The sequence below is a fragment of the Haemaphysalis longicornis genome, unplaced genomic scaffold (assembly GCF_048455015.1).
Source record: "Haemaphysalis longicornis isolate Haplotype H1 unplaced genomic scaffold, Haemaphysalis longicornis Haplotype H1 scaffold_6, whole genome shotgun sequence".
NCBI classification, from domain to species: Eukaryota; Metazoa; Arthropoda; class Arachnida; order Ixodida; family Ixodidae; genus Haemaphysalis; species Haemaphysalis longicornis.
The window spans coordinates 109,601,783-109,671,083 of record NW_027526407.1 but is presented as its reverse complement, the minus strand read 5'-3'; the positions used below and the strand labels follow the sequence as shown (position 1 = coordinate 109,671,083).

General features: G+C 42.1%; 2 protein-coding genes across 2 annotated transcripts; one reads left to right on the top strand and one right to left on the bottom strand.

Annotated features, from left to right (window-relative positions):
- Positions 1-8,578: 8,578 nt before the first annotated feature.
- On the top strand, positions 8,579-42,007 carry LOC144143191 (gastric triacylglycerol lipase-like). The gene is made up of 10 exons (XM_077674988.1): positions 8,579-8,698; positions 13,439-13,667; positions 19,436-19,550; positions 21,105-21,255; positions 24,447-24,542; positions 32,928-32,999; positions 33,275-33,430; positions 39,267-39,338; positions 40,516-40,584; positions 41,678-42,007. Exons 1-10 carry the CDS (start codon positions 8,579-8,581, stop codon positions 42,005-42,007), a joined length of 1,410 nt encoding a protein of 469 aa, XP_077531114.1.
- Positions 42,008-59,521: 17,514 nt separating this feature from the next.
- LOC144141874 (uncharacterized) lies at positions 59,522-67,517 on the bottom strand. Its single transcript, XM_077673351.1, has 5 exons — positions 67,375-67,517; positions 66,340-66,467; positions 66,164-66,261; positions 65,041-65,148; positions 59,522-59,678 (listed from the first exon to the last, which is right to left on the bottom strand). The coding sequence occupies exons 1-5, from the start codon at positions 67,474-67,476 to the stop codon at positions 59,533-59,535; spliced, it is 582 nt and encodes a 193-aa protein (XP_077529477.1). The 5' UTR covers positions 67,477-67,517; the 3' UTR covers positions 59,522-59,532.
- Positions 67,518-69,301: the final 1,784 nt, after the last annotated feature.

Here is a 69,301-nt window from a genome sequence, read left to right as displayed (position 1 = left end):
CCTTGGCCTCCTGAAAAGACGTGCGCTGCTCCTCTTTCCAAACAAAAAATACGTTGTCCTTCGTCGGACGAGTTAACAGCTCGGCTCGGCGATTTAAAAAAATGGTCACAAACTGGCGATAATAGGCACAAAGATCAAGAATCGACTGGCGGCAAGTGAAAGACTTTTCTGCGGCAGTCTTCTCATGGTCCCTTTCCATGATTTTCACCATTTCGGGGTGATGTTGTATCAGAAGACACTTTCCATCATTCGTTGAAATCTGGCTGGCGCAGAGAACAGGCCAAACGGGAGCACTTTAAACTCATTACAAGCCGTCGGGAGCAATAAAGGCAGTTTGTGCTCGCTCCCGTTCATAAAGTTCGATTTGCCAGCATCCGACTACGTAAGTCGATGGAAGAGAAAAATCTGGCATCGCGTAGTAGGTGGAGTGAGTCGGCCGTGCGAAATAGGGGATAAAGATCCTTTTTCGTAATTTTGTATAGCCTTCGGTATCTACGCAAAAGAGGAGGGTACCGTCTTTCTGATTTGTAGCGTAATAGATGCAGGATTTCTGACTATTGACAAAAGGGTTGCTCTCTTTCTTCAGTGATAATACAATATTTCGTGAGCCCCGTTCATTTCACCTTGGACGAGATGGCAAAATAGTCAATGTAAGTCAATAGTCAATCTAATCTCGCACTCCTATCCCTAACAGATTATATTAAAAATCAATAGACTCCGGCTTGCTGGTAGGCTCAGTGTTTATAGATTTCAGGAAGGCTTTCGACACAATTAATCATAATATTTTTTTTTTCATAAACTTGATATGTACGGCATAAGGGGCCCGCACGTTCTTTTTTGAGGAGCTTTTTAATTAATAGGGAAGGCAAGGTTTACAATGGCGAACATTATTCTGATACCAAAATTATAACTCAAGGGGTCCCTCAAGGGTCCATTATTGGCCCCTTATTGTTTGTAATTTATATTAATGACATCGTTGATCATCTTCAATCAGATCATTGTGTACTTTACGCCGACGACACCAAAAAATCTTGTGCCCACAAATCGATACCGCCCCTTGTTTCATTGCTAAATGGTGTTTTAACGAAAGCCATGGATTGGTGTCACAAGAATCACCTAATTATAAACCCCTTAAAAACTAAATTTGTTATTTAGATCGGAACAGAAGCGCGTCTCCTTTAAACCGGTGATAAATCTGGGTACCGACACTATTCATGTCTCTGACCATGCCATTTTTCTTGGCGTTCATCTTGATTCTCATCTCAAATTTCGCAATCACTTCAATTACTTAAGATGAAAAACTGCATATGGCATTAGAGCCCTCATTAAGGCTCGTCAGTTTTTTCCACGTCACGCGCTTCTATCTTTGTATTTTGCATTTATTCACAGTCATTTGACATATGGAATCGTTGCGTGGGTAATACGTATAATTCTCACATTTCATACGTCCAACATGTCCAGAATCAGGCCATCCGCATAATCACAAATAGCTCCTTCTATTCCAGCGCTAGCACACTTCTTGCTCAAAATAACGTGTTGTCAGTTCGCAAACTATTCCAATATACCTTTATTACTTCATTGTTCAAACTACTGACTAATCAACTTCTTTTCCACTTTGTTGAGTTAGTTTGTCTCACTAATTCCAACCCAACCAGATTCGCTGCAAACTACAATTACTTGCTTCCTTCAGTTTCAGCAAATTATGGCAAAATGATATCGCATTTGTCCGCTATTTCAAGCTGGAATAGTCTGCCGGATTCAATTAGGTCACTTTCTTCTTTATCGCCATTCAAAAAGCATCTAAAGAGTTTCTTTTGCAGATCCGATTCGTTCACAGTAGTTGTACGAATGTATAATTTTGCGTGTGTTATCTTTGTTGTTGTTGCATGGTTGTATGTTCATGGTTTTATTGAATATGTGTGTGTTTGTGGTTTTGTATTGCTACTGGGATACAATTTTTTTTCTTCAGTGTCAGCTACATTCCAATTCACTTTGCTCATTTTATTTTCCACTTTCTTTTCAACGTGCGCAATACTCGCCCCTTGAACTGCGTTAGTTTTTGTCCTCTCTTGGCATAAATTCTTTAGAGATTTCGGTTAAATGCCCTATTTCGTCTATTCGTTTTTCCTCCACATTCTGAATGGTTGTTTTGCTTTAAATTAGGATTTGACATACAATACAGTGTAGTGTGTCAAGTTTTTCCTATTTTCCTTTTTTTCCTTTCTTTTTTCTTTCTTTTTTTTGTTTTTCTTCGTTCCATCTTTTTCTTTCTTTTTTTTCTTTTTTGTTTTCTTCTCGTTCTTTTCTTTTAATTTAGTCTGTCTGGTAATGTTATGACATAAGTTCTTGGTTTGCATTGCTGTGTTGTTACTTTGGCTCTGTAAGTGTAACTCTCAGACTTGTGATTATTTAAATTGTCTTTAGCTGCTTTCATTGTATTTTTTCTATGTAATTATATATCGTGGGTCCCGGTGCAGTATCAACTATTGGACCCTTGTCTGGATATATCTTCATATGTAACCTTCCTTTTTTACAAGAGTCAATAAACTTCTTCTCCTTCTTCCTAAAGAGTTGATGACGTACTGTAGTACGTGTTGTTGCCCACATTGTAAATTGGGACTGATTTCTTCTTGAACGGTCAGTTCGGAAGTAGCTGTGGCAGCAGAAACGTACACAGCTTTTTGCCGATTGCGTGTACAGGTTCCAGCTGATGCACGTTCTGCGGCATGTACATCGACGTCGACTACTCCGTCAAGATAAGCCACAGCCTTTTTACCGGCTAGACGATATGGCACGTAACTGAAGCTCGTTAGCAGAATGTCAGCCCGTTTGTTCTGGATTTCGACAGCTCCACAGTCGTCGCCGATTGCCCGTTCAAACAACATGGACACGTTAGCGTCGGCTATTCCGCTTAAGATGTCACTGTCGCATTTCACCGAAACAAAGATAGTCGCGTGTGGTGACAGCGTCACGTGACCATCGAAGTAACGTGAACGTGGATGGTCCGGCTTCGCCTTAGACAGCTCGCTCGGACAAGAAAGTATCTAGCTTCTCGCAAATGTCAATGATCGCTCCATACTCGTGAAGCAAGTGCAATCTGAAAGAGTCGTTAGGAGCACTCTCGCAGGACGAGGAAGCAAGTCGGGAAATACGTGTCTCAGATCGTAATTCTGGCTGTCCCCACAACGATCGGTGTCAGGAGATGACCCCTGCCCAGTGAATTTGTGGGTCATGCCATGACGTTATTACCTTTCGCAATTAGCTAGCAAGCCGGTTGTTCATTACATAAAAATTCGCACCTGTGTCCACCAGAACAGTGAGGAGGCAGTCGTCGAGAGAAATCGGAATTTCAGCAGAACCTACGCGAGCATTTTTATGAATCGTCCAAATTGATGTCAAATCATCGGTTCAAGTCCTCAAATAAAAGTCGTCTCCATATTCAGGCCGCAAACTTGTAGGGCCATGTTGTCATAGCATACACGTTTCGTCATAGCGTACATGCCTTATGGTACGGCCTTGAAAGGTGATGTCAAATGATTAAAACTTCCAAAAAAATGAAATAAGCTTACCCTTGTCGCTACAATGCTAGAGTAAAGGTGATTGCAGAAGCGAGGAAGAAGCAAATCGGCTGCACTCACGCACTCAAACCTTCGTCATGGTATTAAAGATTGTCTACAGCTTCGCTACCTTCAAGTCTTGCGCATTAGGGTGAGCTTCCTTTCTTTTATAATTCAATACTTTGCGGTGATATATGTTTTTTTATTTCTTTCTCTGCTCGCAGAAGGGTTGGTAATCATTCTTCACTCGGTAGAATGACGCTGAATATTACTACTAATAAGTATAATCAGCGCCGCACCGCAAAAAAAAAGGACTACAGTCGCTTTTGTACTGCACAGAGTTTCATAACGCGCGATGGTTAAAAGCACTGTAAATTTGCGTAACGTCCGCAGATTTATACATAACAAAATTCATAGTTTCTGTGTTCAAAAGATGTGGTGTCGCTCTGTCATAATTTTAAACGCTCAGAAAGTTTTATGCTTTTAACCGTACCGTCTCTATCCTCGGGTAACATAACTTGGGGAATTGATTGAAATCATCACGCTGATTTTTCTTGTATGAAGTGGTTAATTTCGATATGGTTGTTTATGAAGATCGAAGTCAAATCCAGACGACACTCTTTATCTTAGGTCACGCTTGAGATCACAATCTAAAAGGAAATTTCTTTTTGCTCAGTGGAAAAAAATCTCGCACAAAGATAATAAAAAATTGCTGTTACCGTGTTGCAGACGACGACCTTGAAACATGCAGCTAATACACTACCAGCCTCCAGAAAATTGCCTGCCTTTCAGTGATGCATACGTAATGCTCGTGCTTTATACGGCCCTACTAACTTGCTCAAATTCAGCTTATTCCGCTCATTGCCGAAATTTGAAAGAATTTACATGATCACATACCTTATTTGTCTTTGAAGGAATTCTTCTTAGCCATGAACACCCTTTGAATGTTTTTTTCTCGTTTGTTCTCGATTCTGTCGCATTTCCTGTCTTTTAATCCTTTCCCTCCTTGTACTTCATGGTATAATTTATCGCTGAACTATTTCACATGACATCATATTAGCATAAGTGTTTTGGCACTATCCACTCTACACTCTTGCCATTGTACTGAATTCGGGCGGTAGTATGTAGAAATAAATGGAGAAATTTGCATGTACACAGCACATACAATTTTTCAAAGACAGGTTTAACATCATTTAAAGCCATTCGTTTGTTGCGTTATTTCAAAAGCACGTTATTTAGTGGACGCAAGAGACACAGCAGGGGCTAAAACAATGGGACTCCCTAGCGCACGTTGTTGCCTGTTAAATGTTTACTGTGGCCTTATACGGTGCACGTGTGAAAAAGCCGGATCTATACAAAGCCAGGTGTTGCGTTCGTGTTGCCAAGGGCACCTTTCACCACCTGAATAAATACGCTTGCGAAGCCATTAAACAGACAGGAGACGGAAAGCACGTTGCCTGATGTCATGGACGAACGGCAGCACATAATAAGCTGTTGGTTGGGTGTTATTGCGTGCAGCGTCGCTTTTACACGTGCTTGCGACGATTAGCTGTTGTGAATCCCCGCATCTAATTGAGCTATTGCGCGTCTGAACGGTTTTTGCTTGTTCCCTCAGGCGCATGCGCATCCGCGCGGGGAAACCGTATGCTTCACCGATTAGGCCGGCGTTCAGCAGGAAATAAATATGTGAACTGCTGAAATTGGCTAAAATGAAAGTTGAACATAACAACTTGAAATAAATCAAACGCTTTTTTATTTAACCGTGAACAATACGCTACTGCCAATGAATGTAACTGTGCTTATACACGTCTTAATTCAGGTGTCCTGCAAGGATCAGTTTCGGGTACCTTCCTTTTTTAACATATCTCATTACCAACCTGATAATATATGGTTTTACTTAGGTTTATTGCTGATATTGCGTAATTTACTGCGTACATTGATGCTCTACTACAATATTGCCCTGCCAACTAAACAGGAAAATATTTTCTCGTGGTACACTACCTTGTCATATAGTACTTAGCGTAACCAATTTCACATTGATAAGAATCACTTGTAATCAATGAAAAGCTACAACCAGCACGTACCGACTTAACAACTCCCATCTAAACAACGTTTTTATCTTAAGCGCACCGGGGTGTTGCCATCTCTAACAATCTCTTGTGTAGAGTTTACGTTAATTACATAACAAGCAACGCTAACCGCAAAGTGGCTATTTAGGTCAGTTTTTTCCCGTGCAGCAATAAACCGGAAACTTCTCTACAGATAATTATTGCGCTAAGACATTTGTGCGTAATCTATCTGCCATAATTTACCTAATACGCCATTCAGAATAGCTCTGCACGTTTTGTTGTGTTTACATTATTTTAAACTGCCTGTTTCACGTCAATGAAGAAAAATACAGTCCTGTCTAGCCTTTCATTACGACGCAAATGTTTTCGTCTGTCACTTCCACACGATCTGCAATACTATACTCGTTCACCATATTTGTTGCTATACAATACTACTGTACTCGTTGCAATACTACACTCGTTAAATTCTGTCACTCCATACGATCTGCAATACTATATTATACTATACGACCTCTATACTTGTTGTTTGGTCCCCAAAGTGTATTATAATCAGGCAGTGATCACGAACCCCATGTTGGTATTCCTTTTGAAGCAAACTAACCCATATTGAAACTTCTCCGTTTCACCTGACGCGATGGCTTAACGGCTAAGGCGTTGTTCTGCTGAGCCCAAGGATGTAGGTTTGACTGCCGGCCGCTCCTGAGCTTTTCTTAAAAAGTGAAAAATACTTGCGGTGATGGGAACCCCCTTCCCGCAACCGTCCCTTCGATCACGAACGACGACTTCATAACGCTCACTTGTAAGCCTGAATTGTAACGTGTGGTAACGCTGCGTTTTTAGTGTACGTTTTTTTGTTAGTCTATTTGTCTCAGTGTTGGACAGTCCTGTGTAAGTAAATAAAGGAAATAAAATAAAGAATTGAGCTCATTGATTCTATTGCGGTATATTGCTTCTGATGTTCAATCGTGGAACTAATGTCTGTGCTTTTTGTCAGCAAATGAAACTATTTATCACTGTTACGGCCATTTGTTTTATAATATAATTGGTAACAAAACTGCGAAAAAAATGCAATACACTGCAGATTATCGAAATCGAGCATGAGTTTTGCTTGTTATAAAACCGAAGTCTATCCGACTGCGCCATTTCAAGACGGGCGAAGCAGTTTGGATCTGGACACTCGTGCATAAACGTGAAAATTAGAAAACTCCTGTCTCCTTTGTCTAATGACGACGGTAGTTGAAGAAGAATTTTCTTCTGAAATGGAATGGTGAAGAGTCAAAGCCCAAGCTCCTGCTGTCAAAGGTGTAATCGGCGGGCAAGCCAAGCCAAAGCTCAGCGACTAAAAGCTCAAAGTGTGTGCGAGTGAAAGTAGAAGCTAAGGCGACATTCGATGAGGTTCCTACGACGAACCTTCGCGTACAACCATTGCCATCGTTACACTGAGCAGCACATAATTTTTAGAAGGCATTTTTGAAATGCAGCACTGAACATCAAAGGTACAAAAGTATCATAAACAGCTTTTCTAAAAATATTTTTTTTGTTTCAATAGCAGCATGCGAGTTCTTTCGATACTGTTAACTGCAATATTTTTTTGTTGTTTGGCCATTTTCATAATTTCTTCCACAATTTTAGACGAACCATTCATCCAAAGTTCGAACACTTTCGTCAATGCAAAAAAGAGATTTTAACCTAAACTGCGCCAGCATACTCATATGTTTTGAGGTCAGCGGTTGTTTCACTAGTGACAACACTGTGCTGCCAACGCCGACTTGTGTAAACATTGCGGATACTCCATAGAGTGAAAAAAGTTCTAGGTTATGCTGAGTTGCGAACTCTTTTAGGTATTTTTTTTTTTTGAAAAGCAATTATTTTAATGTCTAAAAAGCACGTCCAAGTAGCGTTGTTTTTATATTTGGCTTTTCTGTCTCACCTTCTTACATTTATATTTGGTAGTTACGAACGCTGTCACTTAAAAAAAATAACTGTTATATTATTTGGGGCTGCTCCATATTGTGAGCTTGACAGTCTGCATCCATTTTCACTTCGTTTGAATGCCTGGGATATATGTTCGCTTATACGCACATCTTTGGGAACGAATACCCCGCAAGTGACGCTCACAGATTCCAATCTCCGAATATACAAAAAAACTGGCACACAGGTTGCGGTAATAGATTTCCTAGTGCCGTGATCAAAAGGGGTCAATGACAACAGGAAGTTACGATCCCCCTTCCGAACGACCCTGACGAGGTCGACGCATCAGCCTTCGGCACACTTTCCTTTTTGTCCCGGAAGACGCGACGATGCAGAACGGTGTCGACTGAAGGTCGGCTCGCTGAAACCATCTCACCCTTGAACGAGAGTAGTATCGAGTGGCTTTTAGACCGAGGCACAGAGCTACGCGCTTTGAAAACGTGTGACGGGCTCTAAACGCGGTGAAGTGCATTCGTGAATGCCCATTCGCGTACCATCGCGGGTGTGTAAGCTACAGTCTTTAGCTCTCGGCGATGGCCGTGTAGATTATCAGCTGTAACTGGTTGCATGTTATTTCTGCATCATCCCAAAAACTTTCAATGGTTATATGTCGCTAAAAGAAAAACGTGTCATTTTTTCATTAGCCGATTAATAATTGTAAAACATAAGAGTGAGATACCGAGTCGGCATACCAGAATAAAAATTTGGCACGCTACATTGAAGAAAGAAAAGAGTGTCGTTATAGCTCTTAAATTAAATCACCTGAAGAAAACTTGTGGCTCCGGATTGTTTCCAGAAGTATAGTAATATGCGCCTGCAGAGTATGTAGTTTTTAACGGTAATTTTGATTTTGAGAACACCTTTGTTCACGCATAACCGCTCCGGTTGGTCTACACGGGAACGTTATCAACGTGAACAAATTTTTGACAAGGACTATTGTTGGCAAATACAAACCGCCAAGAAGAGTCAGCGTCTGCAAACATGGTGGCGATTGGGCAATGGCTACCGAGATTTGTTTTGAGCAGCTTTGGCTTGGCGCTCAACTTAACCTCAAGGCTCATCCCGAGAAGTGACAGAACTCCAGCTGGATGTCCGACAATTGTGAGTTTCCCGTTTGTTTTGTTTTCGTTTGCATTTGAATTCGCTTCATCCAAGGATGATAAAATTTAGGCACTTAGTAGCAGTTTTGCTCAATTTGAAGGGAAAGAAGCGCTGTTTAAAGATGTGTTCGGTTTAATTGGAAAAGAAAAGTGCAAGTTATGCACCTCGCTTGTACGAGAACACATAACGGTTAATTTGGCCATGTTGAAATAATTTTCACGCAGGTAGTTGGGGTGTTCTCTATAAAGGCATTCTGAAGTCATTCCACACATACAGCACACCTTTTTGGAAGTTGCCATAAGCTCTACGCTTGGTCTACAGCCTTGCTGGTGCCTTTGAGCTACCTAGCAGTGGATGCGGTGATTAGTACAAACAAGTTGTCTGCACACAATTCCCAATGTTTTATGTCAGCTAGCACCAACCCGTGTTTCTGCAACCTTAGCGTGTCACTTATACTGTGCCTCTGTGTTGCCCTGATCGGCCAAATTTCGGATATGGTTGATTTTTGGATTGCACAAGCCTAAGCCGTGCATTGGTGGTGAGGCCCGCCGTAGTGGACGGCTCCGGGTGAATTTTAACCAACTTGGCAGATGTAACATGCGGTGAAATATGGACACACAATAAGTTTTGATTTTCGCTTGGCAAGAAAAGTGGCCTTCACGTCTGTGTGCTGAACCTGAGTCTTTGGGCTCTATCACTAGAACGCTTTAGCCACTGACCCAGTGCACCGGGTGCAATGCGGAGGTATTGACAGGTACAAATTTTTTCCGTGTTCAACAAGAGCTGTAGAGCCATCTAAACGACGTTTGCTGCTCATCTGTGTTAATGTGATTTTTTTATGTCACTAGCAGTCCCGGCTAGAAGTTTCCCCCCAACGCGAACCCCTATTGTTTAAATAATATTTTCACTGCAAAATTTTCGCGCATTGCTAAGTTATGAGCAGCGGGCGCCGCGGCCACCGCAATTAATATGTCACAGCAGCTACTGGAATGCTACTCCCATTAGGCATCGAATTTACAGGATCAACCGCTTGTAAAATGACAGTGCCAGTTTTACGCATTTCTCGAATTAACGAACTATGTCGCGGTTCCCGTTCCCGGGGACTTAGTTACAAAAGCAACAACTCTAGCTGACAAGATACAAGAGCTTAGTTTTATACGCTCCTGTGAGATGTACTAAGATATAGTTAGTAGGAATATGAAACGTAATTGGAGATGGCGAATAAATACAGCCCGCAAAATATGACCCATGGTGATTTCCGGTGAATATAAAAAGCAATTATAAATGACACCAAGCTGCAACCAAACTATAATGACTTATTCGCCGAACTTTCACCTGAGATAAGTGTGAATACCTATACTACACAAAGAAATATTTGTCTGAATTAATGTGCGAGCTAGTTGGTACTTCATCATGGGAACCGGTTAAGCGCCCCTTTCCTGTCTGTTTCACTTCCTGCAGTTGTGCCTGGCGCTTAACCTGTTCCCATGATGAAATATTTCTCTGCTGGTACATTCTGTCTTTTTTCCGACTTTGTTGAGAAAACAAACATATAAAACTGACCAAGGAAAAATGTGATAAAAAGCGAAAAAACCAAAATTCCCGTCTCTGAGTCAAATGAAGCTGTTGAGGGAAAACTCTAGGTTTAAATTAAGGTTATATAATGGCCGAGATCGAAGTGCCAGGCGAATAATTGGCCGCACTACTGAGAGTCAGCAAATCAAATGTGGTTACGTTAGGTAAATCAGTATTTTTGGCCCATCTCAAGAGGTACCAGAAACTCTTCATTATTTTTCAATCATGCTAGGCTAGGTTCAATTAGCATAGCGCACTTCCAAACCCGATACAGTATTGATAAAAAAGGAGACTTGCACGGCGCGCCATAACGCTATTGGGAATATGCGGACAGGTAGATGCTCGTGCATAATAAATATTCGCTATTCCGCATGATATTCAGAAGTGAGAGGGTTGCAATAGCAATGAAGCATAAACCACCGACTACAAGCATTATTTCATGCGAAAAATTCGTGAGCAAACTCTCTCGTCAGAACACAGCAAATTGTAACAAGAAATACTAATATAAAGATAGTGTTATACTTTGGCTTGCCATCCTAAGTTTTAATGCGATGATTCGCTGCATGTCGCTTGAGGGACAGGTGCGATTACATGGAAACACTAGGAAAATGCTCGAGTGAAACATATTTTTCTATTGCATCGAATAAAACCAGCAAATTTGATACATTAGGATGCATAGTGGGTTTGACACGGTATGCCTATACGAACATATATCCCATACATTTTCTTCACTGCCCCGCAAAATACCCTGAGTCATTTCCGTTTTTATCCTATGTAAAACAAAGTCAGTAGAACTTGCCTGTAAGTTTAAGAAGAAACGCTTTTAAAGAAATGAGGTGCCTGTGATAATGGCAGCGCATTTAAACATTCGTCTACGTATTACTACGATTAATGTGGCTGAAAATTACGCTAAAAGCAAACCGTCCAGCATTTTGCCCTGCATCCCGGGTTCACATGCCTAAAATATTGGTCGTTGGCTTGCTTGGCACCCCTTTTATCGTAGTTCGAAACAAAAACATTTATATGCACTAGGCCGCATATAAAAAACCTGGGTTTGTTACTGCCACTAGCACATAGTTGCAGCTTGTTTTTTTCAGATTGACCATCCCCTCATTGAGCTATATCCAAAATCCTGAATTGGCGTTTTGAAATACGGGGTTCAAATACTTACCCAAGTGTGGAGATGCTTTCCGACTAGATGCATTACGCTCAAAGGTCATGCGCATAAATGTAAAATTTCTAATTTTTGAGCTTGTGCTTACGACGTTGAAGTAATGAAAACAAATAGACAAAGCCGGCATGATAACAGGAATTACAGAAATTACGCCGAACTCTGTCGAAAAAGTTGAAATTGCCTGGCTTTTCGGTCGATGTAAATAAATGGTTAAGTTTGAAGTCAGATGTATAGGTTACAACTATAGGCTAAAGATTTTTACACAACGGAGGGAATTAGAGTTGGAAACGTTTTGTTAAAACCAGCGTTATCTCTTAAAGAATTACAATAGTGTAAAAATAAAAAAAATCAGGCTTGGGCAGATGCGCACGCATTTTATTGCATATGGCGGCGTTCTTTTTTTCGAAGGTCTATTTTCATAATTATTCTGTCGAATCTTTTTCTATAAAAACGTAGAAAAGGCTAGTTATTTGGTTGCAATTTCTAATAAACTACATTATGATCGAGCAAAAGGCCACAATCTTACCTTCATTTAGCTTTATAAATAGAAAGGAAAAAGCTAGTATTGCGTTTGTTGTGACACACCAGTGTAAAACATAAAAAAACGGCTTGCAAACAATTGCTTACTGTGTTTTTCCTGTAAAAACAGTCGCACGCCCTCCCCCGAGAATTTTTATATCGTTACTGAGACCATAGTATAACCCGTACACGACATGTGGATATAGAATATTGAGTACACGAGTACAGGGGTTGTATACGTTGAAAAGTCCAACACTTATTCACACTTTCTCGCATACTTAGAGCTTCAGTAACTTAAATTTGATTTCCAATATGTGACTCAAAATTGTGGTAATGTGGTTAAATCAAGGGCAGCGATATTATACATGCTAAGAGGGTCACATAATTTAGTGAGTTCGTATGGTGACATCCTAGAAACAATGCAAGAATGACGAGCTGAATGGAGTGTCAAAAATAGGCGCCGTTAAGCTCTGAAAGATGACCCAACGGAGCCGACGTTAAAACTAGGTTTTTACTAGACGGAAGCTCCGGTGTTTGGATATTCTAATGTTATGTTCAACACAAATCTAATAAACGTCAGATGATTCAGTGGGGAGCTGGCGCTTCTCTTAATTACCAAGCCACCGTTGAAATGTTTTAGCCGGCGCAAGACATTTTTACAAAGCGAAAGTTAGCGAAATGGCACTTAAAAACATTCAAATTCATAACGCCTTTGGCTAAGTTATCTTTGGTTATAGGTGCATACAGCGTTCCACAGTGCTCCACAATTTGAACAGCCACGAATAAAACTTTTCCTTACACTCTTACATTGATAACAGATAAAATTTGGCCAGCTTTAGCGACAAAGATATTTACCCAAACATTTTGAGCATATACTTTGTACAATTTGTGATTTGCTTAATCAGAAATGCATTATGCTATAAACGTATTGGCGTGTAACTATTATTGTACTGTTGAGAGAAAACCAACCTTCAGTTGCGCCAACATGTGACTTTATATACGCTGTGGGGCACTAAAAATTACAAAGACATTTATTGCAGTGACAAAATGTTATAGATAAGCTAGGACGTAAGATTTCCAAATCCTAAACAAAAGTAACTCGTCCTTTTTTGTGAAAAATTTAATTTTACAAGGTTTCCTAATTCCATCGATATTCTGTACCAATACATGGACATGTTCAGTGTCTGTCTCTCACGGTGATCTCTATTTGACATGACTATGAGAACTCGTTGGGTGTGTTCAATTAAAAAAAAATTACGTGGTCCTTGCGTACATAAACATTTCCTTGATGGAAAGATAAAGATATTGAGAATAATTTAAACTCGCGAATAATTTTAATGTGTGTGTAAATGTGGGACAGAGCACGTGTGGGTTGAGTTATGCAGGACACCGGGAAGAACTTTGTTTATGAGCTACATGCATGCCTAACAAGATCAAAATCTTATTACTGTTTATTTTATCGATATGTACAGGAATCTCTGATCCGAGAAAAGGGCTACCCATTTGAGACCCACGAAGTGACAACGGAGGATGGCTACCTGATTGACGTTCATCGAATACCGTACGGAAGGAACAAAACCTGCGGTTATGGGAATGAATCCGGAATGGTAGAATGTGGCAGTCTTGGCCCGATATTTGTAATGACGGGCCTTCTGGCGGACTCAGCGTCTCTTGTCCTTGACTTCCCGGGCCAGTCACTAGGTAAGAAGTTTAGTGTTTGAAAATTGCAATGGAGCAATAATGAAGTACAGCACCTCAGCCAATCAGGTTGCTTTGTTGTAGTGTGGTGTAAGCTATTTAGGTTGTGAGAGCGGGAGTTATGGGAATGCACCTTTTGGATAATAATAAAACTTCAGGTGTCAATGTTGGCAATAACGTACGTATACACTCCTCTTTAAAATGTGGCATAAAGCTGGAATTCTTAACCTTGGCTGTTCTATGGGTGATGGTGAGCGCACTGACAATGCTGGTATCATTCTTCTCAAAAAGAAAAGGAAAAATTTGGGCTATGGTTTTCTGTTTGTTGGCGTATGCAGCGTCTAGCGAAGGTTCTGCAAACAAAAATAGTATTTCATTGTTGGAGATTTTCACTCCACACTGAATAATTGTTTACGACAGAACAGTGACCTGAAACGGAGCATTGTGTCTCCTGAACTGTGTAAACAAAAACGGAACTGGTTGACCCATTACGCTAGGTGAGGCACCCATGTATTCACAGTATTAAAAAAAACTATCTTCACAGTATGCATGCACGTGTACAAAAAAATTAAATTTTAAGCATTAAACTCTCACTTATTTGTTCCTATGGCGAGTTAACAGTTGCCTTCGTCCTTAGGTAGGTTGTAAAAATTCAAGGCCTAGATGGTGTAGCTGATTTTTTTAGAATAAGAGCAGGATAACATGCCATTTGCGTTGCTTGATACGATAAAGATTCATTTTGATATCGTATGCAGTTCCCACACAAATTATGCAAAGCGATTTGTTCAATGATAGGTAATATTACACCAGAACTTGCCGTAGGTCTTCCTGTCCCCAGCTTTGGCGGTCAAAATTCTGTATTCACAGGAACCTGTGAAGCAATGGCAGGAACGTAGTATTTAGTCTGGATCAGGGAGTCGACTTGGATATGAGTGCTGTTAAGAAAATTTACGGAACTCTAAATAGTTTTTACGTTACTCGCTGTCAAAAGGTTTCTCCCATACGTTTATAAGGGATAGTTTGCTCGGCTCTGAAACGTGATTGATTTAGGCGAAAAACTTGAAACTCTGCACAATCCAAACTCTTGACCTCAGTATTACTAGTTCCAAAATTCCTTAAAGTAGCCTAAATAACTCTAGAGTAATTACTTCTGAAAAAATTGCAATGAGCCGGAAAGCTTCTTCTGTCGAACAAAAGTTACGGATGCGCTGAATGATAAGAATATTGTGTATGGTTTTACATTATTCCGCATCAAAGAGCGCGTACATTATAACAAATCTTCATATCTGTGAAAACGTTTAACTATCCTTTTATTTTACTTCACTTTTAGGTGCTGTAGAAGTAGTTTCTTGCGATCCCTAAAGGTGCCATTTCGGCCTTAGAGGTGTATACAGTGTTATTGCCTTTAAGTAACGTTGAAATCCTCAAGCCTCATAATGATGTAATCCGTAGTTCACCCAAAACCTACTGCAGAAAAGCAAAGCTTCTCTGCGGATGGTGACGATCGCGGTGACGTAAAGAAACACGGAAACCACTTCCCGTGGACGCAGTCGGACCTTGGTTCATTGCGTCCTGAAGGCGATGCCTATGCCATTACGAAATTGTGCTGCGATCAAATCAGTTTTAATGAACCTCTACCTCTATGTACGCCCCGTGAATGCACAAAACGCACGTGCGGGACTGTGGCGGCCACTTGAGCCAGCGATATAGCCGGATGCTTGGAAAAACCTGCCTCCACTGGCGGGCGGCCCGCCCTATGGAAGATCCGAAAAGGAACCATTTTTCCTCGCCTTGCGCTGTCGCTGGCCGCCACAATTTAGGGGGAAGGGGCGGGCTAACGAGGATTTTCTTGGCATCTGTATCCTCTACAACACCGCCGCGTACTCTACGGTAAACCGGCGACCGGTAATATACACTATCGGATAATAGCAACACTGTGCGCAGTTTCTGAATGATGGTGCTGTTGTGACGCGTACCACGAATACATCCTTAAGTAGCGAAGACGACTCCAGAGGAAACACACACGACGGCGCTAATTCGCAAGTGTGTTTTATACGTAGAAATGCAAATATATATTCAGAACGAACACGTGTACAAGTCAACCTCTCGATAGTGCGTATTAAAAAACACAAGATTACAATGTCGACATTCAACGAACAACTAACAAACGCCTCAGTCAATGCATTCGACAAAAAAAGTTCCTTTTTATGAAATGGCGGAGACGCGTGGCGGACCCACTTTCCATCGTTCTTTCTTATGGTAAATGCTTCCATTATCTCTATTGTAATTCGTGATTTTGCTGCCACAACACACTGGTGTTGTGGCGGTTGCACTTGGTTCCTATCAGTGTGGGTCGCACAATGCAGAGTGATGTCTACATGAGGATTATTCTGGAGTGACCTTAGGTGTTCCATGAGTCGAGCATTGATACATTTGCCTTACTGGCCATTATAAACGTAATCACTTGAAAATGGCAATCAGCACAGAATTCCCGTGTAGCATGGGACAAATGGAGAAGCATGCTCAACATTACAAAGACTTCGGTCCAGACAAGTTCCTTTATACCAATGTACAAATCTTTCCAGGCTTATCCAGAGCAGAAAAAGTACTCTAACCCCGTAACTTCCAGCAACATTGTTCAAGGCATGCGATTTTTTTCTGCTCGGAATATGCTCGATCAGATTTTTATTGGCGTAAAGACGGTTGTCTCGACATAAGACTTTGTAATGTTAATCATGCTTCTCCACTTGTCCCGCGCAACACGGGAATTGTGTACTCAGTGTCATTGGCATCTGAAAACAATTATATTGATCAGGCAAGCAAGTGCATCAATATTCCACTCACTGAAGACCGGAGGTCACCCCAGAAAAATACTCATGTGCACATCACTCGTAATAGCCCGACCCCCACAGACAAGAGACAAGTGCAATGTTACCAATGTTCGCAAACACCTGCTCGTTGTGGCGTCAGAATCACGAATACAAAAGAGAGGAAACGGACGCATTGTACAGAAGAAAGAATGATGAAAAGTGTAGCAACAACGCGTCCGTGGCACACACAAAAACAAATTTATTTTCTTATCAAATGCAGTAACTCAGGTGTTTTGTCGGTTGTAATCTTGTAAACATTGTATCTCGGTTGTAAACATTATAATCTCGTGTTTAGGAAACCGCAATCTTGTTCTCATTGCAATCTTGCGTTTTTCTTACCGCACTATCGAGAGGTTGACCTGGGCACGTGCTGATTCTCAGTATATATTTGTGTTTATGCGTAATAAAAAGACTTGTGAGTGTTGTTTTTCTGAGGTTTCCTGTTGTTCCGAACGCTACTTAATGACATAGCAACACTAAATAGCCCAACTGTCGACTTTATTACATCAAGAATGTTTTGAGGGCGTTTTTGTGTCGGCTACATAACCACATAGTCTGATACATTTTTCTTTTCGAGGTCCGCCTACGCAAATAACTGAATCAGGTGGCGTGTACACCACCTGAACGCTTGTCTTGTCATCCTCTGTTTTTCGGGCTCGTATTGTAGTACTGTTCTATTTGGCCGGCACTTTCTGAGCCGGTTCACGCTGAACTTGTTCAGCGCAGGTGCGGCCTGTGCAGAACTAGTCCTCCACTTGTTGTGTATGCTTCTGCACCTGTTTCATTGGGAGTGCAGGGAAGGTCGGGAGCTCATCCGGCAGTCCCTGCACCGTCGCCAAATCGAACATAAAAGTGTAGAGGCCGGGTGCACACCTCAAATATCAAGGAGTTCAGTGCTCCATTGCCTGAACAAGCTTAGCGAGTGCAGCCAAACCGAAGACACTATTTAAAGCAAAGCTTTCTGCCTGTACGAGCCAATGGTCCTTTCGCGGAGTGCGGGACAAAAAACTCACAAAGCGGCTGCGGAGGGAAGGGCGGATTTCACTCACGGAGACAGTGTAAACGGCACGATGAATTTACCCAGCGTTCCCCGCGCGCTCACGCCGACGGGCGCATCGGCGTCTGCTTTAGCGACGGCTATTTTGGGCCTGTTTAGGCACAGCTTCGCGTCCATTGCGCGCTTCCTTCACAGAGCTCGATTAACTTGTTCGACATCCCCTTCTTCCCCCCCCCCCCCATGGATAACACGGGCAGGACGGAATTAAGTGGTCGTAAAGAAAGGTACGTTCAAGAATGGTTTTTCAGCGAAAGGAAACAAAATGTAGAGAACCACATATAGATTTCTGGCCGCTAAACAAACACTACCGTTTGCGCACTGCTTGCCATGAATGGGACTCCGTTTCATAAATTGGTGAATACCAATTCGGTTATGTTTCAACAGGTATTAAAAGGCGAGAGGAGCAACAGGTTCTGATAACTACCAAATATGTGGGTTCAGTCAGCTTCCTCGCAATTCTCAAACTTACAAAACTAACTAGTTTAAAGCGGTATAAATGGGAATCAATAAGCTTGCAGACGTACTTATGTCGCTGTCCCCACTTTTGTGGCTCGTTGATGTGGTTTATATCATGAGGAAAGAAAGTTTTCTGAATTATTTTCCGAAAAAACTTGTTGCCCCCGTTATTTATAATTGACTAGCACTTAAAGGAGTTGTTCTCAGTGGGAATTCAGGACGACAGGGGGTCCGGAAGGCCATTTCAGGGGTACGTAAAGCACTGTTTGAAACATCTGGCCCCCCCTCACCTTCATTGTTCTATCTCCTTTTTGTCAAACCTCGCTGCAATGCGACAAGGTGGCTTCGCTGCACGACATGTACGCAAGTGTTTTCGCGCAGCATAAGTTTTACGTTGCCTTTTTTAGGTGCGGAGCACCTTAGGACCGCACAATGTCCCTCCGCGAACATGCACGTAGTAGTTACAATCACATAAATTAACACAGGCACAGGCAGGATTCGAACATGTGTCTGGTAGGCCAGCGTCCATCCGTGCGCACACCACCATCAAGCAAAAAAAAATTGATGCGAGCCGTGAGTTGCAGCTTAATTTAGGGAATATTCAAGGTGCAATTCATGGCTCAAATTGAATGATGGTCGGGGCAGAAATGGGATGTCCCTCGGGGCACAACTTCTATGTCATTTCGAGTCCCCATACTCCGCACCCTCGCCATCATCCACGAAGTGGATAGGCCGCCATTTTTTTTGCACAACCCCAGATGTATGCAGAAAATGCAGACACACAAAATGCAGCATGGTGGCATTTCGGGGACTATATGCTGCAAAATCAATTTTTTTAATAATTATACAGACATCAGCACAAAAATCAGATGCAAACGGGGGTCATTGATAAGAATGTTTGGGAATTTAGCTGCATGTGCAAATTATTTGACATTGAGGCATGGAGAAACATAGTTCATCGTGGGGTCCCCCATCACTTTTGCAAGGCCAAAAGGGGTCCAGAACTCACTCATGCTTCAGAACCGCTGACTAAGATAAAGGAAGCATGCTACCACCAGGAGAACACGTTTGTTAGCAAAGGACAGGTCAATTTCTAGGGAAAATACATGACAGATTTACGAGAAGCGTGCCTTTGGGTGTGGAATTGTAATCGCTACAATAATGTTCTCACAGCAATTCATTGAGTGCACTTTTAATTTCAACACCTACCAAGTTACTCGAAATATTCATGTGGACATTCGCATTGGTCCTCTGCTAATTATCACTACGTATGTTACGGCTAAATTAGTAATCGTAGTAAGTTTAGGGTCTTCAGCAAACTGTTAATAGGTAGGCCTAATATTTATCGGTAACAGCAATGTTGTATAAAAATGTGTGTCTGTTTTCAGGTTTTGTTTTAGCAGACAGTGGATACGACGTGTGGCTCGGAAATACGCGTGGAAACACATTCGGCCGGAGGCACCAAACACTAAGCGTTGGTTCAAGGCAATTCTGGAACTTTTCGTAAGTAGCAAATTTTACGGCTATAATGTTAACAATTTCAATGAAGAACTGTTGCAGCGCCTACGTAAAGAATTACTTTCATGCATTTTTAAACCATCCAAATTAATTTCAGAGCTTCCAAGGGTGTAGTAAAGCACGTAGTACGTATATGTGTAGCAAGTTTGGTGTGCCCATGCATGGGTATATCTATATCGGTAAGAAATTGGCTGATATCACTTCCCCTTTAGTATTAGTTTATATGGGCAAAATTATTAGTGCGGTGAACTATCGTCAGAGGCTTCCCTACGGAGTTGGCACAAAGGGGGCCTGTTATATGTGTATATATATGTATATATATATATATATATATATATATATATATATATATATATATATATATATATATATATATATATATATATATATATATATATATATATATATATATATATATATATATATATATATATATATATATATATATATAGGCCGAAACTTGGGTCACTTGGAAAACAATGAACGAGGGTTTAATTGTTGCCAACAGTTTCGAAAGGCGAATCTTTCTTTTACGGGGGTTATCTTAGAATAGACAGAAAAACGCTTATACACACTTTGCCTCCGAGGGCTTCCCTTTCTTCTCACCCTCGTCAATGATTGCTCTTGGGGAGAGTAAAAGAGCGGGAGAGTAAAAATAACACGTCGTAACTATACTGACTATACTACAGAAGGTTGGAAAAGAGGAAGGGAGAGAGGAAAGTATTTTTGTTGCCGGCGCTTTGAGGTGGTAGCCAGCGCCACTCGGACTACTAGGGGTGAAGGGGACATTCTTTTTAACCCCCGGTCCCTGACTCGAATGTCTGCGACATGTCGAGAGTGGTTGACCAGCGTTGAACCCTCGTAAGCTCCATATGGCACCAGGACTGCCATAGGTTTTCTTGAGTGCTAACACTTATTTCTGTCTTATTTTAACTAGCCCCTCATTTCCTATTTTGATTCGCTACATTCATAGCGAGGGCCTCTGTTCTGGCTGTCTTGGTGCCATAGGGAGCTTAAAACGGCACACTTTGACCCACGTCTCAAAAAAACAAAACGAGACGGTTTACTAACGTTTCTACTCAAGGACAAGTCTTAAACGGAGTAATCATACAAATGAAGACTGTTTATTATGAACCTATTCCTAATTATGTAATATCTGGTTGCGAATACCAAAAGTTTGAAGTTTAGTTTTGATGTTGGAATAAAAGATTCAAAGTTGTTCACTCGGAGGCCATAATGCTTGATTCCTAAATTCCCGGTCACTATTTTTCAAAAACATTATTCACACTGGCAATAACAGCTTTTCGGTTTTTTCACTGTTGCTCTCGGGACTGTCATCCGGCATTTTCACAGCCTTAAGTCTGCATCAATGTTCAATGTACATGCATTATTATTTGTATTTGAGCATAGCCGCTATGCTTATTTGTAGTGCAGCTTTACTAGGTGTTTTTGTATTTTGACCATACTTCGATTTATGCAATTTGCTGTTTTTATCGGAGTTTTGGGCGTTTTAAAGAAACAGGTGATTGATGTTTCCAGATTTGAGGAACATGCGTTCTATGACCTGCCAGCGCAGATCGACTATGTACTGAACGAAACCGCAAACCGAGACCTTTTCTTCATCGGTATTTCCCAAGGCACCCTCACCTTCTTTGCCATGATGTCTGAGAAGCCTGAATACAATGCCAAGGTATTTGTTTGAAGTATTCAGCCTTTCCATTCCATAAAGAACACAGCAGTGAACAATGGTGTGCGTTATGTATATCGACCTACATATTCAAAAAATGGATACTTTTCTGAAATGAAATTCTGAATGAAATGTTACTACATTTCATTCAGAATATTTTCTTATTAATAAGCGGTATGAGACACAGAATGGTTTGCGACCTTTTTTAAACAGCAAAAATGGAGGTGTTTTTTTCACCACTAAAACCTAATGTATTTACCCAAAAAGTCAGTTATGGAATATTTTCAACCTCACTGTAACTACGTACTGATGAAAAGTAGATTGCTTTTGGCGTAATGATACAGTCGCCTGAGCAGCTGATTCTCACAATACGTATTTCGGCATTGTTTAAGTTAAAAAAGGTTAAATCTGTTTTCTGTTAATATTTTAGCAAGCATTGCGGACGGGAATTATGTTGCCACTACAGCCATGCGAACTATAAATAAGAGGTATTATAACTCACAGTAATAATAAATTCGTCTTATTGAGTACTGTCGCTACATTATTTTTGTGACATCTCTAGCATATGGGTTTCTTTTCAATCGGTTTATTTCCCAGAAATACATCTGGAGGGGTCCATGGGGTAAAAGCAGACCTAACAGCTTGACTGGGCCCGTTAACTTTTACCCGACTGTCGTAGTATGAGGCAGGAAAATTTTATACAAACTAACATTTCAAATGAAACATATCGATAGAAAACTGCCTTTTACACAATTTAAAACACTGGAGGTAACAGGTTCAGTAAATAATTTCGCGAAAATGCCATTTCACTGGTACAAACCAGATGCAAATATACGACGTCAAAACGCTCTCAAGTATAAACACATTAAAATGTATCAAAATTTGTAAGTTTATAAAAATGCATCGAGAGAATCTATACATGGTAATGGGAATGAAATGTATAAAAGAAGAAATAACCAAAGAAATAGGGTAACAGCAAAACCTTTTGCGCTGCAAGGAGTAATATTGTTTACGTTTAGCAATCAACAAATGGTTGTTTGCAGTTATCTCTTTGGTGGACAAAAACAATTTTAGCTGTTCTAAAAAAAATTAGCTCCAAAATCTTATCTACTCCGAATTAATGGCTATTTGTGCTCTAGGGATTGGAATTTGTAGTTATTGCGTAATTTTACCTTGTGCCAGTTGTCGAGGTTATGGGTATTTATAGGGTGAGTTCGGACCAGGAGTGATGCCGACTGTATGAGAAAGTTTTTTTTATTGGCAACGAAACAAAGTCGAAGGCACGCGGAATTCGAAAGTCGTACATGTAATTTGCCTTGAATATGTTGTAACGTGGGAAGAATGTCCGAGTGGAAGAAGAATAATCAAGATTTCAAAATTGCGAACGCCTTTCCTTTGTAAGATAAGTAGTTTATTGATATTTTGTTTAGTTGTAGTAGTTCATACTAAGCTGCAGTAAACTATTAAAGAGGAACATAAAGCGTGGTAGATGTTTAGTTTAGCTTTCCTGGGAAGAACCGTCGCGGGCGCAGTATCTCGCGGGCTACAGAAAAGAGTTTATTACTGGTGTAATATATATGTTCTCAACAGAGCTGCGATTGGAACGTAACACCGAGGATTTTATCATTATTTACTTATTCTACATCATGTTTGGCAAAATTTAGCGTATATTTCAGTTCCACTCTTCTGTTATTAGCTCAAAAAAGAATTGCTTTTGTTTTCGCCATATAAACTTTATTTAGGTTTCAACTTGACCAATGAAATAATTATTTTGGGCCGCGTTACGTTTGAGCATTATACTATATTTATCAGGGTAACAAAGAAGTATAGTGCTGCCTTTGGCATATATTTCAAATGTTGCTTTTAGGCCAGTGTTTGCAATATCATTTATATATAAATTACAAAGCAAGGGACCTAGCACGCCTTCTTGAGGAACACCATTTAGAATGGGTAGAAAAATATACTGTTCACTAGAAATACGCACTCACTGCACTCTGTTTTCCACATAGGATTTCATAAGTGTTACGGGCTTTCACCAATCGCTGATTGCGTTAACTTTTCAGCTAAAATATTATGGTTTAGGCAGTCGAAGGTTTAACTAAAATCAAATGAAAGTGCTAAAGTAAACTTACTGTTTTCTATATTTGACAATATGGGGTCTCTAACCTTAATCTCCGAAAACCGAATTCTGCGTCCGTAATGATATCTTTTTGTTTCCAGATAATCCAGATATAGGCCTGTAATTTTTAGGATCATTTTTATCTCCGTGCTTAAAAGCTACCGTTACTCTTGCTCGCTTCGTTTTTACCACAAACGCAGCATTTTGGAGTGTTGAATTGTAAATATTAGTTTATATTGGGGTAATAAATTCTAGGACATACCTAACAGGTTTAACCTAAATGTTGTCTATGTGTAATGCTTTGGTAATATGTATGCTCATGAAAGTTCTGTATACTTCGAAATCATCAGTAGGCTCCAAAAAACGCTTCAAGTAGGACCACTAATAGGTATTTGGAGAGCAGTAGCTTCCCCTGCTGGTAAGTTGAATTTGGTTTTAAGGTGTTCTAATTATTTAACTTTTATTTCAATTAATTTCAATTGCGTGGGATTTCTTGTTCGTATCAGCTTTTCCTGCGCAAGACCAAAGTCTCGAACTTCGTTCTCCCCCGTTTTTGTTCTATTTTTTATTGAACAGTGGCAAGTTGCACTTCGTCCAGCCTTTTCGTCGTCCTATTGGTGTTACTATACCCAGCGCGATTCAATATGACGCACTACAAACTAGTTCCATTCTGCATCTGTTTCAACATCAGTTCAAATAAAATGGTGTTTAAAAATGGTGCACGATGGGATGCCGTTATCATAGCAGAGGTATTGTAAAAAGTACAATTTCATGCAATAAAATCTAGCCGGGTTAAGAAACTCCCAACTAATACAAGATGCTTTCCTAAATTGGAGTATTCGGTTGTATACAAAATAATCATAGAATAGAACACACCAAAGAGTCGAGAAATTACACAAAAGAAGTTTGTACACTTCAAAGATAAAACGTTTTCTTGTGTCTTCGTACTTGAAACACTAACTCCAAAGAATGAATATTTTTCAGTATCAAGTAAAAACCATTAAGTGTGCATACAATGCCACTGTTTATATAGCAATAGGTATCTGCCCTCTATTAATGCGCTCTTTTCACCTAGGTAAAGGCGTTCGCTGGGCTAGCACCGTTCTACAAGTTGGCTAACATTGCAGTCCCACCTTTGGCAATATTTGGCCCGTACATCGAGAGGCCATTGGTAGGTATACTTTTATTTTCTACATTTCGGTAGTTTTTTGCTATCTGCCCACATTGGCAGTAAAGGTAAGCTGTTCAAGGCAGTTTTTTGGCATAAAACTTTGCTAGGGGTTAGTATACCAGTGACAGGGTATATTCGAAAAATCCATCAGTGAATACGTGAAATTTATCTGATGAGGAAGCAGTACTGCTTGAAAAAGGTAGGAGTTCTGAAATGGTGATCGCAGAAACACTTGGAACGTATACTGAACTGCTAGAAAATATATTGATATTGTGAGAGGATACACCGGTCTGCCTTCTCGATTACCAAGAAATTGTCTATGCCACCGAGTAGGAATGTGGAAAGCAAAAACGTTTCTTTATAGAAGGTAACAACACATAGTAGGCCATTTAATATCTTTACTACCGTGTATGTGGCGCCCATCACAAGTGAAGTGTTGTTTTAGGCTATATATTTACCTTAAAACAACAACAAACAATCCTCTGAATGTCTTGGTACCACAGGAAGTGTTTTCTTGTTATTTTCTTTTTTCAGTGTCGCTCTTTGCACCCGATTAAGAATGTTGTACACTGAAAATGTTTTTTGCGTGCGCGCATAGGCTCCCGGCTTTTTCTTGTGTTTTTTCTTTTGTGCGTACTCCGAACTATAGCAACCATTTGGTGAGCGTCGCGTAGATATATATGGTTATCTTTGGTTGCTGTCTTCTTCATCTACTAACCTGATTGTATTCGGTTCACTTTGTAATTCATGTGCGTAAATATTGTGTGTGCACTATGCAATCGACTTTTATTTTTTATTGTTATCTTCCTCCGACTTGAACTTTCATTGCAAACATCGGCGCTAGTAGTTCTTCTGCTATGTTTTGTAAGGCGTGAAATAATTCTGTATGATGTGTAACACTTCCTTTTTTTACGCCCCTTGCCTAATGCCCTTTCAAGAGCCTCTAAGGTATATTAAACAAACAAACAAATAAAATCAAATAATAAATAAATAAATAAATAAATAAATAAATAAATAAATAAATAAATAAATAAATAAATCTTATATAATAAATAAATAAACAAATTATTAAATAAATTAATAAATATTTCTTCTTACCTTTATGAAGTTGACCGCTTCGCGACACTTATTAGGAACGTTTAGTGGCTACCTAGTTTCGCCACACTTGTTCACTTTTATTTCTTTGGATTTTGGTGCGGTGTACTTCTGTATTTTTGCCTGATTCTGAGGGCATCCGTGCAACTGTACGCTTCAGTTTGGTATTCTTTCAACGCGGATTACTTAAGCAAGCGGACTTGCACACGCCACAGCCTCCCTGGCACAAGGGTTCTGCGTGGTTGAAGTGCAGCTGGTCTCACGCCAAATCGCGTTCGGTTGTCACCCGGCGTGCACTCTTCTAGGACTTTTACATGCCCACTTCATAGTATTTGGAATTTCGTAAAGGGGCCACATTGGTGGCAACCGCTTCTTATTTTTGGCCAACACCCCAACAACAACAGTAACAACAACAGTCCCCAAAGGGCAAAAATAACAATTGTTCTACTACAGCAACTGCATATTCTTTTAGGCGGAAACGAAACGTAGACATAAGAATTTGTACGCTACCGTGCTGGTCCCGTGAAGATGCGGTGTTTTATTTACTCGTCTAGGAAAAGGCAAGTTTTTTTAACCGCCAACTACAGCAACCACAGAGGCAATGACGCTTTGCGTGCAATGATGCCATTTACGGGCTTCTCTTTAATAAAAATCACAAGAAGAACTGCGCTTTCGCAAAATGAATCACTTTAAGGTCTCGCCTCAAGCCAAGGCTTTCCACTCGGTGCCGGACACAGTGCCGTTTGGTGAATCCGGGGCCTATAGCAAACCTTACATTCTGTGTCCGCACAGCCACGTGTTCTATCTCTTTGACGTAAAATAGTTTTTCAATGATGCAGACAAATCATGTTGCCAAAGAACTTTGAATCGGCCGAACAATTTGCCCCTGGGTAATGCTTGTTTCTGCCCAGCTGGCTGATCGTTGCCGTAGGTGCATGGGTTGCACTCACAATTTCTCCCAGACACGCATCCTGTACAGGTCTTCCTCACTAACAGACCGAATAATTGTTGAGGCTTACATGATAGACAACTGTTTGGAAATGATGTTACCCTGCTAAGTAACTCGGGCGGTGAATCGCAAAACATAATTACCGCACTGGACAACCAGAGTATAATCATAGGGCTGAAAATTAATATGCAAAAAACTAAGTAATGCTCAATAGCCTCGGCAGAGCACAGCGCTTTGAGATAGGTGGCGAGGCATTTGAAGCGGTGAGCGAATAGATCAACTTAAGCAAAGTAGTGACCGCGGATCCCAACCACGGGGCAGAGATAATTAAAAGGATAAGAATGGGGTGTGGTGCATTCAGCAGGCCTTTGCAGACAATTAACGGCAGCGAACCATTGTCCCTGAAGAAGAAAGTGTATACCAGCTGCATCTTACAAGTACTCACCTGCGGGGCAGAAACGTGGAGGCTGACTAAAAGGGTTTAACTTAAACTGAGGACGACGCAGCCAGCAATGAAACGAAAGATAATAGGTTTATGTTAAAGAACAAGAAAAGAGTTGAGTGGGTCAGGGAACAAAGAGGTGTTATATTGGTAGGAATTAAAAAAAAACGAATGGGTGTCGGCGGGGCATGTAATAAGAAGGAAACATAATCGTTAATCATTAAGGTAATACAGTGGATCCCTAAAGAAAGCAAGCGTGGCAGGCTGCGGCAGAAAGTTAGGTGTGCGGAGGAGACCAAAAAATTTGGGGGGATAAATTGGTCACAGTTAGCACAGGACCGGGATAAGTGGATATCTGTTGTAGTGGCCTTTGCCTTGCAGCGGGCGTACACAACCTGATGATGATGCTGCCGCGGTTGATCATGAAGATGATAATGACATACTGCTACGGAAAGGGAAAGGTGCGTCAGTGCACCGTCGTTTTCGCTGTCCCCTGAAGAATTGATTTTTTTAGGGGTAGTTGGTTGCACTAAGCGATTGGTGAATTCTGTACACACTTGTCGGTTTAATTTACGCCATACGCTATAGGCCGGCGCTGTGGTGTAGCTTGTGATACAAGCCGGTGTGAGAATTGCGATACTGGTTGATTTGTTCTTGCCGCGTTTTTTATGAGCCCCTGTTCTACGTATCATATACATTAACGTGTTTCCGTGTGTCTGTGACATAAACTGAGTTCTTGTTCTAGCGTGTGTTTTGTGTCCCCTTTATCTTTGTCCCTGTTTTAATGTTCGCTGGTACGACGAATTCGCTAGGTCGCACATGATGCTAGGCAGCAAATTAAAAAAAAGCAACTTGTTGCTAGGACCGAAACGGATCTTTTTATACGGCAAACGTATTGAAAGAACTGTGGGAGTAATCTCTAAGACAAAACGTCAAGGAAATTCCATTTGTTTACTCGTTTTTCTTCTCTTTCTAAATTATATTTTTCCCCGCAAATCCAGCCATTTCCCGCACATATATACAGTAGACTCGATATCGTTGGAAGTAGTGCCTATAAAATTTTTGGTTTAGAGGAACAATGGGTTTCCGAAACATCAATGACATGAGGAGTCATTTAAAAAAACCGCATCCAGGTGACCTAGCGATTTTGGTATTGTTTCATTTCTTGTCCATATTTACCCTACGTTAGAGACATTAAAAATGTAATTTTATAACGTAATGGTGTTACCAGCAAGGGGAAACAATAGCACGTGCTGCCAAATGTAAAGAAGAAAACAAAAATATTCCATTGGTTAGAATCGCCCCTGGGTTCCTCGCCCTTTGAAACCGGCATCTCTCTGACTGCGCTACAATCCCATTCGGGGCGCACAGCATTTTCTTTGCGTTCGGCTCCCAGGCGTCTGCCTTGGAATTTGGTAGAGTTGAAGTAGACTTTTGCTTAGGACTTTGGAAGGGTGGAATGTGGTCTCCAAAAGGCTAAAATATGGGCTTTGATGTAGCTCAGTTTGCACAGAGAAAGCTTTGTTTTCTAATAATCTTTTTTTTACGAAAGGGGGAAGACTTTAAGAATGAAAAGTTAAAGCTAGCAAAGAACACTAGCTCTACCGCTTTCCAAGTCTTCGCCTCTCAATGGCGAAGGTGGCTGAATTATTAAACCTCAACCGGTTTTCGGGGACACTTAACTGTTGGGTGTTTCCTGTCGACAAATATCTTTGGACTACAGTTGATATTCAAGAGAAACCTGTGCATGCTATGTTTTAATATGCAGGCGCACAGCATAACAGCCATGAAAATAACGCAGCACACGTTGGTCAAAGAAATTAAGCCACGTTAACACCTCTGAGACTTTTGGCACTTTAGAGCTTCGCAGCAGTATTTTCTTATTTCACGCAAGCATTTTGTTCCATTGGAGTGTATACTTAAATATGTAATGTTGTTCTCTTGGTTCTTTTACTTTGTAGGAATGTGTATTATAAATGGTAGGAGGTTATTTCGGTATTTAAATCCCGTTTTAGTTACACGTAATTCTGGTTTTTGAACACATTTCCAAGGCATGTAGCGAACGGAAGACGATACTCTAAAAAGGAAAGTATATCGAGAAAAAGTGCGAGTTTTTATTCTGGTACATAAAAAAACTTCTCTGGCCAAAGTGTAGGAGTATTAACCGTCCTTCTTATATCTACCATCAGATATGACCACTCATGCCAACGCTTGCCGCCTCTTTGCCCCCCCCCCCCCCTCGCCTAAAAAAAAAAAAAAACGAATTGAAGTGTTTTAGGAAGCCTGCAATGTGGGCGGAATATTTGCTGTCATCAAGTTCGGCCCACTCGGCGGTCGCTTCTGTGTGTTACCATACATGCCGGCATGGTACTATCCCACCACGAACACCGCATGGAAGCCGATATCTGGCTTGGCGCTTGTGCACACTGTTTGGACACAAAAATTGTACTTTTAAGTGCGACCAAGAAAACAAAATCGAGTGGCGTTCTCCCCGTGAAGGGCTTTCGGAGGAAACACGGGAAACGAGCGTGGTACAAGCGATCGCCCCCGCCGTCAGTCCAGCTATCAGGTGTCCAGGCAAGATTCTCCTCCGCTCGTCGCACGTCCAGCATCGCGCACCCAGATGGGGAGGACCATAAGGCCAAATTTGCTTGTGTATTGTGTAGCTTCTACAGCATGTATTGCGAAAATACTTTGTTCCCGGGAAATATTTTTGTGCACTCGCTGCTGGGCAACATTGTTAGTTATAAAATCTCTTCCCTCCCTTTTAATGCAAGCTAGGGGGGCAAATCATAAGTAGGCATGAGTAGAGTTTAGCGCGTATTTATGAAGGATAACAAAACGATTCAAGAGTAACCGCAGTGCATCAAGATGAATCAATTCAGATAGCTGGATTAGGTGAATTAGGATGGATCAAAATAGTTCAGTGAGGAAGACAAAACAAATAACTGGACTCAATGCTGATTAATACAATCAAAGTGGAATGAAATGCTCATGTAAAGAAATTACGCGATCTTCAAAGCGCCGAATGGAAGACCAAGGACAACAAACAGTTGACAAGAACAAACGCTTTCGTAATACACTGTCATAAACAGTGCCTTTAACAGTCATCAAATGGAATAACAACTCGCCGAAACATTCGCCTAGGCAAGTGAATTAAGACCTATCAAAGTGTACTAGGGTAATATAAATTGATAGAATACCAAATAAACTGAATTGAGATGGATCAAAACGAATTAGGGAGAAGTTAAAGCAAAAAAAGAGGAATAGAATAATTAAAATTTTAGGGGTACAACGCGCCGAATAATGCCAATGAGATGTGCTGAACCACGGGTATCGATTATTTTTCGTGAGCTGGGCATTATTAACGTGCGCCGAAATCTCGACCAGGCCCCATTCGCGCCTTTTGCCTTCTTCTAAAATGCAGCCACCATTGACGGGTTTCAACCGGCGTTCTTGGGCTCACCAGCCCAAGGCCTTAGCCACCATGCCACCACGGCTGGAAAATAAGAGAAACCAGTGTGAATTAGGAAGAAAAAAATATCACGAATGAAAGCAAAGAAAATTGCATGTATAATAGTAATAACAGGAAATAAATTGAAATAAGGTGAACATTACACAGTCAGGCTTCACCATGTTATTGCTTCCAACCGATACTCTGTACCTTGCGAAATAAACAAACTGGGCCGAGAATATAACTGTCTTCTTTCATAACCAAATATTTCGATTCAAATGCGCGGTCAGTAAACAACAAGCACGATGAGTAGGGTTTGCTCTCATCTTGATATTGTTGTTTAATAAAATGCTGATATAAAAATGCGGTTATATTCTGGTATTGGTTTTCTGCTTCCTTCATTTTCTACTTTCACTCTCAAAATGAGTGTATGTCGAGGGGGAATTGTGTGTATTCTGGTTAGCAATAAGTTTAAATTTGGCTTAATATGAGAGTTTTGTTTATTTAATGCCAATTTTGCAATCGTATTGGTAGTGAGCAGCACTAAAGTACTGTCGGTGTTCTACACACCCATGGGGCTGATATCCTTTCTATCGTGGAGTTCATGGAAGGTAATTGTAGTCGCATTACTAAGCACAAATATCAAGCCAACATAAGTGCTTACTTCAACACAGACAATATTGCGTAGTGCCCCAATTACTACAGATTTTGATGTGTTATTGAAATGATTTGATTTTCTCGTTTCGACCAGGCGGTCCACTCGCATGAATTTGGCAAAAAAAACATTGATTTTTCTTGTATTGCAACAATTGTCTCCTCGCTTGTACAGTCGGGGCTTACATGTTGCAATTTCACCGACCACCTAGGCTTTACCTTTATTGCAGTAAATCTATTTATAAACGTAAAGAACTTCACGGGTACTCACCTCAATGTGTTACACAAAAAAGACTCGAGAACGCTTTCGCAGAACTTCACTAAGAGTACCAGAGTAACGTGTACCCTGAATTGGACGTTCAGAAATTTTATGAAACATTTCCGTCGAATTATAGCATGATGTACCGGAAGCACTTCTTCAAAAAGACGTAGAAATCTGAATCATATTCATAAAATCATAGTTTTTACGAGAGTTAGGTAGCTGCATCATACCAAGAAACAGGCTATATTAATATTTTCCTAAAATAAGAAATCCCGATACCCTAATTCAAGAATCTGAAAATAAAGTAACGAACGTCACAATGCAAGCAATCATTCTTATGAAAAACTATTTCAATCACACGATCGACCTCATCACCTGGGGAGGTAGATTCGCTCGGTGGATGCAAAATTTACTCATAACATACCTTTGAAGAACAATCCATGCAGTGGGGCCGAGTACATTGCCTTTGAGCTTGCTGATGCTTTAAAAACGTTCTTCACTCCTGAATCTAACCCGGGCACGAAATAGGTGAATTTTATCTACAAAGGTGCTCTAACAATACATCTCTAGTACGGTTTAGGAAAGCACATCAGGTCTTTGTTTTCAGATATTAATTATAGTTGCGGTTGTGATGCCCACAATAGTTACGTTCGGCCTGTTAAACATGTTATTGACACAATTGCGATTGTGTGTACTTGTATATTGAAATGTATGTATAGAGACAGCCACTGGTCTTCCGAGTATACAACTAGCAAAAGTAAGCGGTCTTTATAAAAAAATGAATTCCGGAATTAGAGACTTATTAGCATTGTACCAGTATATTCAAAAGGTTTACGGATGACAATGTTTAAACGATTTGACGCATTTTCCTACACCCAAAGCGAGATTACAGGTTGTGAATAGGGATTAAGGAACAACAGTTCCTATTACGCATTTAGGAACTCTATTGCCGTCTGTATACGGCGCGAGTGAAACGTGCGTACAGTGGACATTATGGAAACTGAACGCAAGCTGACAATTCTTCTCCCAGATTGTAAAACGTAGGGTCACAAAAAAGCTAAAACTCGGTTTATCTGCCAATAAATTTTACCTAGTGCATATATTCTTAAAAGTCAAAAGGAGGGGAATGCTGCGGATCTAGATATTGGACTATTGTTCGAATATTTTGATTGTGGCGGGCAGAAACGTGGCCGCCTGAAAAACCGACGTTTCCGGTCATATCTGTGACGCGTCGGTAAAATAAAATGCCCCTGAATAAAACCTGCATTTAACAACCGCTGTTTTCTCGAGAGTATTGAAAATCACCAGGAATTCCCCTAGAGGCAACCCAATTTCATGCAAGCTAGGGCAACTCATGGCTTGCATGCACCTTCTATGCGAGGCTGGCTCGAGTTTGCCCTATTCGTTCAACTCACGAAAATAAACATGAAAATGGTTTACCAGCACGGCAGCGTTCTTTGTCCTGCCAACTATTCATCTCTACCCATGTCCTGCTATTGAAACGAGGGGTAACGCCTTGTGTATGACAGTCACGCGCTGCGCTTGCATTGTCATTACGAGTCGGTAGATCCGGGCGCGACCGTCAACGTTGCCATGGAGAGGTCGGCTTTTTTCTTTCTACATTTATGCTGCATAAAAAAACGCTGACGCAGGAGTGGGATTTTAAAAACGGAACTTCATGGTGCACGTGGTTGATAAAGCCCCCACTTCTAGCCATCAGCCTGATTGCTGTACCCTGTTCAGCTTGATGCACGCACCATACGGCGCCAGCATAGTTCACCTTACTGTTTTAATAGAGGCAATAGAGGTTACTTTTTATTTGTGGTGCTTTTGTACATAGTTGCAGTCTAACAGTGTGCATCTGTGTGCTATGCAGAGCCTTGTGGAAAGAGTAACGGGCTACAATGAGATTCTTCCCAAGGATTTTGTACTGATGGGCCTCATCAGGTTCCTGTGCTCATCGTTGACCATACGAACTTGCGCGTTTTTGGGAGATACGTTCAACAACCTTGGGAGCAAGTACATTAACAAGGTAGGTACTGTGTTTAGCAAGTGATTTGTAAATAAGAAAACGGCCCAATAAAAATCTGTCGCTTCGCAAACATGGTTCTAAAATGACCAAGTTTGTGAAAAAACACGTAATGCGAGTTCCTTTCGAGTTACAGATGTTCATGAAGGTAGGTTCATGAAGGTATATATATATATATATATATATATATATATATATATATATATATATATATATATATATATATATATATACAAAAAGGGGGGAAATGAGGGGCTCCGTGAAATAAGACAGAAAATAAGGGTTGGCAGTCAAGCAAACCTCGGAAAGCAAAGGGGAGGTTGTGGTGGGTCATAGAAAGATTTTTCTGATTTGCTACATGCTTAGCGAGGGCCTCTGTTCTGTCAGTCTTGGTGCCAAAGGGAGCTTAAGAGGGTTCAACGCTGGTCGACCACTCTCGACATGTCGTAGACACTCGAGTCACGGCCCGGGGGTTAAAAAGAAGGTCCCCTTCACCCCGAGTAGTCCGAGTGGCGCTGGCTACCACCCCCAAGTACAGGAAACAAAAATACCTTAACATAAATACCCGGAAAATGCTGGGGAAACAGCCCCACCGGTAGCGTAGTGGTCACCGCACCAGACCGGTATTCTGGAGGTCGTGGGTTCGGATCCCACCCGGCGGGAATTTTTTCACCACTTTCTTTTCGACTCAAAAAATTTTTCATTTCTTTCTATGACCCACCACAACCTCCCCTTTGCTTTCCGAGGTTTTCTTGACTGCCAACCCTTATTTTCTATATATATATATATATATATACATTTATATATATATCATCCCACTCGGTGTATAAAGAATTTTCCGTTGCCTATACCAGCAAGATACGGCTTGCTCCAAGGAGAAAAACTGGACGCGGCAAATTTGCACATACTGGACTCATTGCTTCAATGGTTTCTAAACCTGAAGCGCCAACTGACGACCGTAGTTTAAGTTGTGGTAATGAAGATTTTTCGGCTTTTTACTTAAGTGGTTTAGCTGGCTGGGAATATTTTCAATGTAACTGAAAGGAATGACCAAGTGTGCCAGATGTTGGAATAACGACATGGTTTCCATACAACGATGGATACCTTAGCAAAAGGCGTCGCATAGCGCAAGGGCAAACTGGGTAGTAGCGGGCCGCGGCCGCACATGTGAGTACGCTGTAGATGAAGAGAGCGGAGGAATGCGGAAAAAGAGCACACAGTAGAGCAGCCAAAAAATAGAAGCCATCCGAAAGCGTAAAGGCAGATCACACAGCAAAGCGTCCTGAGTTTCGACAAATCAAATTCGTTGAATAAGGTCAGGCGTGAGGGCGGCATCTGAGATGTTCAACTGGACATTCATAGTTTAGCATTTACAATCCACTGAGTGCTCAGATGTCCTCACACTTTGTGGAAAGGGTATTGTCTGCGTCTGTCCAGTAAAGAAGAATATTTTCTGTACGTGTCAAGTTAAGAATTCCCTTCACCTATCTTATACACGCCAACAGGACAATGAATATATATTTACTTATAATACAAGCAGTTCTCAGGAGCTTCAAAACGAAATTTCAGAGCTTTTAAACGAAAAACGTAACCTATAAAAACTTAATGTTCTTTTAGGCGAAGCCTGTATGACCGTAATTTAGGATTTTATGGCGTACGCAGACAGGCCTGGAAAAACTCAATATGAAAAAGCCGTCTTAGAAGTACCTGGCTTATTCATAAAGGAAGCTCATATTGCCTATAGCATGGCACCAGAACTTTCCCCTAAAAGTGCGAGTGAAAAAGCCAAGTTAAAAAAGAAACTCATATCGCGATCGTATCACAGCGAAAGGTTCCCCGAAGGTGAGAGCGAACAAACGATAGGGAGAATGCAGGTGCAAGCAAAAAGTATAAACGCCTTTTACGGTTGTTTTGTAGGTACGAGCCTGCGAATCCATTACATATTGCGCGACGCATTAATCGCTTGATGAAACTAACAAACAAGCGTGCTTAGACGGGAAACGTCTCATTTGCGTGCCCTAGTAAAACGCAGGGATCACCAAAGTCGCAATACATGCAAAACAAGATATGAACACCAAGGTCGTGTCTTACGTGTTGGGCAAAGATATGATGTGGATTTCTTATCACTATAGGCACGCTAGTCAAGTGCAGTATAGTCAGCATAAACATGCGTGCGTGTAGGTATATGTATTTCTAGGAATGACCACGGTCAACGAACAAGAGCAATAAAAATTTCATAATACACTCTAGGTTTTTGCTGTTTTCTATATGTTGTGTGGTAAACAGCATTGCGCAGCATTCATTTTTACAAGGCGGGAATGCGGCTTAATTTTCTAGCCATCTAATAATAAAGCGGCCGCCCCACAACGGATTTATTGAGTTGCTGCAATATTAGCTACCATAAAAGTGCACATTTTATTTGTGTCGTTTTTTGCACATCTTTCTATTCTATGCCGCACGGGAAAATTTGCGAAAGTAGTTCTGCCCTTTTATAGTGTTGTTTATGAACTTTCATCACTGATATTTCTTCGCAACAAAGCCCTCGCACGCAGTGTTTCTGAAAATTGTGGAAAGGGGAAGGCAAAATTTCAATCACATTACCGTTCTAGTTTAGTCAACGACAAAATGAAACTGATTCTTTGAGGATGGTGTAAGCCGGAAGGGTGCCTTTAGTGTTCGCAAAAGCCAATCTGCCATCCTCTCCGCAGTCACAACAGAGGTACTGGAGCTGTTCGCGTTATTGCAAAAATTTTAGTTTAGAGAAGGGCTCGCTAATTACTGTTCGCGTAAAAAAAATAAAGCACTGTTGCTAAAAAGGAGAGACTTCTTTCTATATGAGAGAATAGTATTTATGGCAGGCCGAAGAAGCAGGCCGAAGAAGCAGTTGTGACTGAGTTTACGGCAGTACAAAAAGTGTATTTTCTTTTTATTTATTGCACACGACATAGCTGTTTTATCCACGGCTACGTTCACAGTTAAATTATGTTCACAGTTAAATGCTGACGTGGTTGAAGAGACGCGCCTGCGCAGTAGAGTGTGAACGGCGGACAACGACAACGAGGGAGGGAGGCACACAGCCCCGAGCATGAGATGCTTCGCATCTAATAAACCAACGTGGGCAGCCTCTTTGAGTACTAAAATCTAGGCTTTGATTGATGACCGTGTGGTCGGAAATGCTCATATAAGACATAAAAAGAAGGCGCCGACCACAGGAAGAAAATAAAAAAATGAGGTTCTCCTCCCCTTAACTCTGAACTGAAGCCTTGTTCACACTAAAATCTAAAAAAGCGATTTAGGAATTTATCTACGCTGAAGCACGTGACATTAACTCATTGCATAAGGGTAGGGAGGATTGCCGTTTGTGCGGTTCAGACTGCTTTTTGGTCGTCTGTGTTGCTATAGATTCCATATGCAGCCTACAGGTGAAGTCCTGGGTGGCGAAAACACGTGCCTTGCCCCAGTCTATCTCATCCTTAGACTATTGTGCATGGTCCGCGAGGGCATTAGCGGATATGTTTCTCCTGTTTACGTCGTTACAATGCTCTTTTACCCGGTTTTTGAAAAAAAAACAGATTCCCCTATGTATATTCTATCGCAATTTGCTCATGGCCCTTCATACGCAACACCGGGAAATCGGTTTTTTGGTAATCTGCCTTTCTCCGTCACAAGAGCGTTCTTTACGTCTGGGTAGGAACATCGGAAACGTGCACTTCATACGTGCGCAGAACATGGGCCAAAGTATTACTCCCTCAAGGCACGCACGGTATGCCGCTGCAGAAGGGCGATCCAACCTTTGTTCCCCCGAATTCACGAAGGAATCTGGATAACCGCTTGCAGACAGGTCCCGACATGCACGTTTGATGATAGCCGAGTCGTCAGAAGCAGTGGAGCAGATAGTGCGGATGCGTTTCATCAAAGACGATTTATATGATTGATTGATTGATTGATTGATTGATTGATTGATTGATTGATTGATTGATTGATTGATTGATTGATTGATTGATTGATTGATTGACTGTAGGGTTTAACGCACCGACGCAACGCAGGCGATGAGGCGCACCGTAGTGGAGGGCTACGGATTAATTTTGACCACCTGGGGATCTTTGAGGTGCACCGAAATCTCGTATACATGGGCGTTTTTGCTTTTCGTCTCCATCAGAAAAGTGGCCACCGCGGCCGGAAGCGAGCGGGCCACGTCGTTCTCAGCAGCGTTACGCCTTAGCCACTGAGCCAGCGCAGCGGGTTTCATTAAAAAAGAAATCACGGTCCTCTTGTGGGATCCAGGCTGAACCGCCTTGAAGTTTAGGTAGCGCCCCGTCTGTGCGCTTTTTGTGAATGCAGGAAATGAGGGTGAAGTACCCCCATGGTGTAATAGAGCGTACAGGAAAGGCAACTTCCCCTTGTTTACTTTTTCTACTATAAACTGAATTGATCTTTCAATGAATACACAGTGATGCGTAAACGAGTACAAACCGTCTGTTTCAATTATTTAAAAGCAGTAGTCAACGTAGAGCACAAATATTCTAGGGGATGGAGTGAAGGTCAAAAGCGCTTGTCATTCTACAGGATCCATTGTCAACTTGCCTGCTATGACCTAAATTGAAGACCCCATGGCTGTAGCGTGAACGTGTTTGTAGAAAAATTCCCTAAACACGGAGAACGTCTCCGAGAAACAAAAGAATAAAAGCCTTGCGAGGTCGGGCATCTCGATGGGCGTTCTTTTCGGGAGAACTGGGTCAAAATCGACTGCGTCTTTTCATACTTGATACAAGTAGCCGGAAATCCTGTAATTGGCAACCGGGTGAATTCCACGACGTGCTGTAACGGGGTACCGGACTTGTAAATTTTGGGAACGCCGTAAAACGCCGGAGCCGATTAGTTGTGGGATGAAAGCTGGTGGTAAAAGGGCTGATTTTGCTCTGAAATAACCCCGAAGACGTCAGCAAGCAGCGTATAAAAATCCTTTTGTAGTTTTGACGTAGGGCATTTGTCAAAGCGAGTAGCTGTGTCTCCGTCAGAAAGCAGCGCCTGAACTTTTTCGTCGTAGTCACTCCTGTTCAGCAGGACACTCGCATTGCTTTTATCTGCAGGTAGGACAGCGACGTCCGTTTTATCGCGGAAGCTCTTGATAGCTCTGCGTTGATCTCCAGGGGCCGAGATATCCAAGCACGTGGGCGCAGTTAGGAAAGAATACCTAATGCTCGGGTGCGGGCTCCGTCACCTCGGTACGGTTCCACACGGGTGACAGTTCTGAAAAGCCACAGCGACTGCTGCTAATTTGCACAGGAGATGAGGCGTAACCCATAATAATTAAGAAGGCATACTGGTCAACCCCCCTCTCCTTGTTCCGGGTAGAAACAGATGTTATGCGGGGCATGATGTATCTTCAAAACCGGTGGTACATCGTATTGGGAGAATGGCAAGTTAGACAGTTGTAAGCATATCTAGTTGGAGATATACGATGAAGGGGAAGAGTGTTGCATGTGTTTGGTTGTGGAGACTGTGCGAAAGGTGGCTTTTACAGGAGTAGAGAGAGGGATGAGGCGTGGGTACCTGAAGTAGCTGTTACGGTAGCGGTGGTGTATATCCGTGTAACGAATGGGATTGAGATGGTTGGGGTGGTGGTTGCTGCCATTCACCCGTCCAAGCATTGGAAGCTGCCAGCGATAGGCTGCCTCTGAAGGGTTGCAATTTTTATAGGCAAATATATCAAGCTGTAAAGTTCTTGCACAATACCCTCAGACGGCTGATATTGAGGCATTGTAGCTTTGGGTTAAGAAAGCGAAAGAAAATTGAAAATGTCCACTTGCAAATTGCCTGTTTTGTTCAAAACCCACAGACCCGGATGCGGATCTACTTGTGCCACAACCCAGCAGGAACATCCATGAAAAATGTGATACACTTTGGTCAGGTCTGTATAAATGGCTTCTAAACGTTCATTTTTTTTGTGCATACAAACGAGATGCTTTTATTTACCTAACACTTTACCTAAATTTCCTATTCAGTCATAGAAAATATAGTGTGCGGCGGCGACCCCCTTCACTGAGATTCCGTCTGCAGTGAACTAAAAGAAGGCTTGGATTTTTGTATCTACAGTTTTTTCTGGTTGGAGAGAATTTTGTTGATTTTGTTAAGAACATTTTGTATTTAGCGACTGTAAATATTGAAATATTTATTTCTTCGCATGTAAACGTGTGAACTGGAAAGTAGTTGTTTTGCAGGGTATTTTAGCTAGAGGTTACTTATATTTCTTGTATTTAGACCTATGATACCGAAGCAGCGTCCTCATGAACAAAGTAAGACTCAGTCAGCACTAGAGAATTTTCCAGACTACAATTTGTTTTAATCAAGAAAGTCAGCCATTCAACAACAGCATGCAGTAGCCTCAATATATTATCCGTCGTGATTATCAAGAGGGGCACACGGTTTTTTAAAACAGGATAATAAGCTAGCTATCTACGTTTCTGATTCATCGAGGAAGGTGGAGACATGTCAAGGTGTGGTGTACGGAGTATGGTTGCATTTCTTCTTTTGCGAAATGCTGCTTTGGAAGTTGGGAGTTGCACTCGTAGCCGTTGATGTGCAGTTTTTTTTTGTAGCTGAGAGATCGGTCATCATTGTTATTATATTAGGTAAATTTGACTGTATTCCTCAGGTTCTTATTAATTAATGGCAATGTGATAAATGTCTAGTTTATCGTCTTTTGTTCAGGCACGTTTATTGGCAAGAAGGGGTAAAGGCGAAGCCGGGTTAAACAGATACAGCAGTGTAAGGCAGATGCCGTACGTAGATTGGTTATTGCGGTAATGACAGCTCCCAAAAAGTTGCCCGCACTCTCCAACGTAGTGCATGCCTCGCGTTGTTCTCAGTGCGCTCACGTCTATGGCAAAGTACGGTAATATTTTGTGCCGTATGATTGGGGCTTGTTACATGGTTGTGATCCAGAAGACGCAACAAAAAATGACGTTTTATTGTGTGCCAGCGGTTTTATACGGAGCATCACTGTAACAGTGCAAATAAATACGTAGCAGGTGCAACGTGTCTTCCAAAAGTATGTATCAAGTTTTAAGACTCTCTTTACATTACAGCTCGTAAAATCTAAAAGGTCTCAAAAGTTTGATTATGGGGCAGCAAGAAACATGAAGGTGTACGGACAGGTAAGAAAATTTGTTCACCAACTGCTCTTTGATACAGGCGTCTCGAAAGCTTGCCAGTTTTGTATGTTGCTTCAAGAAAAGTATAATGCATTTCAGCCTAATCATCCAGGAAATTTAGGTATTTGATATTTTTAGTTTTAATGATACACCTCTGTTTTGGCGCCAAATTGGGGTAAAAGGTTTCACTCGGCATTCCAACCACACCCTCCTTTTAGACTTAGAAACGATAACAACAATCCGCCAAACTAAATGGATAACTTTGAATTACCTTCTAAGTAGTAAAAGAAACATTAACCGGGAAATAGAGGAAACAGGAGGGCACAAAACGCAGGGCGCTCAAAGTTACAACAAAGCAATCATTAAAGAAAATTTACGAAATTCTATAGAAGCTTCATAATAAGAAGCTCTAAAATAAAAAAAAACAACGAACACGTACAAAAGTAACATTTAGGGCTAAACAGCACGTCACAATAAAACACATCTTTGAAGCAAAAATCGTTTTCTGTGTACTGAAAATTAGGCAATTTACAGATTCGGTTGTTTATAGCCGTTCACCGGCAGATTAGAATAGGTTTGGTTGCAGAAAACAAGTTCTGTGGTGGCCATGCAATCTGGTGGGTTGCTTGAACACAGGCTGACATCTCTTGTGCCAGCAAATCTTGCAATGTTTTGTAGGTATGGACTGACGTGAGAGAGAAAGCTGATAAAAAAGTTTCTTGTTCTGTTTCTAACTACGCAAACTGCAACTGACCTCGGCATAATTTGTCTTTGTTCAATCTTCGAGACGGGTTCTTTGTAAACCTTTGAGTTGTTTAGGGGGCGACATTGGCTCTGTCGATTAAAAATCATCTAAATCGATCCTTGCAAAATGCAATATACGAATTAGGCTGTTCACGTTCGTTTCAATACGTCTTTATATCATTTTGTTCACAAAAATGTTTGCATTTTCGCCATTACTATATCACTGCTTAAATTTATGTTCTAAACATGAATAATTAAAAAGACAATCTTACCGAAAATTTTAGGCGAAATGTTTGATAAACGTTTTGCTTTATTGACAAATATTTTCATCACTTGACCGTTTTAAACGCAGGCGGTTCCTCCTGAATACAACCTTTCAAGGGTGGCTACGAACATTGGACTGTTTTCTAGTCAAGGAGACCAGTTTGTCACTCCAAAAGAAGTCGCCGACTTGAGAGCTCAGCTTGGTAATAACGTGAAAAAAGATGTATTTATTCGGGACCCAAACTACACCCACGTTCACTTTGCAATAGGGCTCCTCAATCAAAAATACTTGTTTAACGATCTTTTGGGATTCCTTGGTTCGTATAGGTTAATTAATGTGCGATCAGACGTCACCGATGAAACGACCACCATTTCTGAGACTGCATCATTACTGACACCTACATTGTCCACAGTGTAAAACCGCTGAAATAAATGTTTGCACACTTAATGCAATTCGTTTTTTGAATACAAGGAGTTTATTGCAATTTGCTGCTAAAAATAAGAAAGGTATTTCACAGCTGTATATGTCTTTGATAATTTTTATTTAACATAGATGGGATAAAACAAGAAGCCCTACAAGTATGGAATGCATGTAAAGCGGGAAACAAAGTAAGCGACAATTATTTTCAGTAAATATATTGAGACATGACATAACCTTGTCAATTCGCATACTTTGCCTATTTAGTAATGAGAAGGTGAACTATCATGAAGCAAAGGAGCACCTTCAACTATGTCTCTATTAAAGAGTTGAGGTAAAGAATACTTGAGGTTAACGTTGATTACCAGGCTAATGTTAGCTTAGGGTAATCTCGAGCGCATGTAGAAGAGAGGCACGTTTGTGAGCATATTGTTGCACGCGGTTGCAGACCAAGAATGTTGTTCGACATGGATATTTGGGTGGCCAAAAGTAGATTTTAGGAGCCGAACACTTTACCTTGCGTTGGAAAGTTTAATTAGCAGGATTGTCTGATCTGAAGATTTTGCGGAAGTGATGCTAACTATAAGCCCGGAGGTCTTGGTAATCTAGGCGTTAGATTTTAATATAAATTAGTGCAACTGAGCGTGAATTTATTGTGTTCATATATAGTATTCGTAATTTATTTTCGCCATATAAAAAATGGTGTTACACAGCTGCTTCACGCCTACAAGCTACAAGTTTGTGAAGCCCTCATACACTGTTCGCAGTGTATAACATCGCTATCAATGCCACCTATAGTTGCCACAATATCTTTTAGCCAACGTCGCCAAATGGCAACTAACGGTTGAACCAGTTTTATTGTTGCAAGTGCACTATGCTTGTGCGTATTTGAGTATAGTTGTGATGAGGGTGTTATCGTTTCCGCCAGCTTTGCGAGACACAGTCCGGTGAGTCGAAGTGCTAGGGCATAAATCTATATATTTTAAGGTAGCGAGAATGGGCTGTAAACCGCCGCGGTGGCTCAGTGGCTAAAGTATTACGCTTAGGCACACGTTAAAGATCCCCAATCGGTCAAAATTAATCCGGCGTTTCCGCTACGGCGCTTCTCATCGCCGGTGTAGCGTCAGCACGTAAACCTCATAATCCACAAATCATTTGAAATGGCTAACAAAAAGAAACGCCTTTACAAATAACCAAAGGAACCTTACTACCCTGGGCGCTGCTTTTCCTTTAAAGCTGCTCATTATGCTTACCTAGAAGCACTTACAAAGGAAATAATACCTTTCTGCAGAGCACATTACCACGCCTATTACCAATGAAAACTAAAAGGTTTGGCGCAGGATAAATCCGTGTAGTAACTACCATTTAACAATTATCGAATCTGATGGATCGGATATCCCTTCTTACCAATGTGCCGCAGATCTTGATGCCGCATATACAAGCAACTTCTGCCGAAACACAAACCCTTCGTTTACTGCCACCCCTTGCTATGACTTCGTAACAATGCCAGCGGTTATTATTGACATTGGGGGCGTAGAGAACTCATCATATCACTGAAACAATCCCCGGCTTTCTGTTGCTACCCGATATGCCGAAAGGTTTTAAATAACACACGTACCTACTCGACAAATACGCTAACAAAATATTTACAGCAAAAACTCGACGAAATCAATTCAAAATCGGGGCGGTGGTTCTCCTACTTTAGTCCACTAACACGCATTCTCCGCTCATTTACATGATCATTTTACTAACCAACGTTGCATGTAAAATCACTGAGCACATCCTCTTTATGAATCTGAGCAAATAACGTGAGTCAAAGTAATTTTTTTATAAATCACAGCATGGCTTCAGAAAGATTTACTTGTGTGAAAAGCAGCTTATTCTTTTACACTTAAGCTTAACCTCATTAAATACAACAATTCCATTTCTGACGGATTTTTTTTTTCAAACTTTTCCAGAACTTGCGAATAAGTTGCTCCGAAATTAGTCCTACGGAAAGTATGCCCACTTACCTTGGATGACAAGCAACTAACATATCTTGAAATGCTCCTTCCTAACCACTCCGAGTTTGTTTCAGTTACTCCGAGCCGAGCGGTGTTTACTCAGCTGTTACCCAGGGCTCGCTATTGGTTACTCTTTTCTTCCTAAGTAATGTAAAGAGCGTTTTGATTTTCTTCCGTCATCAATTTGTTCGCGGACGATTGTGTAATTTACATAGAAATGATATGTTACAGAGGCGTCACATTAATACATGTATATCTAAATGCTGTGTCACCTTGGTGCAAAACATGGTTCATGAAACGAAACCCTAAAAACAGCATATATATGCTTGTGACCCCAAGTATTTAAAAACTGCCGTGGTACTCGATTATACCTCCATTTTAGAAAACGCGTGAAGTTGTAAATAGCTTGGTGCGCACCTGCGATTTGATTTCACCTGGAACATTCACGCGGATTATGTTGTCAATAACACTAACCCAACACTAGGTACATTCGACGTAATTTTTAAAAGCACCTTCTTCACTAAAACTACTCCTTTTCAAGACGCCGGATCGGCTAAACTTGAATGTGCGGCATGACTGTGGTACTCAAGGAAAGTTACCCTGACCCAACAACTAGAAATAGTTGAGAATAACGCCGCCCGTTACATACTCTGCGATTATACCCGCAGCGACAACGTCACACACAGGAAATCGAGCCTATCGAAATACCAATCCTAGCATCTCGTCGGAAACTTTTTTGCCTGCGTCTTTTCTTTAAAATGTTGTATCATCCCGACATACATAGCAAATTTATGCTAGCGCCTCGGTACGTATATTCTCGCCTTGACCACTCAAATAAAGACAAGATACCTCATTCACGGATGAACGCCTTCTCAGAGTCATTTTTCCCCCAGACGGCATCAGATTGGAACCACCTTCAACAGCCAACTACCTGAATGAAAAATCAGGTATTTTTAAATAACGCCTTCGCCTACAATGTATACAAAAACATTTTGGTATTTATCCGCGTCTAATTACTACTTCATATATTTATTTCAATTTTCACGCTAGAGTTTACAGCTCACGTTGAATAATTAGGAAATAATTTTTGCTTCCTATCGTCTTTAATTTCACTCATTGTTTTTATTCGCTTCATTTGTGTACGCACTCCCGTCTGTAATGCTTTCAGGTGTTTAGGGCAATAAATAAATAAATAAATAAATAAATAAATAAATAAATAAATAAATAAATAAATAAATAAATAAATAAATAAATAAATAAATAAAAATAAATAAATAAATAAACAAATAAATAAATTAATTAATAAATACATAGTAAAAAAATAAATAAAGAAATAAAAATAAATAAATAAATAAATAAATGAGGCAAGAACACTAAACGAAACCACCGTGCGTAAAATTCAGTAGCAGCAAGGAAACAGTAGAAATAGTTAAGGCAACATATCAGCGCATGATTTATACCTTCCGCGATCGCTGCACCATGACAATCGGCTAATGGTAAAAGCAAAGCAGCTCACGCGCAATACCACCCTGAGATAATTTTCAAAAAACCGCTACAGGTGTTCCGAAGATGAATGAGCGCACCCCTGGAAGAATCATTGACCTGTGTTAGACGTGGTCATTTAGCCAATGGTCTTTCTTGCAGCGTGATTGGAGCTGCTTCCGAACCAATTCGGCTTGGAGCCACGCCAGGAAAAGGATACGTTACTTAAATTCAAAGCTGTCGTTCGCCGAGAAATATTTGTGTTGGCGAATTTTTATGTTGACCTAAAAAAATATAATAATATTGTTACTGCGGTCTCGCTTCATTCCTATGGCTTGCCTGACAAATATCAGTAGGAGTTCTGGAATGAATTGCGGTAAAAGCGACGCGTGATGTAAGTGTTAAGTTGGAAGTAATAAACCTAGGCATGAAAACATAAAGGTGGTTTTGGAATGTAGTAAATCCTAAACAAGACAGTTTTTGCCAGCTGAAATAGGAACCATGTAAATAAACACATTAAAATGCCCACTTGGGACTGGCATTAGGTGCTCTTTATCCCCTGTAAACGGCCCATTTAATATGGTAGGGAGAACGGGGCGTTGCACATAAAGATTGTTAGCCGCTCCATCGAACCCGTTGTACTTTAAAAGCTGACGTTTCACTGATTACTATTTCATCGAACGCCCTCTCGTCACACTGCTGATGGTCTGTTTATAAATTGAATTTTTACTATACTGTCAATAAATTAAAATAATTAAACAGAGCTCAACAGTACAGGTCGCGCTTTGCTTTGCCGTTGCTCTGGTTCCGTCGATGTCTCCGTTACTATTAAAGCAAGGATTGACTAATCTCGTTCAACCATATCGCCGTCTCGGGAAATAAGGACCTGCGTTTTACCACAGCTGCTCAATATGCTTGGCCGGGCATCGCGTGGCATGCCGTGCCGAGCTCCGCTGGCGGCGCGTTCACATGCCGCCAACGACGCCACTTCCCGCTTAGCGTTTGCGCTCTCCACAGCCAGGACGCCACCTGACGACGTTACTCACGACGTGCATTTGAGCATGGCCATGAATGAGAGCAAGGATGGGGGCGTCTTTTCTGAGGGTAGCGCGGTAGCTGGCGGCTTTGAACCGTCGTCATGAAGCGGTGTCTGCTCACAGCGCGGAAGTCACATGGTGAGCTTTCCGGCTGGGAAAACGCCGGAAGCGAGATCAAAGCCGTAGAATGGGCCGGAGTTATAGTAGTATTACAATTAAAACTAAACGAAAGGTTCAGCAAGCGAAACCAAGATAAACAAGGGTAAGCAAAGCATTCGCTTTGTATATCCAGAGTCAGTTGAGCTACGGCGCTGCCATTTTTTCACTGGATAAAATGTTTTCTATAATAAATTGCGGGAACAGCACTGGAGCATATCGTTATAATTTTAGTAGCTTTCTGTTGCTGCTGTCCTAACATTTCCTGTAACTCCTCTAAACTCGTGCATATTGTAGGGTGATAGTCACTCCACGATAGCCTGGGCGGTACAAGTAATAAATTCTATACATTGAAAGCATTAGCCAATATTTGGCACAAAAAGCGTACCAGGTCACAAGAGTATTCCTACACACGTCGGAGGCAGTCGAGGAACCCGCGTCCATAAATGGTGGTCGATGAAACACAAAAAATAATGGCTTTGATAAAACCATGGTCAATAAATGGGCATTCTAAAGAAAGGTATTCCCTCAATTGCTGTTGAGCATTACGTTAGCGCTGGAATGTTCCGGTCGCCTCATTAACGAGCCTGGCTGCCTTGACGCACCTCCACTGGCACCATCTGATTGTTAGCTTGGAACACTCCCTCTATCCTGCTAAGTAACTGCCAAAGAGCAACGACTGTTTGGTTCCAATAGCAAATGCCAAGAGCAACCAAAACAACCGCTGTTCGTACTCCATTTGCGAGTGGGCGAGATATAAATTTTCAAGCTGATGGCCTTGGTTGGATCGCCAGTGGCTCCAATTTTTAATACGTAGCAGTTTTAATACCAATTCCATTCCCCTCTTTCCTGTCAGAAGAAACAAGAAATAAAATGCGGGGATAGAGACCTGCTCCAGCTAGACTATGGCAGGTTTAAAGCCAATATAAAATGAACAAATAGGGCGAAAATCCAACCAAACATTTTTAAGAAAAAGCCAATTTGATGATTTAAGAAAAAAAAAAGAAAACCAATTCCCCGACAAACCGTTGTATCAAGCCAGGACCATGTAACAGCCTGCATTTGCACAATAAACGGAGAATTTTTGGAAGCACCACATTTCATTGCATAACTCCTTCCATAACTCCATTATTCCTTTGCAAAAGGAATTTTGCGAAAACAAACACCAGAATAGAAAACCAAACTATAAAGAAATAAACAAACAAGTTATGTATCTTATCCATCTGCTCCAAAAGAACAGAGAATAAACAGGAGAAAAACATTGAGGAGAACGTTGAAAATACGAATGCAAATACTGAAAATCAAGACACCGTATAACACCCTGCCTTTCTAGAACAACGCAAAATTCGCGGAAGTAGCACACTTTATTCGCTCGGGATGCTTAAATGAATATAATCCCCCTTCTTTCAAAGCTGCTGCGCACGCACGTGGCCCTGGCAGAGGAAGCAAAAATAATTCTGGCAGAGATTGTGCGGTCTGCTCAGAGTTTACAGACGTGTCGCCTGCTACTATAACCGAGCCCGTACAGTGAGAGCAGGCTACCGGGATGGGCTCCTATCGAAAAATGTAAATGTAGTATGTTTTACAAATGCAACTGTCGCGCAATCTATAACATGAAGAGTGAAATTCTTTTTCGGTCGACATGCGCTACCCTGAAAAGGAAGTGAACAAATCAGGAGCTTTCCGTCAGGGCACCTTTCATAAACTCCCCGTTCTGCGTGCCGTAGCAGTCACACAAGTTATTCATAGAACCGGTGACGACCGCGGCTGCTATGCCAAATCCGGATATCGCCTTGTCATTCTACGCCCAAAGACGATGCGAACACACTGGAAGACCGAAATCCGCCGTAGTATGAAGGGCTCGCCCACGAAGGCGAATAGTCGTCCCAGACAAGATATAGGCGACAATGAATTCACCTCTAGTTTGTAAGCTTGGTAGTAAACGTCCTATGGTAAACGAAGCCAAGGTGCCTTCACAAAAGCTAACCGATCCGTATTTCGGCACTGAACACTTCGCTGACTTTGCCTCAGTATGGCGTGCAAGGCTGGCATGCTTGTAGCAAATGTAAGTAATGCTAATTCCTGAAGAGGATACTGAAGCAATTTAGGACAAGGAATCAAGCTCAACCGAAGCTCCTACCATAACGCGCAAAACAAAGGTACGAAGAGCACTTTGTTTTGGCGGGTAGACTCGTGATCTCTTCGCGAGCAAAAATTTGCGAACGTGTCCGCTAGCTGAATACGTAACGCCGCCTTTGGGTTATCAGGAATATTAATGCAAAGCTTTGTACCTATTCCTGCCAACGGTTCTTTTGTGGCGTGCGGGAAAAAAACTCCCAACGCGGCTGAGGATGGAGAGGGCGCATATTCTCACGGAGCACAGTGTAGATGGCGTGTCGATATGGCGATATTACCCAGCGTTCCTCGCACGCACGTGACTGCTCGCAGTGGCGGGCGGGTCGGCGAGATGGCTTTATCGCCTGCTTTAGCAACAGTTGTTTTGGGCCTGTTTTGGCGCTGCTTCGCGTTCATTTCACGCTTTCTTCGCACGGCTTGATTACCTTTTTGGACAGTACTTGCTGGGTAACCGGGACCAGACTAAATGTAGTGAGCGTACGGCAAAGATACGTTAAGGATTTCGTTGCAGGGTGGCAAAACAAAATGAACAGACAACATACCGGCATCAGCACGTTAGCGAAACGCTACCTTTTGCGAACCGCTTGCAACAAATGGGACTCATTTTTCTGAATCGGTAAATACCAATTCGGTTGTGTTTTAAACGTATTATAAAATGCGAAAGGAGCAACCGGTTGTGCTAAATAGTGATTATAAAAGTTCCCCCAGCTTTCTCGCAATTCTAAAACTTACTATACTAACTAGTTTAAATCGGTGTAAATGGGAATCATTGAGCTCACATGCCAAATTTTTTCGGTGCCTCCGCATGTGTCACACGGTGGTGTAGCCGCGAACCAGCACATCAGGATGCCTATCTCACCTTTTAAAAGACGCTGTTCTCCGCTTTCTTTCCGCTGACGCACGGCCGGGCTACAGTGGCGGCGTTCGCCGCTCTAGCCCGGGCGTGGCCGGCGATGCTGCTTTGGGGACGCCAATCTCGCGAATTCCAGGAAATGGCTTGTGGAATCTCTGGTTTCAGTCTTTGTACAGTCATGCGTTTGAATTCAGTTGGTGTGTCTTGAGCAATTCTTAAGGGTGTCATATAAAGCTTTGCTTTCACCACCTAAACAGGGTGGATTGGAGGCAATTTTTTGGGGTTCTCAGGAGTTGTGGGGAAGTTTAGTGGACAATCAATATGCCACCAAAACGAGTTTGTGTTCCATAAATACTTTAAATAATATTTTTGGAGAGGTGCGAATTGCCAGACGTCAGGGAATCTCATCAGAAAGCTAGCGTGTCAGCTTATTCCTTCAGAAGCGTGCGTAACGAAAGAGGGCTGGCTCAATATCTCTATATGCGGGCGCGGAAACATCGTTCGCGGAAAACGCCTCTAGATATCGCGTTTTTTCATCCGGCTGTATGTGCCCTAGCCATGCAGTTATGGAGTCCTGCCGGCTCCCGAAGTAAGATTCATCCGAATACCTATGGGGATACAGTCGAAGGGTTCAAGCATGCTACGGAAGCTCTTAAGAACATAAACAGCACTCCCTGACGAAAGAAGGATCTGGCCACTCTGGTGTAGTAAGTAGTTGGCCGCCGCCTCCCATTACTGACTAACTGAACTCTCGGCTCACAGCCCCAAGCAGCAGTAGAGCACATGTACGCGGCGGCGGTCAGAACAGCCTTACTACAGAGCGCGCTAAAAATGTCTGGGTGCGCACAGGCCGTATTTGGAAATTTACCTTCGAAATGTTCAACGCACGCACCTTGTAGAGTGAGAGATGATTACCTGTACACAATCGCAGAGCTCTCAGACATAAAGGGAGATGTCCCAGGCTTATGCGAGGTTAGAAGAACAGGAGAAGGCTTCATCGAGCTTACTAGCGGTCATATTCAATAATGTGGTCTATAACTTTAACTTCTCTAACTTTGGTTGCAGCTTGGTGTCACTTCTTAATTTGTTTTTTATGTTCACCAGAAATAACTTTCAGCCTAATTTTGCTGGCTCTTATTCAGTAATCCAAGATTTACTGATGACGTTGCCCTGCTAAGTAAATCGGGGGAATTGCAAAGCATGCTTTCCGCACTGGACAAACAGAGTAGAACCGTGGGCCTGAAAATATTATGCAGAAAACTAAAGCAATGATCAATAACCTCGGGACAGCACAGCGGTTTGAGATAGGTGGCGCAATGGAAGTGGTAAGCAAATATATCTACTTAAGCCAAGTTGTGACCAGTGATCCCAACCATGAGGCAGCGACAATTGAAAAGATAAGAATAGGTTGTAGAATATAAAGGCAGGCATTCTTAAAAAATGAATGGCAGCCTACCATTGTCCTTGAAGAAGAAAGTGCATGAGAGCTGCACCTTCCCGGTTCTCACCTACGGGGCAGAAATTTCGGGGCTCGCTAAGAGGGTTCAACTTAAAATGAGGAAGACTCAGCGCGCAATGGAACAGAAGATGATAAGAGTAACATTGAGGAACAAGAAGAGAGCTGAGTGGGTCAGGGAACACATGCATGTTAACGACATAATAGTAGTGCTTAAGAAGAAGAAATGGACGTGGGGAGGGCGTGTAATGTGAAGGCAAGATAACCGTTGGTAATTAGCGTAGCAGGGTAGATTCCTAGAGAAGGCAAGCGTTGGAGGGGACGGCAGAAAGTTAGGTGGGCAGATAAAATCAGGAAGTTTGCGGCGATAAATTGGTCGCACTTAGCACAGGACCGGGATAATTGGAGAATAATGGGAGAGGCTTTTGACATGCAGTGGGCGTAGACTGACTGGTGATGATGATAATGATGATGATGATCATGAGGATGACCCGAAGAGATGAAAGAATACGAGGTGGGATTGTTAATCTGTAAAGAAATATCAGGGACCGTGGATGAGATTTTCGGCAATAGGGAGAGAGTCACGCTTGTTGTAACCAACCTAAACAAGTTATAAATGTTAATGAAAGTAGACGCCTATGCGCCAAAAACTGTTATGATGATGAAGCTGTAGATAGCTTTTTCGAGGACCTCGAGTCAATAACGAAAGCGGCAACAACACCGTTCACTATTGTTGTGGCAGAATATATTGCGAAGATCGGTAAGAAGCAAGTGGGAGAAAGATCAGTGGGAAACTTTGGAATAGACAATCGCAACATCCGAGGAAAGAAACTGGTGGCATTTGCAGGGAGAAATAACCTGAACACATTCTTCTATAAAGGAAGGAAGGGGAAATTGACCTGGAAACGTACCAATGGTACAACCAAAAACGAAATTGACTTCGTTTAATTGCTTGGCATAGTTTCGGAGGAACGCGTACTTTTTGTGGCGACAGCAGCTAAAAAATTGGGGTGTTCGATTTTATGGGGCGACATCATTCGTGAATTTAATGCTTCCGCTTGGTTCAAGTAACTTCTCTAGTCATCTCCAAACCCTCCAAGTGCTCGAGGTTGCTGAAAGTACTCATGGACACAGAAAGCTGAAGCGGGACCACTCACTTGACATGCGTGGGCACTTTTTTCCAATCGTCACCAGTTTGTGTAATCGGGGTGGGCGTGCGGTAACATCGGAATGGCCGATGGAGTCCTGATAGTTTAACGAAGTCAGGATGTCTTAGCGTAAGTTACCGCGTAATGAAGACCATTATGCCTACGACAAAAGCAAGTAGACCTATAAGAAAGAAGGAACGAAGTCATACTATCCGATTCCATGCGCTTGTCCAGAACGAACTTTATTTCCTTTTCCTCGCGGTAGCCAACTGCGGGTGCGCCAGGCCTGTTCAACACAAACGTATCAGCGCCGTGTGGAGCCGCAGCACGTTGGTTAACATTGTAGCAGATGGTATCCCAAATATATATATTACATGACCTCCTCACTCTACCAGGGTTTACACGGCGCATCGCTGATTCTTTTTTGTCACCGTGCTTTCAATAGAACCATGCGAGCGTGGATCCCGTGGTCAAGCGCTTTATCACCGTCCTTTTTGGCCGTCACACATTACGAGCACCATAGAAGTTCCCCTCTAGCGAGGGAGCGGTGCGACGGTGATGAAAAGTGAGGAGGGGGAAGTTGGTTGCGCCGTGCACATGGCGTAGAGGGGAGTACGGTGGGAAGGGTATGCAGCGGCGAGCGTGGCGATGGAGTAAGAGTCGAAGCAAAAAGTATTTAGGTGGCCCACGGAGACCGTAGTAGTTGCTAAGAGAGAAGTTGCTAAGTAAAATGGAGCATCTACGAGTGAGCTCTCCGAGACGCAATTTGAATGTCCACAGAGGAACCCCCAACATTATTTATAAGCAAGAAAATTGCAAAACGTAAACGCATGTTCAAAAAAAAAAGAAAGAGCATTTTTTGAACTTTGATACGAGAAACCCGATGATCCTGCACTCAAAAAGGGGCCGCAAACTCGCAAGAACGAAGAATTGTTTACCTTGCTTCTCGAAGCGGAGGTGGCTCCAGTTTAGAGTAAACATCCACACGCTGCGGGAAATTCGCTCCGCCTTGCTACAGAAGCAGGCGTGTCCAAGACAATTCTTCATTGCACCTGGACTGATGAGCGTTCCCATGCTTTCAAACAGTCATTCTTTCTCATGGACCCATATAGCGTGACCGGACCAGAAAGAACCCAAGACCTCTGGTGTACTACACCTATTTCTTCATTGCCAGACAGCTACCAGAAACTGCGGTAATGGAAGACGAGTTGGTTTTCGGTGAGGCCGAGCCGTCTCAAGCTTTACTTACGGCCTGCGCTGCTGGAAATACAGAGAGAAAGAGAAGGGGCAGAACTGATCGGCTTCTCACGGCATGAAAAGACCAAGAACTGGATGACTTCACGAGCGCGAGTGCTAAATTAGGAGTCCAAACCACAATATTAGAAAGCTTCGACTTGCCACCGTCTGTTTATGCGAGTCATCTCCAACTGCATGACCTGACATTTCGGCGCTGTGAGAATAAGTGTGATTTCTCATCTTATGGTGTGATTTTTTCGAAAGTGCGTTGCGTGTCCCCAACAACTTTCTTAAGCGGGGAGCCCTGTGATAACTTAGAAGACAACAGTGGTAACTGTGTCAGCCAAAGCTCTTACGAAGAGAAAGGTCATTAAAAAATACGATGACGGACCATGGACAATCGCTAATAGTCGGAATGCGCCGGTGGAAGGAAGAGAAGGGGGAGACCGTGACTGGGGTGGAATCAGGGGTGGATTCCGAGGAGCAAGGTTTTTAAGGGCTGCCCGCTAGATGGGGCAGTCGTGTTCTCACGAGGCAGTCGTGGAGGACACCCCGAATACCATCCAGGTTACGGAGCTAGCAACATCTACCTGCTGCTCGACTGCCGCGCAGTGAATCGCCGGCATAGACGGAGCAACGTGGTGTTTCCGAGCCAGGTGGTGGCGCCGGAAGGTCTACAGCCTTTTTGTAGGCCGTGCATTATATTCGCCGGCATCTACTGTGTGACCTGGTGTTGCCGTGACGAGCCACCAACGCCGCCTCATCTAAGACATTTAGGCTCTGCATCAAGTGCGTCACCTCAGGTGAGACGTTTTTTATTAGCGGTTTCTGAACTGCAACTGGGTGCGTAAGTTTTCTGATTTCTGCTAAACTTTGTGTCCGTAGTATGGAGGCGAATATAGCATTCTGTCTGTCTGCCGAGGTAACGATATGAAAGTACAGTACCTCCATATCGCTAGCTCGTCTCGTCGAGGTAAATGATTGTGTCCGTGGTCATAAAGTTTCTGAAGCACCTACCTCGCGTGTGCGATGCAAGTCTCAAGTGCTAGCCACCAATACCACGACAAGAGGTCTCATTCTCGCTGCATATAAAGCTTTGTTCTCTGCCTCGGCCGGAGTATTTCAATCCTACTTATGCTCCCATCCACGGCTCTCTGTTTCTGCGTGCACGGTTTGGGGGTGGAAAAAGGGAACATGCGGAGATATACGCACATCAGGACCTAAGGCCGGTACCGATGACATACCAGTTGTGGGGGGGGGGGTGGATTTAAAGGTCGGAGCTTCATGGCTCAATGCGCCCTGCTAGCTGTACTTTGAAATCGGACGGTTCGGGTAAGAATTTTGCCTTGCACAGACAATAAGATGCCTACGACTGGGCAGCGAAAAGTACACGGACGTGTGTGCCCGCCAGAATAAAGTCAAAGTGTTCGAGGTGTTCACTCGTAAAAGGAAGAGCAGAAATGGAAGAAGCGTCAGCCCAAACAGAAGCGCGGATGTGTACAAAAGCAATAAAAAGCTGCGATCGCGCAGTCGCCGCCTCAAGCTCCAGCTGGTCGAGTAGCTGCCAATCCCCCCGGGGATGAACAGCCACTGGCTGCATGGAACGAAGACGTACATCGATATCACTTGTTCAGTTTTGATGGCTTTTAGGGCGACCAGTTCAGCGGGGTCTTTCACTTCTAAGCACCCGCTCATCACCCTTTGCAAGTTTTTGCGTGCATGAATTAAGAGGGGATGGAGAGGAGGGGGAAAGCGCAGCTAAAGGTTTTATGCCCTTACTGATGAGATGCCTGTTGTATCGGCGTTAAGTTTAAACGGGGTTATCAAACGGCGCAATGCGACCGGCCAGGTCTACTCAGAGTTTTAGTGGATAGGGTAGGTGGGTTAGACAATCAGTAAGTTGTTTACGTTGCGGGACACAAAAAGACAACTCTACGTTAGTCTGCAACTCTACGTTAGACACGAGCTTTACCCCAGGGTAAAGCTCGTGTCTCTCCAAATCTTAGTCATGCAATTGGCCATGGAGTATGCTCACTTGTAAATTAAAAAAACAAACGCGTTTTGTCTCATACACTCCGTGAAAGGCGTGCAGCTTCGCAGGTAATCCGTTTTCCGTAAGTGTGAGCGCCCAAATTTGTTGATTCTTTTCTACCTCAATTATTTCGAACGTACTTGAGTAGTCCCGTTACAGCGCAAGTTTTATTGGCACTACATTTTAGGAGTTAAGTTTTAGGAGTTACAGTTGTCAGCAGGGCATTGTAGTACTGCTCCTTTTGCACCGTTCATTCCGCGGCTACACGGGCTGGTACCATGACTGAACAGCTGGAAGTTCGAGCATGGGTGCGAAGTAGGTTCGTAGGAACATACCGCACATTAAAATATAGTAATATTCGGGAAGTGGGGAGCTGTGCGGATCAAAATGATTTGTTTTGTTGCGATTGCTGTAATATCTACACGCACATCGTGAAATTCACTGCCGTAACAAAATAATTGTTCTGGCGTCCCAGGAGGATCACAGTGCTTTCGGAAATCAAATATGTCTTCGAGATTGCACCCTGAGAGATTTAAAAGCTGCGGTGGAGTGTCACCTTAATCTCCAGAACACACATTCGGCGTTGAAGGAGCGTTTTCTCATTTGCCACTCCTAAGATTTCTCCAGTACTCAGAATTCTTGCTTTGCATGACTGACCAATTATGCTTTCCAGATATATTTTCATTACGACCACTAATTGTGAGGACAGATGCTTTTTTGTTACTTTGTAAGCTTTTATTGTCAGTAAACGTGCGTAGGTTAATGGCTTAGGAAACGTTTCGGTTGGAGGGGTGGGAACCACCTTTCTGTGCCCCCATTTTAGTGGGCCGAGCAATGAGCTTACAAAAATTGAGATACACCCTACGCCACGGCTAAAATATGAGGGAACGAGTAGTGCATGGTCAACTAGGAATACTCTAATAACATGCAAAGTCACAGACCCCTCTGCCTAATAAACATACAAGGAGCCTATCGGCTGGTATTTTACCTGGGCTATGAAAGCCAACTTTGCAGGCTTGTTCCCTACACCTTTGCACATCGTCCCTGCTGGTTACAGCTTAAGTGGGGGCCCGTAGATCGTGGTGTTTCTCCTCACCGTCACCATGAATAGTGTAGAAGTGACAACTGGGCTAGTTAATGTTGCATTTGGAACATCGTGATGGTAGCGCACTTACGCGCGTACACACAGAAAAGCGTCTCTTTTTTAGTGTCCCTGTGTGAGTGGGCTACCATCTAGATGTTCCAAACTATTACTACTCCCGGTGCTTCGTGCAGGGTTTATAATGAACTGAGCTCCCTTCGCAGCAAAATATGCATTTAGTCCATTGAACTTTATTTCCGGCATACCCTAATCGCTTTGACGCTTTCAGCTTTGACGCTTTCAGCCTTTGTTGTACTGAGTGGGTGAATGAACAACCTGAATAGGGCGATTAGGATTGTGTTGTCCTATCTCTGTAAAGCGCATTCCACCTTAGATGAAATAATCGGCTCTCGGTTAAGTGAATTCAAGTGGCGAATGTACATCTCCTATCGTTTTCTCGTTTTCTCGCCAACACTGCACACACCTGCCCAGTATGTCGTGCATTTTCTTGCTCTTTCGCCGTTAGGGTATTCACGGTTAACCCTTCAAGTGTCTATTAGGTGACCAGCAAGTAGATATCTTCGGACATACAGTCGCTGCTCCTTGTGTATGAGCTCATACAGATATTGCATCCACCTTCAAAGAATTCCTAGTCCGGCGCGGGAGAGTATACGTTTGCAGCACTATCGGGAAGGCTCCTACCTTTGCCGCTTATTCAGATTTCAAATATAGCCCACGTGCAAAAATATCTTCCCAATTCCACGATCTAGTTCTCGTACGTCTTACGTAAAGGACTTTTTCCCAGATTTACCACCAGATGTATTGTGCAATATCCACCCACTTTAGCAATTCAGCTTCAACCAAAATTTGCACAGACGCGGGTGGTGAGGTTACAAAGTCAATAGGCACGAGGAAGAGGGAGAGAGGATTGATACTTTATCTCAGTCAGGTCTGCTTTCCTTCACAACAAAACTATTCTATTAAACAAGGGGAACACCTCCAAATTCTATACCCTGCGAGCCACAACCGTCGATATTTGCAGAGGAAACCATTAGCTGTAGTTGCGGCCCATGTTGCGTTATGCAGAGATTCTTTGCAAACACCCATCTTTTATATAAGAATACTACTAATGGGTCGTCTGACACTATGATCCAATTAACGGGGATGAAGAATGCTTGCTTCGTCACACCGTTGACCGGACTGCGTCTGCTGAGTGCGAAAGAGTCACGCGGACTGTGTCTGTCGGAATTGTTGGACACTGCAGATCACAGGTGGCTTCATCCTTTGTTTCAGTTGATCATCAAACGTCTCAGCCTCAAACGACCAGAATCTTAAATAAATTAGTTTATATTACGCAAAGATGTCTTGTTTAGCGTAAACTTCCGCGCGGAAGTCTCGAATTGTTTTTTTCTGTACCACAGCACCTTCGCTCACCATAATTCCTGCTGACTTAAAGACGTGCTGAAAGATTGTCACTTTGGAGTCTCTTGGACGCACGATTGTTGCCAAGGGCGCAGTCACTTTTGTGCCCTCTGCTACTCTGTACGACCGTACGCCACAGCGGGTGACGTTTGCCGGTTCTAATGATGACTCGTACATTTTCAGCAGACCCTTTGACCTACTAAAGGTTCCACCAAAACCTCCTTAAGGTGTAAGATTGGACCTTTATGGTGGTTGTACCTTTCGGAAACAGCTCTTTTGCTATCGATGGTACGACGCTCTGCGACGTTACAGCAAACGTTCCAGAATTGGTGACAGGGACTTCGCCAACCGCTTATGATGTTGCCGAGGAGCACGGGTTAATGTCGCACACCAGAAGCATGCGCGGGGAGCATTAAAAGGAGGGAATTGTGGTGAAATCCTCTGGAAACACTGAACGGAAAAGGGTAGAGCTAAAATTACTTCTCTGAGTGGTTTGTAGTAGCTCAGGAGTTCCCGTTTCTTACGCGAGCAGCTGATGTCGCTAAGCATTGCCTGTCGCGTAACAGTACGTTAGTCCACTGAAGCAAGTTCTTGATACAATCGTCACTACCTTCGGCGCCCCGAACTCTGCGTCCTTGACGTATGTATTTAGTGGGAGCAAATTAGGCCGATTTAAAAGCACAAAAATAACCTGGCAACATTATACAGAATTTCCTAAACACCCATTGCTTGATGTTTTTTGCCTCCAGGTTAACAGTAGGAAGGTAAATATGAATGTGGTTGTAAGAAGTACATAGAAAGTATTTTGCAGTAAATATTTCTCGAATAAAGTGCATAGTGCTGACCGTATTTTTGTCATTTCGAGAGATGTGTGTAATTTTTATTTTGAGCGTAACTCCTAGCGTTACACCTCCTTACATTTCGAAGGAGCGAGCTATTCGGCGTTGCTACTCTACATGGTAAAAGCTGCAGTTCTCATCTCCATGTGGGAGGAGGAATGCCGTTTACAAAAAAGTGGAACCCTCCCGTTGATGGCACTTTTGGCTTTGGCAATTGGTTGTCTTTTGTCGTTTGATTAGTGAATAAAAACGGCCTTTTTAAACTTGGTGTTTGAATTATTATCCTTTTTGCGATGTTAAGCTTTTGTTTCATATTGTGGTATATAATTACAAATATCACAAATTGATTATTGATTTTAGTTTCGGAAATTATGTTGATGCCTTCATTATTTTCTCATTAAAACTCTTTATTTCGACTAGACAAAGCCCCCTACTTCTGCCGATGAATGGCATCGGTACCTCTGACACAATATTTTGCGTGTGCACAGGCGTGTGTGAGTGGTTATTTGAACCGCCCATAATACCCTACGCAGTAGTGGTTCTCTAGCGTTATGGGCTCCGATTTCAGACCTCAGCGACAAGAAAACCCTGCGTCGAGTCCTAAAAAAGGCATGATTTAAAAGTTGAAGGTGCACTCATCTATTTTATTTCGAGCAGGCTTTTGTATATATTTGGTAGGTATTTCGGCCACACAGTGCATTGAACACACCAAAACAAGCCGGAGTGTAGTAAGGGCCTTGACGATTTCCCTTCATTCGAATCTCACAAATGATCCACCTTTCATATTTCCCTGAAAAAAAAAACGGTTTTGCACATGAGATGTAATTTGACACCCTACCTACTTAAATAATAAACCGCACCAAATAAGTACTTATATTAAATAAAACTTAGCATTCGCTACTCCCGCAACTTCGCAAAGGTGATGTCTTCCCAGGGTAGAGATTTTTTACGTTGAAGAGGTAGTATTACAATTCACTAAAACACCGTAGAGAGCTAAGGTCGTGTCGGTTTTCCCCCTAACATTCGTACAATTACTAGAGTTTTAGGTGCTTAAAATTTGTTGAAATTTCTGATAATGCAGAAAAACATTCGATGTCTCTTTAAGTGTTATTTTCGTGTGAGTTTGCGACGTCATATTATCGTCAGAAATATATTCTGCGAGATACGTTCTTCTCCCTCATCAAAAGAAAGAGAGAGGCACCGACACATTCGAGGCCACTGCGGCCGCAATAGCTACGTTTAGGAGCCGGCTTCTTCCCGGCCGACGTTATAAGACCACTACAGCCTTCGTTTAACTTGCGCGCTCTCCAAAAAGGCGTAAATTTCTACCTTTTATAACGTCGCCGCATACCAGCTCTGCCTCGCACTTTTTCGTCGCAATAGCTCAGCCGACCCTATATATATAAAAAAAGACTTTTCGCCTTCTTTAGAATTTTGTTATTTTAAAAGTATCGGTGTCTGCTGAAGTCCACAGGGCGATCCGAACCCACCAAAACAGTGCCAAGTGCGACTAATCAGCAAAAATGTAGGGCTAATTATTGGGCTCTTTGCGACAACTAATTACCTGTGCCTAAGCCTGAGCACTGCTGTGGCCTACGGAGTAAAGCTAGGCTAGATGACGTTTTTCAAAAGCGTGTAGACAAAATCTTTCTAAAACGTTGGCTAATAACCGCTCGAAATATCAATGTCCTTACGTCATTCTACCTCTTCTTGCGTAGGAATGTGCCCAAGATATGGCGGTTTACTCAGGGCATATTTCTGAGATTTTAGCATATTCAGAGCATGCTATTGTAAAAATGCCCAGGGCTAGTCTGACTTCGGTCGCACAAAATTGAATCCTTTTCGCTGAGAACTTCCCTCGGTGGCCTCCATGCGTAGATATACTTTCGGGTGTGCACGTTACTCACAGACCATACTCCTCAAATGCAAAATTGGTATACCCGGTACAACTTAGCACCGCGACGGAAGTTACTCCGCGCGGCCTAAATAGTGCGTAAATGGGAATATTTTGAACATAGCCGGAACCTTTTCCGTGGTTTTTACTTAATATTCCAATAAATTACTTATAAATTATTTATATTAATTATAATATTATATGTAATGAGAAATATATTATTATAATAATTACTTATAAAATACTTATAAATAAAAAACGCGGGGGCCTGTTGGCATTCGCATCCGTCGCTTGACGGAGTGATGCCCTACATGAGCTATTGCTGTTATTATCTTGTTGCTGAGCACAGGAGATGAATAATACAAATTGAAATTAAAGAAAAGAGGGTGTATGTATCTGCAAGGCGTTGCTCAGCCGTCAATGCTGCGGTCAATTTAGGGCAAGAGGCCTCCTCCTTAGACCGTATAGCTTTCCTTCTACGGAGGCGCCTGCATGCTTAAACGTAAAGCAATAGAGCTCAGCGAAAAATTTGTGATGTCTCCTCACATATATTCAGACTGAAGTTATTCTGACGCTGTTTCCAATGGCAAAACACTTTAGCATGTGGCGACTGCCTTTTATTTTTAGAATATGCGGGGTGCGAGAGGGAAAGCAAGAACAATAGGGGTTACCTTTAGCGGTCCTGTTTTCAGACATCTGTTGGCTGCCCTTGTTACATGCATGGTTACGTATTTGCTGCCGCGATTCACACAGACCGTCAATACTTTTTGTAATCGATCGCAAGTGAATATGTGAAGTGAACTAAACAGAACCTGGCTTCAATCGTAGGTGATGGTCTCGTGGAATTTTTGCCAGGCAAAGAATTACCAATGCTATTTTTTCATTAACTAGCTTCAATTTGGTGAAGAAGATAAAGCTTGGGAAGTTTAGGTAGGATCCCGTGATACAGAAATCGCAGAGGGCGCTATACTACTACTTTTATTCATATGCTTCCTTCTCATCCTTGTCACATCCTTGGTTTATGCGCTGCTTTTCATTACACGGGGTTGAAAGGCACACTGAGTAGTCAGCGGCGTCTTAATTTAAGCTTTTAAATCACAATTGCTGACAAATATTTTTGATAAGGTGGAAAAAGTCCGACAGGTTATATGGACAGGTTTTCTTACCCTTTAGGTAAAGATTACTTTGTTTAGACCCATAATTGCACAATTATTACACCCATCAATCCAAAATTTACATTCCTCAAGGACACGATAAGGCCTCTGTTCCTGAACCAAAAAGGCGCTCGAACACTAAATGGAAGAGGATTTCCTATCGCCGAAAATTTCTCTTAGCTACCAGAATATAAAACACAACAGTACAAATTTTTCAAATATGCCAGAATATACCAAGTTGGGCATCTGGGTCCTGCAGCTGCGGCGCGATGCTCAGAAAGTGGAGCAACATGTTTTCATGGAATGCAGCCTTAATGGAATCTACAAAAAAACCGGGCTCGAGCCGGCACAGCCACGATAGTGTGTGACAGCTCGTGTGAAGCAGAATGAAATGATGGTGACTGACGTCGTCTGCCACAATGGTGGTGAGGTGGAAGTGACGACAGTCTCCCCCGCCGACAGATGGCGCCAGGTCGCTTCCACAGTGTAGAGTATATCGGCACGGAACTGTTGACGCAGGACTAACGTACTATGCTGGACCTGATGATGCTATTGTGTTAACCGATGAAATTTTGAATAGTTGTCTTGGACGCTCAGTTCTACCGAGCAGCTTACTGTCTTTCTTGGATAAGTGATAAGTGTGCGTTTTTCTTGGTTCCAGATGAAAGTTCTAAGAATCAACGCTATAGCATTAACAGAGCACTTTCTCCGCTATCGGTGTTTATAGGGTCGGACTTGTTGCACCTTAGAAACAGTGCTCAGCATTTTGAAAGCCAGGCTCACCTCGTGGAGTTCGGAGCGGCAGGGGTTCAAGACCAAGGAAGTTCATTGTAAACGCAAACTTTTGTTTGGAGGTGTCGAATCTCCAGTAAAGGCGGCATTGTTCAGCCTGCTTTTTGGGTTTTTCTGCGCGAAGAGTTTTGCGTTTCAACTTTTGTTCTGGTGTTCTGGGTGTGGAGGCCCAACATTTCCTCTTGACACTTCATGCCGGGCTCGTTAGGGTGAATGCTGGGTTTTGCTTTCTTCGTTTTGCGTTTGTGTCTTTTAGACTCAATTGGTTTTATAAACGTTCGCTCACAAAGGTTTCTTGTTTTCTTTGACTCTTCAAGGGAGTGCCTGAGATTCTGGGGCTTGGACGACAAGGTCATGAAGCGAGGCCTAGCACTCTTATGGTTCCGGAAGGCGAACAGAAGGTTTTTTTCGGCAACGTCATTCTTTGTTCTAAGGTGGCAACTACAACAGGCTCGTTGCTGGCCCGTTTACAAAAGTTCGTTCACGCTTCTTCGACGACGTCTGTTTCCTTGTTCTGTATCGGTTCTTTATTAGTGTCGGCTCCTATGTGCGGTTCGTGCGTACATATCGACTATTGCGTAGCTTGGTCTGCCAGTGGGCAGCGGATTCCGCCGGGTTGAAAGTGGTGCTTCAAAGTCGCCGTCATGAGGACCGGGGTCCAAGTAGCTCCAAAGGGCATCCGAGTCATTTTTCATGCGCGGAAGTCGGGAAGTGGACGGTCTGCTTATGGGGATGTCCACTTGTCTTTCATGTGCAGTTTTGTTCGGAATTCGGCAGCACCAAATCGCTGCTAGTCACTCGTCTGTCTTGGGTCTTGACTCCAATGCTTTCAACGTCCAAGAAAGGAGAGAAAAGTTTTGTGACAACTCCATCTTCGTTTGAGCAGCGCAGAACAACAGCACTGGCCCACTGAATGACGTCGGCTGCAGCAGGCAGTGGACCTTGAATAGTCCATCCTAGTTTGGTCACTACAGCCTTTGGTGACTAGTTTAGTACCTAAAGCCAAAACAACTGAAGCATTATGAAGGAGGCAGTTCAAGATAGGATGGTCCGATAAATGTCTGGTTATTAGGAATACTACTGAAGCATAACCGAACAATGTGCTCTCCCAAGCGAAACTACTGAAGCATTATGAATGAGGCCGTTCAAAATTGGACAGTCCAATAAATGTCTGGTAACTGCAATTACTACTGAAGAATAATCCAACCTTAAGAGCAATATTACTTTAAGCACTAACCACTTGCCGCGACATTTTTAAGCTGCTTTAATAAATGCTTTAACATCACCCAATTAAACACATTTCTGTTGAAGGACGCACATATCCACCAAACAGATTATTCAACCGACCTAATTTCTTGCGCATGTACGGGTAGACAAATTCTTTTAAGACATGCTAATTGTTTCGGGCCATCAGGTTGCGTAACGCTCTTCCCCATAAACTGGCGTGTCACAGCGATTCACGTTTTTACTGTAACAAAATACGCTTTTATTTCAAGTGATAACTTTGTGTTTCCATATTTGTACTTGTATGTATCTGGCATATTTAGCGCCCTGACACGAATAATCAATGGTTTTGATTTGTGGGGTTCATTTTTTGCGGTTCATTTTATTTGGTTTTACCCCATCTGAAAACTGTTCGGAATTTCTGCAAGCCCTCTAATGACATCGGCTGTTAATTATGCCCGCCCTTGTTGCCATTTTTTGTGACAGTTACTGTACACTTTTCAAACTTCTCTGCTACTGTGAAATGCTTCTTTTCGGTGTTCCGTCAAGAAGTGTGAAGCTCGCTCATATTTAGTTTTTAATGCTACGCCAGTTACGTTAGCGCCAGCTTTAGTTACGATTTTCACACATTGCGTATTGTACTCGCTAAAACGTGTGGTTGTGCCTTGTTAACCACCCTACTGAACGCCCTATACAAAGTCCTGTAAGGTACTCCAAATAATAAAAATAAACAGCCACAGTGTAGAGTTATGAAAGGCCAATTTAAGAACAAAGGGTTTCGCACACAAGGCACTGCACAAAATTTTCTTGTGGCAGCCCTGTAGAAGCCTAAACGCACAATCAAATACGAAGCTTTGCATGTGGAAAACAAATATGGCGCTTTTTTCCGTATGTTCAAAAGGGTTTCAGGACTGATCACACCGGCATGTTCAATAACATAAAGTCGCATTTGATATGAATTGTCGGCATTACGAAGGTGTTTTTCTAACAAGGGACGATCGCGTTATTGAAAAAGTTTAAAAGTGCAAAAAAAGAAACAATTCACAAAAAATAATAAAAGATCACAAATAAGAAAATAGTTAACTTACAATGCTTATATTCCTGGGAGAGTGGGGCATCGTTAAAAGTCAGAAAGACGCCACACAACTGCTGGTCGTCTTCGTAGACCACTTGCTCTGTAAATTCATTTTGCCGTGCTGCAACAGAACAAAATGGCGTCATGTGAAGAACCAAATTAGCGGAGCCTTTTTCTGAACACAAGTGTGCCATGTTTCCGTGAAGCACCCGTGGCGTCAGTTCATAAGTTTATCGGAAGATAAAGCCTTTTCAAAAAGAGCAAGGGATTGGGCCGTGCGGGCTACAGTGATGGGCCGCAATGGCGGTGTGCGGGGTCTACACAAAAGTATTTTGAGGCGTATAAAGAGGACTGAAAAGCAACAAGCCTCAGCCTACACCACTAACCAATAACAGGCTTAATCCAAGTGGTAAATTAAATAAAATGGCTTGAGCAAGAGGTAACTTTATCGCCAGATGGCAAAAAGGTAAAAATACACAGCAGGCACGCACAACTATACAGCGCAGCCGTTAGTTTTCATTACCACTGCAATGGTCCGTAAATCGGAAGTAACGCGTGCACACCGTCACTGAAAAATAGGATTTCTTTAGGTTTGAGATCTTTCCAGGCGTTTGCCCGTCCTCGAAGAGTGATTAAATTTTCAGGAATAGAGGAAACCACGTTAGCAAAAAAGCACAATCAACCATCCAGTAGAACAAGTTTTGCGTAAAAGAAAAGCCACTTCTTGACTTCAACATCTCTAGATTTGTTATACCAAACACGTGTTCTAGGGTCACATTTTTTGCAGGAATATATTGAGTTTCATAGATACCCGACACGCCCTTTAAGTTTTGCTACTATCATTTCCCAGCGCAAGCTTTTTCTTACAAAGATCATCGCAATTCAAACTATACAGTCAGCAGCGCGTAAACCGTAATGTTTGTGGAAAACTCGCATTCAAACGAAACAATACTTTCCAAACATCTACTCAACGTTTGCTTTGAGAAGTTGAGAATAGCGTATAGTAATGTTATTTTCAGATTTATTTAGGACAACGTATTTAAACTGCGCGCCTGCAGCTACAATTGCCAAAATAAACTGGCGAAGTAAAAAGGTATTTTTCCCAATTCGGAAGGACATTTTTGAATATACATTACCTGACCCACTTATTTGCATAATTGTAGGTCCATAAGGATATGATGTTGAAAAGCGTCCCGAGTCGGTGTCTACAAACGTGCCTTTCAGCATTTGTTGCCTTTGTGGAAGAAAAAAACAGACCTTAAAAGTTTTCTGCACATCACTACTGCAACATAATAAATTACAGGAAACTTACCCTAGCCCGGATACGTTTCTGGTGAACATCACCTCTTTGTATACCTCGTAAAGCGGGTGGTCCACTTTGCAGAAGGTGTTAGGAGCTGTTCCAACGTATGTCCATATGTACCGAGTGAAATTATAAAACTGCAAAAAAGGAACATCTGCTATTACTACAAATGATTGTGATATTTTGCAAACTAGCATAGAATGCTCAAAACAATTTTTTTAATATTTTGTTTGCTCTTTGGACTGCAAAAAAGGCGTAACGCCTACGATTTTGACATTCTAGAAAGGCGTTTTCTTGTCTACGTCCTTTTAACTTTATCGTTGCGAAAACTTCGACAATGTTGAGAGTGCTTTACGGGTTACAACGTAGAATTATCGATTGTCGCGAAAGTTTTGAAAAATCGCAGGTGATGCGCGTACTCTGAAGAGCCTAACCGCTTTTCTTGAAAAACATGGTAATACCAGGATTTTTACGTACTTCTGGAAGTAACAAGCTTGCCCGGTTCCTTCTGTTTTTTTGTAGTTTAGTGTAGTTTTCTTCCTCAAAGAGAAGTTATATAATATATATAATAATATATTATATATATTCCGCAAATACATTGTTTTGAACAAAAAAATGTTTCAGTTTAATATTTTGAGCCGTTTAAAAGCTTCGAGAGATATAGATGTCGATAAGAATTTGCTGGAAAATGCGAAGCGAATTTTCCAAATATTGGACGCCCCCTAATCTGAAGCAAGCAAATCTTTACCAGTTTTTTCTGCCGAACATTTCAGGGGTCTTACTGTCTGGGCACAGCACGCCTTCTGTGAAGTTGCTTATGTAGCGGTGAAATATCGTAAAAACCTCATAAATATCGGTAGAGCTATCGTAAAGCTGATGGCCTCAAAAATGTTCGCCGACTATTTTGAGATTTTGTTTTGGAAATTTTAGCTTTGGTCACCACATAGTATACAATGACGGGCTAGAAAAACGGCACAAAAAATTGAAAATTGCACAGAAGTGTGTACGAATGGTCAGTTCGTAACGTAAAGCATTCGCAAATACCTCCCGCAGGTCCACGATAGGAAAGAAGTCGTATCCAGCTAGTGCATCGTGAGGGAAAACAGTGACAGCGAAAAAGATTCGTACTATCATTGAAAGCTTCATGTTTGTGACAAGGAAAGCGTTTGTCCAAGACAGCTTATACCTCTTCAGCCTCACAAAATAAAAAGATCCAAGTCGTCCTTGTGAACCTAACAAAAGCGCCGTTTTCGAACTGAGTCTGCGTCAAGCCATTGCCTACGCTGCAGCAGACACCGAATTACTGCGCTTATGTGGCCTTCCATGGTGGGGTAAGGCCACATTCACTTCTCCAGAACAAGACATGAAATGGACTGGTAGCAGCGGCTGGTCTATAAAATGGTACAGAAGAATGCTCTTACGGCACGTAAATATGACTAAAAAAATATCATTTGGGATTATAGCGAAAACGCCTTTACACAGCAGTATTCAGTGTGGAAGGCGTGCGTGCTACCAAAACTCACAAAGAAGCCACTCAACCTCGTAGCGTGGACTGTTGTATGTATAGTTGGTCACCCAAAAAGGTTTTGAGAAAATATAGCAATAAATTTATAGACAAATACTCGAAGCGGCAAGACCTACATGAACACTTCGTTCAAATAAAACTACAATGAGTAACCCAGACGGTAATCGAGTCCCACATTCGTGGTTTTTTTAGCCACAGCCTGCCAAGAAAACTGCTTACTTTTTGTGAGAAGTGAACAAATTGTTTACATAATACGATTACTGACTACATTAGCCGCAGCCCAAAGTACAACCCTGCTATGCACAGGCCTCTTCAAAATTATATAAAGAACGTACAAATGTGCCACATGGAGTACGAAACATTACCAATATGACTATTTAGAGCACAAAAATCTCACGCATTGAAATTGGAAGAGCGAGGCACGGGTAAATAGCACTGTTGGGAAACTGTTTTATTGGCAATTATATATATATATTAGGACTTACGTGTTGCTATAGTGGTGCATTTGGTATTTTTCTAATATTTTATTTCAAATGATAAAGCCGGGAAGGGCACTCTCTTAAAAGGGTTCTGAATTATATACGTATTAGCAAATGGCCTTCAGAACCCCTCGTGGCATATTGTTGGAGTTGGGAAAGCCCGAGATATAATTATGGTTATCAAGGCTGTAAACTTGCAAATGCCGCCCATTTTGAATATTGCCTTCTATATATAAATGATGGCAAAACTTGGGGTAGCGTCGCAAGCATCACATAGGCATCAAACAACGAAGAGAGCTGTAACATTTTGTACTAAACGAATGAGCACTGAAAGCGAGAAAACGTGCCATACAGTATTAAAGAGATCAGCGGTTCCCGAGTTAGTACTGGTTATGCATTTTCAATGGCTGCGTAATGCCAGAGGGAAGGAAGCCCACAGAGCGGCACTGTACTCACAACTAATTTTGTTAGAAACGCAGCACAGCATACCTAGTACAACCAACCCACGCGCTCAGACCTGATGACATAAAACTATATTACGACAAGCAGATGTTACACAAGGAATTATACAATAAACAAATTGCTTATCGTGGACTTTATAGTTGGCTCACTAATACGTACTTCCCCCTTTATCCAACAGGATATGTCTCAACAATTTCTATAGTGAGTTGACGACCGTACACTCAAAGGATGGTGGCTTTATAAAAAAGCGGAGCGTAGCCGTGTTCAGAACTACGCATGGTGACGTGTGAATATGTTGTGTTGGAATGAGTTACTCTGTTTCAACAATTTCTTATTGATATGTACACCTAACACGTGCAGATGTTTATATGTACTATGGTGGTCACACTTAGTGGGAACATGGAAACGTGTGGCTCGAGCCATACTAGAGCATCGTAACGGCGCTTCGCGGAAAGAGCACGCATGCGCGTTGCGTGGATAAGGAGAGTACAGATCTCGTAGCGCG

Bases quoted from the DNA above. Each gene is read 5' to 3' on its own strand.
- LOC144141874 (XM_077673351.1), bottom strand. From the start codon at position 67,476: ATGAAGCTTTCAATGATAGTACGAATCTTTTTCGCTGTCACTGTTTTC. The intron at 65,149-66,163 runs GTAATGTATATT...GTTCTGTTGCAG, and splicing joins TATGCAAATAAGTGGGTCAG to CACGGCAAAATGAATTTACA. The intron at 59,679-65,040 runs GTAAGTTAACTA...TTTTTTTTTCAG, and splicing joins CTCCCAGGAATATAAGCATT to GGAAATATGAAAGGTGGATC.
- LOC144143191 (XM_077674988.1), top strand. From the start codon at position 8,579: ATGGTGGCGATTGGGCAATGGCTACCGAGATTTGTTTTGAGCAGCTTT. The intron at 19,551-21,104 runs GTAAGTAGCAAA...TGATGTTTCCAG, and splicing joins AGGCAATTCTGGAACTTTTC to ATTTGAGGAACATGCGTTCT. The intron at 33,431-39,266 runs GTAGGTACTGTG...CAAAACCCACAG, and splicing joins GGAGCAAGTACATTAACAAG to ACCCGGATGCGGATCTACTT.